The sequence below is a fragment of the Tamandua tetradactyla genome, chromosome 6, assembly GCF_023851605.1.
Source record: "Tamandua tetradactyla isolate mTamTet1 chromosome 6, mTamTet1.pri, whole genome shotgun sequence".
Lineage (NCBI taxonomy): Eukaryota > Metazoa > Chordata > Mammalia > Pilosa > Myrmecophagidae > Tamandua > Tamandua tetradactyla.
Genome location: NC_135332.1, coordinates 25721892 through 25782839, shown reverse-complemented (window position 1 = coordinate 25782839; position 60948 = coordinate 25721892). Strand labels below are relative to the sequence as shown.

At 44.1% G+C, this 60948-nt stretch overlaps 5 protein-coding genes across 5 annotated transcripts in view; all 5 read right to left on the bottom strand.

Annotated features, from left to right (window-relative positions):
- Positions 1-1475: 1475 nt before the first annotated feature.
- On the bottom strand, positions 1476-5342 carry LOC143685871 (keratin, type I cuticular Ha4-like). The gene is made up of 7 exons (XM_077163016.1): positions 4860-5342; positions 4676-4758; positions 4008-4164; positions 3000-3161; positions 2782-2907; positions 2388-2608; positions 1476-1920 (listed from the first exon to the last, which is right to left on the bottom strand). The coding sequence occupies exons 1-7, from the start codon at positions 5340-5342 to the stop codon at positions 1836-1838; spliced, it is 1317 nt and encodes a 438-aa protein (XP_077019131.1). The 3' UTR covers positions 1476-1835.
- A 9187-nt stretch (positions 5343-14529) lies between these two features.
- LOC143685870 (keratin, type I cuticular Ha1) lies at positions 14530-18344 on the bottom strand. Its single transcript, XM_077163015.1, has 7 exons — positions 17931-18344; positions 17646-17728; positions 17144-17300; positions 16176-16337; positions 15958-16083; positions 15564-15784; positions 14530-14968 (listed from the first exon to the last, which is right to left on the bottom strand). Exons 1-7 carry the CDS (start codon positions 18342-18344, stop codon positions 14815-14817), a joined length of 1317 nt encoding a protein of 438 aa, XP_077019130.1. The 3' UTR covers positions 14530-14814.
- A 7741-nt stretch (positions 18345-26085) lies between these two features.
- Positions 26086-32741, bottom strand: LOC143686596 (keratin, type I cuticular Ha7-like). The gene is made up of 7 exons (XM_077163263.1): positions 32310-32741; positions 29374-29456; positions 28173-28329; positions 27727-27888; positions 27514-27639; positions 26914-27134; positions 26086-26221 (listed from the first exon to the last, which is right to left on the bottom strand). Exons 1-7 carry the CDS (start codon positions 32739-32741, stop codon positions 26086-26088), a joined length of 1317 nt encoding a protein of 438 aa, XP_077019378.1.
- An 8356-nt stretch (positions 32742-41097) lies between these two features.
- Positions 41098-44785, bottom strand: LOC143685869 (keratin, type I cuticular Ha7-like). Its single transcript, XM_077163014.1, has 7 exons — positions 44241-44785; positions 43970-44052; positions 43133-43289; positions 42613-42774; positions 42401-42526; positions 41685-41905; positions 41098-41296 (listed from the first exon to the last, which is right to left on the bottom strand). The coding sequence occupies exons 1-7, from the start codon at positions 44733-44735 to the stop codon at positions 41194-41196; spliced, it is 1347 nt and encodes a 448-aa protein (XP_077019129.1). The 5' UTR covers positions 44736-44785; the 3' UTR covers positions 41098-41193.
- Positions 44786-60472: 15687 nt separating this feature from the next.
- The window catches only part of LOC143686595 (keratin, type I cuticular Ha7-like), a 3749-nt gene continuing 3273 nt past the window's right edge, over positions 60473-60948 (bottom strand). The window contains 1 exon segment of the mRNA XM_077163262.1: positions 60473-60596. Within this exon segment, the coding sequence (XP_077019377.1) occupies positions 60473-60596 (124 nt within the window).

The window sequence follows — 60948 nt, the reverse complement described above, 5'->3', positions numbered from 1 at the left end:
ACTTCTTATCTATTCTACTCAAAAGTCTTCTACAGTTTAGATTAGTCTTTGATGATGTAAAGATATTATCTCTGTTGAAGGACTTGCAGTCAAGAAGGCAGGCAGACAAAATGTATATGAACAGAGTAATTGAGTTTTCAAAGCCCTGATGCAGTGCCACCTCTCCTTAGAACCTCTTTTTGTCACCCATCCAGAAGTATTTTCTCAAAGCTCTGAAATTCACGGTTCTTCACTAACATCTTCTGAAGCCACATCTATGTTTGTCCCTGTGACTGTTGCCTCTATGTCTTTTTCCCTCTAGTCTGTAAACTTACTGTGAACCAGGACTGGGGTTCACCTACAAACTTGTTCTCAGTACGCCCACAGAGTGCCTGACACACACAGTAGGAGGTGGTTTGTGGAGGTTGTGTTGATATCAAGGTTGTGTTGTTCATATAGAACAAAATCGAATGGATAGTTGATATTGTGGCCTATAGACATTAGAACTTTAAGAATTCAGTGATGAGGCAAGTGAGGGGGCGAGGTCCAGTTAATGTCTATTGAGAGAGGCTTAATAAGTGTTGTCCTGTCTTAGAACTACAGAAAATGAAAGAGTGAAGAGGTTACAGAAGACTACGAGCAGAGATCAAGAGGAAATCAACAAACTTGAAGTGGGATTGGGGGTGTGAGCAGAGAGGCCTGCCCACATTAAAGTCTTTTTAGAAGACAAAGTGTTAGGTATAGCAAGTGGGGAACAAGATAAACTAGTTTGCCAAAGGTAAGCTTTAGTTCAGTTCAATGTGATATGATGGCCTGACACCAAATGAAACTGTCCTATGGGCAACCAAACACCTGGAACTTGAGCTGACATAAGATCAAGATTTGGGAGTCATTAGCATCCATTGTCCATGAATGAGAAAACCTGAGGCTGAGGATCTAGGTATTCATTCTGTTTGGGACAGAAAAACGAAGATGGACTAATAAGAAAAGCAAGAAAAGGGTAGTGAGAGACGTAATACCAAGACCCAGAGTATGTGAGGCTTTGGAAATCATTGACAGTGGGTTTCGAAGGAGGTGCAAGTCACTCTGTTGGCAAAGCAGGTGTAGCAGAGAAGTTGAGAGATTATCGCTGTTCTTGGGGCATTTTCTACAGGGAGTTGGGAACAGAAACTAGTTCTTAGAAAGTTCGGGAGAAACAAGAACATATAATCCCAGTAAGATGGGGTCAACAGTGGGAGATTGCAGGGATGTTTGGGGAGGGTTTTCAGAATTGCCAAGTGCTCTGCTATCAAGGCGAGATGGGCACAGGCATCGAAGGCCAGGTTTTCTGGGCAGGAGCATCACAGGAGGACATCCCTCCCCTGGAGCATAATAGCTGGAACCAGTTGTTTAACCCACTTCATCCTCCTAATGAGGAGGTTTCTTTTTATGAAACCTCCATGATGAATACTTTACAATGGATGAATATGAATGAGAAACACATTTACTATGCCAGGGAAATAAAGTTTATTGGGAAGTAAATGAAAGAGCCTCCTTGTATTCCAGAGAATACCAAAGAAGCAAGGAAAGAAGGAAGCACGTTGAAGTGCTCCCTGGAGCTCAGATTACAGGAAGGTGAACATCTCCAGAAGAAGCTCAACCTTCAGCATGAATGTGTTTTCCAGACATTGGGAGCTAATGCTGTGTGTCTTTCTTGCTGGGTCTGGAACACATTTCAGGGCCTAGAAACATCCAGTTGGCATGATGAGGTTACTAAGCGGCAACTGAGCTATGGCAAAGACAGAATCTGGGAACTTTTCCTACTCTTGATCTAAGTGGCTTCACTGACATCTTCAAAGATGGTTCAAGCTTTTAAATTAACAGCAACGTGCTTGACAGCAGCCATTGGATCCGCAGGAGTTGCCACAAGCATTGGTGGTGGCGCATGGGTTGCAGGGGAGCCTGTGGGTGGAGGGTGACACAGAGGTTTAGAATTGATTGCAGATGGGAGGGGAAAGAGTCCTGTGAGCCTAGAAGCACCCCATGATCTCTCATTGGTTGGAGTCAGTTGGAGGCAAATTTGACTCCAACCAAATCTTTCTCTCTCTCTCCCAGAATGCCATGTGCCTGGGTGGAAGAAATGTCTTCTTAAATTGTCCTTTTGAAAGGACATCCTTTCAAGCTCTTGTGGAAGTTAAACTCTGCCTAGCCAACCGTTAATGTTGTGTCTCTAATACCAAAGGCAGAGGCTAGGTTCTCTTCACCTTTGTGCCTTCACATGGGTGTTACTGTCACAGATGGCTGGGCACATTGTGGACAATTAATATGTGTTGTTTGGTGAATTGAAAATGTGGCCCACATGTGTGTACCCACAGTGTCTTGTAATCCCATCATACATGTCTTCCAGAAATGCTTAGCATCACACTCACTTGCAGTCCTCGCTCTCCAGCAGGCCCCGGTACGTGTTGATCTCACACTCCAGCCGGGCCCGGACGTCCAGCAGCACCTGGTACTCCTGGTTCTGCCGCTCCAGGTCACAGCGGATCTCGGCCAGCTGGGACTCCACGTTGCTGATCAGGCACTGCACCTGGGCCAGCTGCGAGCTGTAGCGGGCCTCGGACTCGTTCAGCGTGTTTTCCAGAGAGTTTCTCTGTGGATGGGAAAATGAAGAACGTCACAGAGCTGCTCCTCTAACCCTTTCTCTCTATTGTTCCAAAGAAGCTATGAGCTTCAAGGTGCAGGAGAGTGTCTGGTGTGAAGGGACCCCCGGGACTCCGATTCCCCAGCCCGGCCTTTGTCCCAGCAGGTCTGGACAACACACACCAGGTTGTGCTGGGCCTGCAGCTCGATCTCCAGGGCGTTGACCGTGCGTCTCAGCTCGATGATCTCCGCCTGGCAGGTCTGCAGCTGCTCCGAGCTGGTCACCACCTGCTTGTTCAGCTCCTCGGTCTGAAATGTCCAAAGGGGAGAAGACAGATGAGGTGCTGCCTCCAGGACCCCGAGGGACCTCAGTCCTGTGTGACCACAGCCTAGACACCCACCTGCCTGGAGAACCATTCCTCCACGTCCCTGCGGTTGGTCTCCACCAGGGCCTCGTACTGACACCTGGTCTCGTTCAGCACGCGGTTCAGGTCCACAGTGGGCGCCGCGTCCACCTCCACGTTGAGGCGGTCTCCAATCTGGCTACGCAGAGAGTTGACTTCCTGGTGGAGCAAAGGGAAGCAATGAACCCACAGAAATGGATCTGCTGTCTTTCTACCATAGGAAAATTAAACTCAACCTGGCCAGGAGTGCACTAAAGAATATATACTAACCGTTCCCAAAGATTAATGTATTTAGTGTGTAGGAAAAAATTCAAATAGGCATCACATCAATTCCTTTCTCAAAAAACTGGAACATCCTCACATTTTCTTGTAGGATTAAGTCCCAACCATCCCATATCCTGTAAGTATTACACACCCAGCCCTGCTGCTCCACTGGCCACAATCGATATAACCTGCTTTCCCACTTCTGTGCCTTGGTTCAGCCTCCTCCCTCAGACTGAAACCCCCAAATATTGAAATATTCCTTCTTTTTCAAGACATGCATCTGAGAAGAGTTCTCTATCTCCTTTCAGGCAAATTGGGTTGTTCCCAGAGCATTCTACTCATATGCCCCACAGTATTTATTTCCCTCTGCCTTGTATTATATCAAAACGTGGATCTCTCCACATGACACTGATTGCTCCTGGAAGAGAAGGAACATATCTTTTTCATTTTCCCCTGCCAGTTCCACCACCCTGTTCAGAACTTAAGAATGACTAGCAGAGAATAGGGCTTAATGATTTCTTCCAGAGCATCTCTCCTATACTTGTCCAACCCTCACCCAGCTGCATGATAGTTAGCAACTCACCAGACTCCTTGTTATGGATATAGCATCTTCCTTCTCAGAAATAAACTTGAGCTCTTCAGAGAAGGTTCCCAGACCAGGGAGACTGACAGGAATTGCTTCCTGGTTCCCAATGCTAAATGCTTAGCTCTGAAGCTTGCTTTTTAAAATTTTCCTCTCACCTCATCGTGGTTCCTCTTGAGACACAGCAGCTCCTCCCTCAGGGACTCCACCTGGGCCTCCAGGTCAGACTTGCACAGGGTCAGCTCGTCCAGGATTCTGCGCAGGCTGTTGATGTCGGCCTCCACCAGCTGCCGCAGGGACAGCTCCGTCTCATACCTGTGAGCACAGAGAAGAATGGGAGGAGATCCGGGAAAGTAGCCCACCTTCCTGTCCCATGTCTTGTTTGGATGGGATTGGCCTGGCTTCTAGTCTGTTCTCTCTCTTCCATATGTTTCCCTCAAGCTCTGAAGAGTTGGGCTGGAGAGGCCTCCTGACTCACACTAAAACCAGAAGTCTCCCATAGGGATTTGGGAGATGGATTCTCTCATTCTTCTCCCAGTTTTTTTCAGTTAATCCACCATCACTTATCCATTTCCCCAAGAACAATTGATTTCAATCTCTAACTATGGGTAAGAAGCCCTTTTCAGAAAGACCAATATAGCAGAAGAACAGGCAGCACATGAGTCTGAATCCCTGTTTGAAACTGATTTTACACAATCAGACTTTAGTGGAGAAATAAAAAGTGGGAAATAGCTTTCTCTTCCCTTCCAGGCAACAATAGGTTCATGGGGCCATGAAAGAGCTAATGGGGTCTTAGAGGTGATATGGTCCAGAAGTCTCAACCTACTTGGTTCTGAAGTCATCAGAAGCCAGCTTGGCATTGTCGATCTGCACCACCAGCCTGGCGTTCTCAGACTTGGCACACAGAATCTAAAAACAAGATTATACCATGAGTATCGCTTGAACTTCCGAATGTCTTATTGTTCAGAGAGCCAGCAGCTGTTGTGTTCCCACACAGTCCATCCCCTCACCTTCTCCTGGAGCTCCTCAATGGTCCGGAAGTAGGACTGGTAGTCCGGGCATGCAAATGGCACCTGCTGCTGGCACCACTCACGGATGCGGCTCTCCAGCTCTGCATTCTCCTGCTCCAGCTGCCGCACCTTCTCCAGGTAGCTCGCCAGGCGGTCGTTCAGGAACTGCATGGTCTCCTTCTCGTTGCCATTGAAGGAGCCCTCACAGAGCCAGCCACAGCCATCCACATTGGCGGGGATGTTGCAGGCCCCAGGCAGGGTGCAGCTGTGGCAGCTGGGGGCCACGCAGGGCCGGCAGGAGCAGCTGGTGTGGCAGCCCACGTTGGGCAGGCAGCAGTTGTATGGCATGGTGCTAAGAGAGGTGATAGGAGAGCAGGTGAGCAGATGAGCTGCTGGAGGTGGATGTGGATGAAGTTTGAGTCTCTCCTTCCTCCACAGTCCTTTTATACCCTGAGCGGTGGGTGGGGGCTTGGCGTACTGCATAGTTTTCTTTCCTCAATGCTTCAGCTAATTTTTCTCCAAAATATGCTAGTTAGATGCTTCCAAAGAGTCCCCCCTCATCTCATAAAATTATTCCATTCAGCTTGTGTCACATCAGGCTCCTCCTGGATGCTGGTGGTTGGTGAAATCAGAGTTTCATCAGATGGCTTCAAAGGAGGCAGAATCATCACAGCCCCAAATGGCTCTCCTCATTACTCAGAGAGGAGGACAGCGAAGGACATGGGGTGGAGTTATTTTGGAATCAGGGACTCCTCACCCATGAGCTTCTGCCACTAGAGTCCCTGGAAGGAAGGCTTGGGGTGAAACTCTTCTTGGTGGCCTTCCCCTCTCAAGCCCACCCACATTTCAGTGTTGAGCTCAAATTGTCCTTATAGGAGAAACTTGTCTTCTATTAACTGTGAGGATTCTGAGCATTTCTTGGTAGGAGAATTGACTGGGACTCAGAGGATTTGCCGATACTTGGAGGGATTAGAAATAATTGAGTGTTCATGATTGAGAAATGAGAAAGTAAAATGGAAACTACAAACTGGATGGTGACAGTGCTAAAGCTGTGGCAAACTGTGGGCCACAGACAAGGTCAACCTGCTGCTTGATTTTGCAAATAAAGTTTTATGGGAACACAGATATGCCCGAGTCATTTAGGCATTGTCTAAGGCTACTTTTGTGCTATGGTGGTAGTGTTAAGTAGTTGTGACAGAAACCATATGGCCTGCAGAGCCTAAAGTATTTATTATCTGGCCCTTTATAGGAAAAATTCACCAAGCTACACTGAAGCAACTGTCTTCCTAAGTATGAGAAAGAAAAGCAATATCTGGAAGGGAAATTACATTGGGAATAGTCCACAAGAATGAGAGTTCAGGTGGCAGCATTGGAACATAATTATGAAGCATAACACTCCATACTCACAAAGGAAAACCAGGATGAGATGCTCAGACATAATTGGTGACCTTATCTCAAAGCCTATGGAAACTTTCCCAAATTATTCCTAGATTTATGCCTCTTTCTGAGAGCATTAAGCACACTTTGAGTTGTGACTGTGCCAGCCTGAGAAGCTTGAGAACAAGTCGCAGTACCTATGAGAATGCAATTTGACTGTTGTCCCTAAGAATCGGATGCCATCTCTGGTAAATGTGCTCCTCCCCATAACTCTTGGGATCAGGTTATCCTTTGACTCTTCCAAACCCTAGGGCGTTTTGCCATTGCCCAACAGTTAATCTCCCTAACAAAGTAGCCTTTCCTACCTCATCTTCTTTTCCCTGCCACTCTATCTGTCCTTTGTTCTGCGCAGAAAAAACAGAAGTCCCAGAAGATTATTTATGGAATACAATAAAAATCGCTTAAGGAGAACATGTCCAGATTACAAAGGCAGCATGGGAGGGGCAGAAAAGCACATATTGAGTTCACATCCAGAAAAGTCAGTTCCCTTTTAGAGTTTTGTTTTCTTCATTCCTTAAATGGAATTAATAATAATGTTGCCTTCCTCATAGATTTTTTCAGTGAAAAATAAGATACTATGTCTGAACAGACTTTTTTCATTATTATCTGCGCATGTCACTCCTGCTAACCCAATGGTGATCAAACATCACTCACTCATCCTAGAGGCATGGAACTATATCAACAAAAATGCAAGTTTTAATATTAACTCAGTGGCTGGAATAGTGCATTGGTAGATGGGCCATTGTCCCCTGTTCTCTCTGCTAAGTTCCTGATCTTCTGGTTTTGGTGACCTCATTTGGGATGACCTTGAGGAAGACAAGTTATCCACGTGGGGTTGTATTGCCACTGAAGCCTCTTTTCTGGCATTGGCATTGAAAACTGGGCTCCACTCATCCTCTGGGAATTCTCCAGCCTTACAGCTCTGAGCAAGCATTCATAATAAGGATGATGGCAGTGATGATGTGATGGTGATGAGGATGATGCTACCACCATTTCATGAATACTTATATCTCAAACATGTGCTAAGCACATCTGCACATTTTCCCATTTGATACTGCCAACATCTCTGTAAGGCTGGCCCTGTTATCCCCATTTCACAGATGAAGAAACAGGCTGGTAAAGGCTCAGAATTTTCCCAAGACAGCCAATTAGTGGCGGGGCTGAGATTTGAATAACTCAGGTGCCTGACTCGTGACCCTGAATATTAACCACAATGCAGAAAGCTGACATTTGACACAGAAGCTGCTTTGACTATGTGAAAGAAAGGAAATCATTCATTTCTGTTAGCTGCTTCTCCCTTTATGGTGTTTCCTTCTAGTCCCCTCTAGGAACCCCAGACCCCTTCAAACGTCTCTCTGTCCAAGACATCCTCTCACTCAGCTACTCTTTATGATCCCTTCCTGAATTAAGACCATCTTATGCTAATTTTCTTTTCTTCACAGGAAAATGGCTACTATTTTGCACAATTGATTAACATGCCCAGATTGGAAATTATTTAGCCTTTTCTTAGCAAAAGCAAAAAAACACAATAGTATGATCTGAAGTGATTTAGAACCTTGGAGAAAGCCTACTCACCTAACCCTGTAACTGTTTACCTGAGACATAAGTTCTGTTTCCCAGAATCAAAGAATGGTAAAACTGGAAGGACCTGACGTTATGGATGAGAAAACTGGGGCCAGACAGTGAGGCAGAAAGGAAACGAACATCAATAGATTACTTTCCAGTCAGTAGTCTACTAGTTCCCTTCACATATACTGTTCTGTCCCCACCTCAAACCTTGGTGTTCAGATTCCATTATCAATACCATGTACTTGACTTGAAGAGACTGAGGGCTTGGCAAGAAATTTAACTCAGCCAAGTTCACACAAGTAAGTAGACCCAAGTCTGCCTGGCCCATCACACCTAATTGAGAGTTACAGAGATGAAATGCTGGCTAGGCCAAGGTGTGACAAGACACAAAGACTAAAAGAAAACACAGAAAAGAGGTCATGAATTCTAATGGCATCTCTGAGCACACGAACCACTTGCTCCTCAGTAAACTATGGGTTAAAGTGTGACAAATTCCACAAACTTGCCATGAAGCGTGACTCCTAAAAGTGATGGGATGGGCTTCTCTGGAGGAAGCTGTTGAGCCCTTCTGAATAGACCTGCTCTTCTTCTTGTAGATGCTGGCAACAGCCCCAGACCTCAAAGGACTCAAACAATGGCTTTGACCCCAGATATTAGGAGAGGAAGAAAGGATGCCTTAGCTCAATCCCACAGCAAATATAAAATTGCAGGAGAAACAGAAAGGAAAGGGACCAGCAACAGTATTCAGGAGATGAACCAGGGGGGAATCAAACGTCTGAGGTGGCATGCACAGTCTGCTTGAGTTCAGACCTGGAAAGCCCAGGAAATGGGCCACCAAAGAGTATTGGACAAGCTGGAAAACAAGACAACTGAGAAGGAAACTGAGCCCCTTTCAGAAAATGGGTCTAGGGTCAAAGAATTTCAAATAATGCTGAGTAGAGAAGACAATGTGGAGTTCAGTGGGGCATTTAAAGAGGAAAGAAGCTGTGGTGTGAAAAACAGCATGGCGGGATATAAATTCTACCCTTTGCCCTTAAGAAGCTTAGCTACTACATATTGGACCAGCAATAACAAAAATTACTACTAATCTTAATAAATACCTGGTTTATAAACTGTTTCTATAAACAGTATGATCCTCTTGGCAAGTGTATAAAGTAGGGAGAGAAGAGATTGCTATCTCCATTTTACCTTTGGAAGAAACTGAAGCTCAGAGAAGCCAAGTGGCTTGTCCAAGGACACAAAGCTGCTAAGAGTAAGATAGGACTAGAACCTAGGTTCCGGTATATGGTTTCAACCTGGCTCATTAGAATCCCCTGCAGAGCTTTTAAAACTCCCAGTGACCAGGCTGAATCCCATCAAATTAAATCAGTCACTGAGAACAGACTTGGGTCTCAGCAGTTTCTGAGGTCCCAGATAACTCCAAAGTCCAACCAATGTTGACGATCACTGTTGTCACGAACATTTGATGATGGAGAGCACCTGGAAGCAATTAAAAAGCGACATGGATGTGTATAAGGGAATAAAGAACACATTCATTTACAAAATTAAAGTGAGGCTACAATGACTGAGACTTTTGTTTCTAAAAAACAAACATGGTAGAACATGCAGATCCAAACAGCTTTGTCCCCTCCCAGAACTTCCCCTTCTGCTCAGATCATGTTTGGAGCCTTCTGCATTGGCATCATCCTTACTTTTTTAATTACCTTGTTTGTTGGTAGCAAACCTTTGCCCTCTAAGAATTGGTTTGGTTTTTGGAAGCTATTCATAAGAGAAACCCTGTGGTTGAGGTGGACAATCAAGTTAGATAATAAAAACCTCCATGTGCTTGTGGCTCATAATTGACTCTAAAGCCAATTCCCGAAGAGACTTGTTGAATATTAGTTGGAATCTGTGTGTAGAGGACAACTTTGACTAATGTCATAGACCTGAATTTATTAGTTATATTCTGATTTTTAAATTATTCTCTCTACTTTATAGTGACATCTTAGGTGCAACTGTAGATAGAATCTGGTTCGAATCCCATCATTGCTAATGACCAACTGTGATCTTAAATGTTTTAGGCTCCATTTTCTCATTTGTAAAATGAGTTTAAATTTGCAAAGTTGTGATAAAGTTTAATTAGATTAAGCTCTTAGTATTTTACCTAACCCATAGTAGATATTCATTAGATGGGAGCTGTATTAGTTTTCTATTGCCACTGTCATGAATTACCACAAACTCAGTGCCTTAAAACAACATAGATGTATTATCTTAGAGTTCTGTAGGTCAGAAGTCTAACATGAGTCTAAATTCAAGGTTTTCATTCCACTGGGTTAAAATCGAGTTGTCAGATATGTGTATATACATAGATGGAATATTAGGCAGCAATAGGACAAAATGACTTCCTGAAGCACATGGCAAGATGGATGAGCCTTGAGGACATAATGCTAAGTGAAATAAGCCAGACACTAAAGAACAGATACTGTATTACTACACTTTTATGACCATGGTAAAGGTAAAATCAGAGGCTTATAATACAGAATATAGGGGACTTAGAGATACTTGGAAGCTAGAGATGGGTGAACGGTTAGCTAATGAGGTTGAACTCAAATGTAAGAGAATAGATAGGAGTGAAGGTGATTCTCTAGTGGGTCTAGAAGTAATATTACCATATTGAAGGTGAACACGATTGAAAGGGGTTTTATAGACCTATGTATCCCACTGAGTAACACTACAAATATAAATAAGTTCTTGCATGAACTACTTCACAGGTATCATGCTTGTACAAAGGGTGTTTAATAAGCCCAAGGTACAGGGGGGAAACTGCTATTGCGTGCTATGGGCTATGCTTAACAGGGAAACATCAGCACTACCACAGCAACAACAGAGGTAAATAATGGGGGGAGGGACAAGGGTTAAGGGAAAGTTTAGATTTCCTATTTAGTGAGGGTATGTTTCTTGGTTATCTTTCTCTTGGGAACAATGAAATTATCTAAAATTGAGAGCATTGACAGACTGTGAACTTTGGACATTATACATGATGCCTAATGAATGCAGGTGGCTGAAAGATGCACTGACTGGAAAGTAGATTGCCGAACGATGGTGTATACATATGATTGAATACTGTGCAGCTGAAAAAGGAACGAAGTTATGATGCAGGCAAAGATGTGAATGAACCTGTGAGACATTGGGTGAGGCAAAAGAGGCCAGAAACAAAAGAGCAATTATTGTATGGTCTCCTTTAGAAAATGCTTATAAGAAAACAGGGGCCTGGATTGTAAGCTCTTATAGTGGTCACGTTTAGTCTGGAGTGATAATTATTATTTCTGGATTTTGAGAGGCTGTTTTATATATGTATAACCTGGTATTTAGAAATAAGAATTAACTCAGTCATGTCAGGACTAAGGTAATTCAGAACACAGGGCTAAGGAAGACATTGTCTATATTTTAGAACCTAACCTACTCTTTGAGACCAAAGGAAAAATGGTTTATTTTGTCCTGAACCTAAATTATCTGTAGCACATAATTTAACTCAACCTGTCTGGATAGCTCATTTAAAAATTGAAACAAAGGGAAACCAAAATAACAATAAGGGCCTTTAACCCTGCATAGCTTAATGTAATGACTGGATATATTCTGGAATATATTAAGCAGATAATCAAAAAGTTATTGGCAAAGTCCCTTGAGAGATGGGAGAGAAAATACTCCTGGGAAAAACCCTGATGTGTCAAACTTTAGGGGCACCCAAATCAATAGGACAAGCCCTTGATTTAGAGGCTTACTTTTGTGAATCTTATGTATATAGCAGAGAAGCTTAGCCTACCTATAAGTATGCCTGAGAGTTACTCCTGGAGGACCTCTTTTGTTGCTCAGATGTGGCCTCACTCTCTCTAAGCCCAACTTTGCAAGTGAAATCATTGCCCTCCCCACTACATGGGACAAGACATCCAAGGGTGAAAGTTTCCCTGGTGGCATGGGAGATGACCCACAGGAATGGGTCCGGCCTTGGCACCATGGGATCAACAATGCCATCCTGACCGATAAGGGGAAAAGAAGTGTAACAAATGAGGTATCAGTGGCTGAGAGAGTTCAAGCAGTCGAGAGGCTACTCTGGAGGTTGCTCTTATACAAGCTTAAGTTAGACATTGTTACCTATCATACCTTGCCAAATCCCAACCAAAACCATTCCAGCCAATCCTAAAGAACACCTAGGACAATATATGAGATTCTACAAAGTTTCCATGTACTAGGATAACTTTCCAGAAGCCTACAACCTCCAGATGGGTCCCTGGAGCTGATAAGTCTTGAAACCTAGAGGGCCCAGCCTCTCCAGAACATCTGCTAGTTCCATCTCCTTACCACATATTATTGACAGCCCCTTCCAACATGAAAAAGTTAGACTGCGCATAGCCCAAATACCCCTAAAGAGAGGGATAGAAAGATCAAAGGTGATGGTGACACTATACAGAGAAGATAAGATTTAACAAACAAGTATGGTTGCTGAATCATTATATTGATGTTGCTTTAGGTCTCCAGTGTCTTAGAGCAGCTGGAAGTAAAATCTAAAATTGTGGAATTGTAACCCATACCAAACTCTGAAATATGTTCTACAACTACTTGCGGTGCTGTGATTTGAAATTTATTGCTTTTTGGTATATATGTTATTTTTCAGAAAAAAGAAAAAAAATGTCAATTGTGATGATAAAAAATATATATATTCCTTCTAGCCTCCAATGTTCTGGAGCAGCTAGAAACAAAAATCTGAGACAATGGAATGGTAGCCTATTGCAAACTCTGGGGATCTGTCCTATAACTACTTGTTGAAGAGTCCATTGAAAGCTATTGTGTTTTTTTTTTCTTTCTTTACTTTGTATATATGTTATATTATACAATTTTTCTAAGTTAAAAAAACAAGGTGTCAGCAGGGCTGCACTTCTTCCTGGAGGCTACAAAGGAGACTCTACCTCCTTGCCCATTCCAGCTTCTACATTCCTTGACTTATGCCCCATTCCTCCATCTTCGAAGACACCTATGAATGGTAAATCTTCTTATATCACATCACTCTGACTTTTCCATGGTTACATCTCCCTGTGACTCTCTTCTTTTGCCTCACTCTTACACTTATTAGAGTCCTTACATACCCCTCTCCCCACCAGATAATCCAGAGCAATCTCCCTATCTTAAGGTCAGCTGATTGTCAACTTTAATTCCATCAGCAACCTCAATTTCTCTTCGCCGTGTAACCTAACCCAGGAGTTAGTATATGAATATCTTTGGGGGGGAAGGGTCCCGTTATTCTGCCTACCACAGGAGCTATGAGTGTTACTTTGTATTGTCATATAAAAATATATGTAAGCAGGATGTGGAGGAAAGGAACAAGCAACATTACAGAGGGTCTCAGGACTGAGCTTGACCTCAGATTTGCAGAAAATCAGACACAGTAGCAAATCACAGCAAAGAAGGAATCAATCCCAGGGGAGATGTTTCTCATAAGCAAAGTAACAGGGTACACAAATCTGAATCCAGGTTGGAACTTGAGTTTTAAAAATAAGGATCAAGGGAGAAATTATTTCAGAAAGAACGGTAGCTTTTTTTTTTTTCAAAGAAAGTATCATTTCAACTTATTTGATCATTTCAGTATATAGGACTATTTCACCAAGTGGGATCTGATATCTGCCCTCAAAAAGCCCAGTGTGTTTGTTATGTTAGTGGGAAAAACAGATCTGACTGGTCTCTGATTTCTTTATTTCAAAATGATCCTCTGAGGTTTCAGCAAGTCAATGCTTATCACTTCAGTGGATCTTCATTAGAGTTAAATAAATATGCTCTTTCTCTATAAATGCTGTTGCCATCAGCTCCCAGCGCTTGCTCATTTCAGTACTGAGAGACTTGCTCCCAGCACCAGCCTGACTACTGACAGTGCAAAAGACTGTGCCACAAAGTAGTGCTATCTGGGGACTGTTTTGTCCCCTTTAACAAATTGTAAATAACTTGCAGCCAAAGACTGTGTCTTTATGTTTCCCTCGCCCCAACTTCTAGTGTATACACAGAGTACATATTCAACAGCTACAGATTGAACTGAATTGGGCAAGATCCAAGCATCACATAAAGACCTAACAGGGAAATCTTTCTACCAGAGCCAAGGAAGGGAAGAGGAGAGCTGGAAACCAGGAGGAAGTCCCAGACACGGCACGGCAAGCCAGAGGACTCCCACACTGGGCGTTCCCGAGGCTGCCTGGACCACCAATAAGCCAGAATAATGTAACGCTGGATCCAAAACTTCCACTGAAAAAGGGCCTTTTTCCAGCCCCCATCTCAGGACTTCTCAGTTCAGATTTGGATGCCAGCAGCTCTGGCAGATATCAGTGTCAAGGAGGGAGAGAGAAATATCCAGGAATGGTCAAGGGAAGGTAGCAGCTACGGCGCTGCCCTGTCCCCTGCTGAGGTGCCTGTTGGGGGGTCTCAGCCAAGGGGCTCAGTGTTCTGACAAGTAGTCAGGGGCTGGGCAGCCTCGGCGGTGGGTCCAGGGTGCCAGGGCAACCATCTGCCCGCCAGGCATGGAACGGTTCTTGCATCTAAGACTCGATCCACTATATGATCTGACTTTTAAGTGGCTTTTTATACAGTACTCAAGTGATGAGTGTGTTGAAACAAATGAATACCAATGAGAAAGGCTTCTGCTTTGCCAAGGAAATCAAGTTTATTAGGAAGTTTACAAGGGAGGGCCGTTGGTACTACAGAGGATTCTCTGAAAAAGCATAGGAAGAGACAGACCCTAACAAAGGAAACGGTAATCAGGGAATGGTCTGGAGTAGGTTGAGGTGGCTGGTGAGTTTCTTGGCTGCTTTTCTGGGGCAGCTCCAGCCATGCAGGTAGTGTTTTCAGGTCCTTTTTGTCTAACAGACCACAGCCAGGTCAGAGCTCTGAGTCCCAGGTCCTGCATCCTTGCTTCTCTGGCAGTTCCTGGGCACTAACGCACAAAAGAATTGCAGGGTCCACAGCGGGAGCGGGGGGCGCAGGGCATGCAGGTGACAGGGGGGCCGCAGGGGGCACAGGGAGCGGAGATGCAGTGTCCAGTGGACTGGCCACAAGCATTGGTCGTGGCGCAGGGGTTGCAGGGCAGCCTGGAGACAAAGAATGACATGGAAAGGTGAGTTGAGAGAAGCTAGGACTCATACACCAGAAAGCCCCCAGGAGTGAAATGCCTGTCAGGCCTGTCCTGGTACACAGAGAAAGTCACCAGCCTCCCCCAAACTCCAAAAACCCAGCTTCTAGTCCCAACTCTGTCTATCCCTAGTTGATGAACTTGGACAAGTCATTTAACTTCTCTGAGCTCCAGTTTCTTTACCTATAGAGTGGGAAGAATACGAGCCAGCCTACCCGCTGGTTATTATAAAGTCAGATAGTCAGGGCATGGAAATGCACTCTGTATGCCATTCAGTATCAGAAAATATGAGACATCATTGATCACATATCAATATTCTATTAAAATGCAAAGAATTGGCTGCACAAGTTCAGTTTGTACATCAAATACTTCTTGCCATCAATCAATTTTATGTTTTTAATGATGGTCCCACTGTGTTGTCTGGGTTCTGTCGGAGCATGTCTGCTGTGAAGGCACAATTTCCATTCCAAGGTGTGCAATCTTTACATGGAAGCCAACTAGCAGTGCAGTCCTGTGCCCACGGCTTTATCAAACACCTCCAATGGGATACTCACTTGCAGTCCTCGCTCTCCAGCAGGCCCCGGTACGTGTTGATCTCACACTCCAGCCGGGCCCGGACGTCCAGCAGCACCTGGTACTCCTGGTTCTGCCGCTCCAGGTCACAGCGGATCTCGGCCAGCTGGGACTCCACGTTGCTGATCAGACACTGCACCTGGGCCAGCTGCGAGCTGTAGCGGGCCTCGGTCTCGTTCAGCGTGTTTTCCAGGGAGTCTCTCTGTGGATGGGAAAATGAAGAACGTCAGGGAGCTGCTCCTCTAGCCCTTTCTCTACATTTTTCCAAAGAAGCCACAAGCTTCTAGGTGCAGGACAGTGTCTGGTGTGAAGGGACCCCCGGGACTCCGATGCCCCAGCCCGGCCTTTGTCCCAGCAGGTCTGGACAACACACACCAGGTTGTGCTGGGCCTGCAGCTCGATCTCCAGGGCGTTGACCGTGCGTCTCAGCTCGATGATCTCCGCCTGGCAGGTCTGCAGCTGCTCCGAGCTGGTCACCACCTGCTTGTTCAGCTCCTCGGTCTGAAATGTCCAAACGGGAGAAGACAGATGAGGCGCTGCCTCCAGGACCCCGAGGGACCTCAGTCCTGCGTGGCCACAGCCTGGGCACCCACCTGCCTGGAGAACCATTCCTCCACGTCCCTGCGGTTGGTCTCCACCAGGGCCTCGTACTGACACCTGGTCTCGTTCAACACGCGGTTCAGGTCCACAGTGGGCGCCGCGTCCACCTCCACGTTGAGGCGGTCTCCAATCTGGCTACGCAGGGTGTTGACTTCCTGTGGATGCAGAAAATGGAAGAGTCACTATCCTCAATGAAGAATGGGCTGGAGAAATGGCAATGCCTGTTGAAGCTTGGGAAGTTTATTTCCTCAAACAAGTGCTCTTAGTTCCCCATGGCACAGTCCCATCCTCACCTTTACTGTGCCAATGCACTTGGATCCCAAACAGAATTCCCAAGGACTTGCTTGAACCCCACTGAAGAATGAACTACTGCCAGACTTTCCCAGTGTGCAGATTAGATTGGCTGCAGAAGACCTCAGGATGCAAAGAATTGGCTGTATAATTCCAGACTGCATAACAATCTTAAATTATCAATTGATAAATTGATGGATCATTTCCTCCCACCAAGCAAAAAATAAAATCATCTCCTCTCAGGAGGAGGATGAGCCTCAGATAACTTTTCATCCACACCTTGAAAGGGTAGAGATTCAAATTCCTCAGCGTTGATGCTATGGGCTTTGGTGGGAGGTCAATGACTTGGCACAGCACTGATAAAGCCATGCCAGGACTCATTCTACAGCTCAGGGACCAACCACAGGCAGATGGAAACACGCTGAGAAACTCAAATGATGTACCCGTTGTGAATGAAAATATATCCTGTGCGGGATCCTGGATAGGTTTCATCACCCTCAAATGTTTCTTTCATCCTGATATTTTAGTGTTTTTAAAGGAGGCTTGTAAATCTACCCTCAGCCTGGCCTTCCTAATTCAGCCACTCCAAACCACTAAAGTGACCTTGGCCTGAGGCTGTCCCAGGTGTTTTGATTTCTAATTTCTGGTCTCACCTAATTTCTGGTCTCACCTCTTCATGGTTCCTCTTGAGACACAGCAGCTCCTCCTTCAGGGACTCCACCTGGGCCTCCAGGTCGGACTTGCACAGGGTCAGCTCGTCCAGGATTCTGCGCAGACTGTTGATGTCGGCCTCCACCAGCTGCCGCAGGGACAGCTCCGTCTCGTATCTGCACAAGGACAAGGTCAGAGTGAGAACTGGCAGACTGTCAAGACCCCTGGGGTTGTTCTTTGATAATAAGCCCGTCCACTTTGTCTTTCCACTTCCCCCAGTGAATAGAGTCAGGAGGCAAAGCTCTGGTGGCTCGGTGAAGACCCAATTTTGATCCAAAATTAAACAGATTGGTTTGAGTGCTCATCTATTGTTGTGCTTCCTTTGCTCATTTCCCCCAAACCTCTGCAGAATCCTGCACAACCAGCAGATTGATCTGCTGCTTGGGAAGCTATGGAAACTACTTTTCTTGCGACATTAAGTGCAAAGGTGGGGACCTCCCTGCTAATTCTGAGCAACTCACTTGGTTCTGAAGTCATCCGCGGCCAGCTTGGCATTGTCGATCTGCACCACCAACCTGGCGTTCTCAGACTTGGAGACCAAGATCTGGGGAATGAGAGGTTGCTTAGAGAGGGTTGAAAATAAATGTGAAACATCAACTTCCTTGGAATGACTTTAAAAGCCATTTCAAAGGTAAAAAGGGGGAGCAAGGGACATGATGGCAAAGAAGCAAGAAACACGGCATCTGTACTGTAGATTGAGAATCATAGCAACCTTCTTGCTTAGAGATGATAGCAAGGCCCCTCACCTTCTGCTGGAGCTCCTCGATGGTGCGGAAGTAGGACTGGTAGTCCGGGCATGCAAAGGGCACCTGCTGCTGGCACCACTCGCGGATGCGGCTCTCCAGCTCCGCGTTCTCCCGCTCCAGCTGTCGCACCTTCTCCAGGTAGCTGGCCAGGCGGTCATTCAGGAACTGCATGGTCTCCTTCTCGTTGCCATTGAAGGAGCCCTCACAGAGCCAGCCGCAGTTGCTCACGTTGGCGGGGATGTTGCAGGCCCCAGGCAGGGTGCAGCTGTGGCAGCTGGGCGCCACGCAAGGCCGGTAGGAGCAGCTGGTGTGGCAGCTCAGGTTGGGCAGGCAGCAGTTGTACGGCATGGTGCTGGGAGGGTTTGTGGTGCCCAGTGGGAAGCAGAGTTCTGGTTCACTAAGGAGTTTGTGCATCTCCTTCCTCTGGGGAGCCTTTATACCCCCTCCACAGAGGGTGTGGACACAGTATTTAATGTCTTTTTTTCTCTTTACTTGGTACTTGTTTTCAAATGCCTTTCCCTTCAGTCTGTTATTTGCCTTCCTTAGAAGAGTCCCTTGTCCCATAAAATTCTTTACTTGGGCTTCTTGCTAAGTCAGGACTCCTCTCCAGGCACTAGACCCATGAAATCAGAGTTTTGTGGTTGACCTTCAAAGAGGCCACACCATCCAGCCCAAGTATGTATCCTCATTAATTGGGTGTTGGTCCATTTTGCAGGCCCATAATCAGACTCCTCTCCTGCTCCCCTTGGTATTTCTAAAGTGAAGCTGGGATCATTTCAAGGAAGAAGTTGCATTAAGTTACAGCAGTGGATTTTCTTTCCATCTGCATTAAGAGGAGAATCTTTAAATGATGTAGCACCCCAAACCTTGGAAGCCTTGAAGCAAAAATAAATGTTATGGTTTGACTTGAGCTAGGGTTGAGAAGTTTGGATCACTGGTTGGATTTTAAGTGGCTATATAAAACCCCCTGTATCATCGAAAAGAATTGTGGAGGGGAGAATTTTTAAAGTAGGGGCTTGATAATTTATATGATAATTCTGGGATAATCTTGAAAGTGGGCTGAAAAATACAAGCTGAAAATTGCATGCCAATACACTTAAACTATGTAGGAAAAAATATCTGGAGGCAACTCTGAGAGAAAGGAGTGAGGAAGTGCTTGTTGGACTTTTCTTCTAAGGTCTCCATAGCATCGAAACAGACCAGTGAATATATTGAGAACATCAGGAAATTAAGCCCCAAGGGCTTCCACAAACATGAAATCCCTTGAAATTTGTCATGAAGCTAATAGTACTTCACAATATATCCATGCTGGCTTTTGTGTGTGTGTGTGTGTGTGTGTGTGTGTGTGTGTGTGTGTGTGTGCTGTATGGTGGGGGTCACATTTCATTCTTTTTCCATGTGACCATCCCCTTATTGCAGCACCATTTGTTGAATTTTTGTTTGGTTGATTTTTCATTTGTTTGCTTTGCTTGTTTGTTTGGGAAGTGCATGGGCCAGGAATCGAACCTGGGTCTCCAGCATGGTAGATGAGAATTCTAGCGCTGAACTACCCTTGCACCCCTTATCCATGTTGGCTTCAACATTAAAAAATCATGCTTTAAAATTTCTAGCTAAACGTCCTAACATTTTCTCAATTCTCTAAGTGAAATGGATACACTGGAAAGCTGCACCACACCCTGCCCTGGGCTTCTCATCCCCCAGCCCTGCTAGATTACAGTAAGGTTACAACCTGCTTTAAGAACCAAAGCTATAAATGGACTTTTTGGTCTCTGTAATTGAATCTACAGACCTGAGCATTGGGAAAGAAAATGTAAGACACGGTATAAGCTCGAGATTTCATTAGGTAAGCTGAATGTCGTTGAGTTTGAGTTGGAGGGTGAAGTCCTGAGGAAGGGATTTCCAAAGTTTCAAATATATAAAAGTTGCATAATCATAGACATCACTAGGTACTACCTGCATCTCGGGTGGCTGCACCTCACCCCTCTAGTGTGGCTTTGGCTGCTAGCCAGGCTACCATTTTATTGACAACTTATTGGAGTCCTTCTCCCATCAAGCTTTCATGATAGTATCCACATGGTGCTCTGCTTGAGTCTCAGATAAAAGATCCTTCTTATACAGTCTCAAGGCCATTATCACCGCTTATTATAATGCCATTTAGATGAGAGATCCCATAGGACTACAAAGAAGCCCCAGACTTACAATAAAACCTAATTTTTTTGTTTTCCTGCAAGACAATTAAAGTGGGGGAAATAGGTGGGTCCCAAGGCAGGCTTCATCAAAACTTTCCAGAGGGCAGATGTGAGGTGAGGAGGCAGCAGTCAGCTTCCATCATATCTCCTGGGCTTGGGACAATGGAAAGATCCATACTTCAAACTGATGAGAGCTTGCTTGATGGAAACTGCCCCCCAACTCTCATCAGCTTGCTCTGAAGCACTGGCTTTCCAGCACGGAGCTGTTTCCTCAACCCTTCCCTCCTCTTCACCCTGAGCATGGACTAAATGTCATCAGCATGCTTCAAGCTCTTTGGTCTTCCAGTATAGCCTCATGGAACCTTTAGTCAAAGGAGAATGTCTTCAGTTCCATGTATGAGAAGAGTCAAGGATTGGGTTAACAAAGAAGCAAAAATAGAATTTGTGAACAATGCAGAGAGATCAGAGAAAAAGAAAGAAATGGAGGGAAGAAAAGGTGTGTTTATCAAGAGAAAAGAATTAAAGGAGAAAACCTGGAGTGAACCCTCCGAACCATGCAGGACCATGCTAACTGGATAAAACTAGCCCATCTTTGAATAAGTGAACCTGGAGAACGCAAAGCTGAGAAGCAGCCAAGCATCCTAAGTTGATGGACAGAAGAGCTGCCCACCCTACTGAGTGTTCTGAAAGATGTAAATGGTGATGACTCATAAAAAGTCTGCGGACACTAAGACCACAGCTTCTGAGGCCTCCGAAAGAAATAATGACATTGTTCCAAGGAGTCCAGACCAGAACATCACTGCCATTATCCAGTCTGAGATTTTTTCCCCCCAGTGGCTGAAAAACGCATTGTTGCCTACACCCAGGCAGAGGAAAGCCAAAAAGGAGCAACATTGCCTGTTCTTGAATGAATAAAGAGTGTGGAGAGGAGAAGGAAAAGAAGAAGAAGGGATAGTCAGATGTGCGCTGGCTTCAGGTCATGGTCTAGCGGTGGCCACACAGGAGTAAGCTGCAGGAAAGAACAGGTTACCTGCCAGGTACCCTGCAGAGTCTGAAATGGCACAGAAAATCAGGATGGCGACAGCAGTCTGATTGGTGAGTAGGCATAATGTTGCCATCCCTTGTAAATCTAGCCTCTTTCTTACGGCGTTTCAAAATGTCATAGGCTTGAATGGATTTGCTTCTTGAATTAGCAGGGAAAATGGGGCTCCAGGGTTGTGAGGTTCCCATGATCCCACACAGGTGAGGAGTGCTCTCTTCATTTTCCAATTGGTATATTTGCAAGTTTTATTCATTTGCGAAGAAATGGAACAGCCAATGGGTTGGCAAACCCACTTTCTTTATTTAGTTAAATTTAATTCCAAACACTTATTGAGCTGCTCCTCTCTGCTTGGCTGGACGTGGGGTTAAATTGAAACAGAGGAATCATAGTTCTGATAGTGGATTGTCTTCTGTTGAACAATTCACACCTATGTGGATCCAAAAAATACGTGAGAAGCAACTAGAAGTAAGAAGGTGAGATATTTAAAAGAGGTGAAATATATATTTGGAGCTATATCTTATTCATGTAATTAGAAAACTGCATTTGTGGTACTAAACTGACATTTAGAATCAGATTCCCACCTGGCAGAGTCCCAGGTGCTGGGGGAACGGTGGGGAGAGGACAAGCCTGGGGATCTCAGACCTGCCGAGCAGACAGTCTACACCTAACTGCAGTAGAATGTAATGTGGTTGAGCCCACACCTCTCCCAACACACCCCCTTCCTCCAGTACCTACTTCTGACCAGAATGTAAGTCAGGTCATTTCAATCCAGTTCATGATTCTCAGCCACTTGGTGAAGGAATGAGTTAGGATTATTTACCTGGACACTGAAGGATATTCACTGTTGCTCCATTCTCTAGGTAACTCACAGGTAGGACTCAAAGAGCTGACCTCATTAGAATCGTAATCCCTTTAAGAATCTTTTCTTCAACCAGACCTGGTAATTAGACATTTTGATATTTGGATCTTGTTGCTTTGGAACCACAACATGGGTGGTGATCATTGCATGTGTCTTGGACATTGCAGCATCCCCGTGGGATCCCTAGGTGTCAGGATGAGTCTCAAGTCAAGTGAAAGATGCTTTGGGCAGGTGCCATGTGAGAAGGAATCCCAAGGATGTGTTGCAGAAGAAGTAAAAGAGGTCAGGGTAAATCAAGCAAATGAAAGGGAAATAGGAAAGGGAATGAGCTTAGTGGAGAGAAATGGAAGCAGCAGTGGGCCTGCTGGTGAGCAAGACACATTTGCATCCTCACAGAAAGAGGGACTGGAGGGTGGAGACATTTGGGTGCAGGGCCTTGGAGGCTAACGTATAAATTGTTTGAGAACATGGAAGAGGAGGGAGGGAGGGGGCCAAGGGAGATTTGGGTTCGATGACCAGCATAAAGGGCAGCCTCACCCTGGGGAAGACCAGGAGATGGCCAAAAGCCAAAACTGCAAGCAGAATGTTGTAGTCGGGGTGGGGAGGGCATTGCAGGACAAGATAAAGCACCAGGAAGATTTTCCCTGGGGAGATACTCAGCTCCTAAAATGCCTTTTCTCTGTAAAATCCATCCCAGCCATTTCACCCCAACATCTGAGAGTGGGCCTGAAAGTGAAGTTTTATCCAGATGTGCCTTCAACAAAGCCCTTAGTAGTTTCATGAGGAAAGACCCATGGGCCAGGAATGAGAAGTCTTGTGCTTCTGTGACTGGCACTGCCCCTCACCATGGGGGAGACCCCGGGGGAGTCATTTAACATCCCTCTGCCTAGACTTCTCCTGCAGCAAAATGGGGATGTTCTGCCTATCTCTTAGGGTGGTTTGGGGGCTCAATTTGACAATGCATTGTGGAAATGTCTTATAAATGGTCAGAGGAGGAGCATAGATAAGGAGTTCTGGCTATTTGTCTCCTCCTCTTCTTTCTCCATATACAAAATAGTTTTACTAAGGGCAGGGGGTGGCTTGGCAAAATTTCTTTGTGAATTTCCACTCATTAAAATCGCTTGGGTCTTCAAGCTTCCAACTTCTTTGAGATACTATAGAACTTTCATTCCTTGCACCAACCTTTGAGGCATAAATTCCCCCAAAGTGGTTCCTCTAGCATCAACACTCTCATTTCCTTCAAGGAAAAGGAATCAAAACAATGGGCAATTATGGTTCCATCTTCCTGCTGACAAAGTCACTGTGCCTCTGTAAAGTGCAGTGATTAGGAGCACGGTGGCTGGAGACAACCTGCCTGGATTTGAATCCTGGCTTCAGTACCAGCGGTGAAACCTTGGGCATGTTGTTAACCTCTCTGTGCCTTAGTTCTTCATTTGCAAAACAGGGATAACAATAGCATTGACTTCACAGGATTGCAGTAAAGATTAAATGAGTTTATTATACAAGTCATAACTTGAATCAGTGCTTGGTACATAGGAATGTAAATGTCAGTGACTGATGAGGATGATGAAGATATGTGATAATGATGCCGATGGTGATGATGGTATAATGATGGGCTATTTGGTTTCCAGGGAAGCTCTTCATACTTCTCCAAGAGTAATGATCCCTTCTGCAAAGCCTTTCCTTCTGGGACCCCAAGTCACTTCACAAGCATGTGCACACACACACACACACACAAACACACACACAAAATGTCTCATCAAAGCTAATTTTTTAATTAGAAGTGACATTCAGGGCATTGGATGTAAACTTAAGAAACTCAGATCAATCACCCTGGGGCCCCACTGACTCATTTCTTGTCACCAGAAGAATCCCTCGACCACTGAATGACTCACCTTCTCTCCTTCTCCCTTAAATGGGAAGAACAATGCTTGCCTACTCTGTCATGGTGCAAGAATAGGTGGGTTTATTTTGTTAGACCGCTTTGAACTTGTTGGATGAAAGGAGCTATTAAACGAAGGAGGAAGTGAGGGTAGTTGGGCCAGTTGGTAAATTAAGCCTAATCAAGATTGTTCATTCTTAGTGAGACCTACTCTTGGGTAAGTGCTTCAGGGATATGTCACCTGTGTCCAAACACCTCCACCACTTGGGGAAAAAGAGCAGAGAGAGACAACAAGGAGAGGAGGGCCGATGGTAGCCCTCACCCTTCCAGAGCTTCCTTCCATGGAAATGTTGATGCCTCTCAAGCAAACTGATCCTATTTACATGGACAGTGGTCAACATGGACTGGGCTTGAGAGGGCCTGGAGGCAGAGAGAGCCACCAGGTTCTCACTTGCACTCTCCCCAGCCTTGGAGTCTGGGGCTGTGGTCACTCCTGCAGCCACAAGTCCTGTCCCAGGAGGACCTAGGTTAAGCAACCATAGCTATGCTTGTAAATTTCTCAGCAAAACTGCTCTGATTCAGACTTTACAGAGCAGAGAGGGAAGGCAAAAAACTAGCTCTGAGAGCAGGTTTGTTGGCTGCACTTGAACACCTGTAGTTTCACTGACAAATAAGGTCTACAGGAGCCTTCGAGTTGAGGAACTGGAAGACCCTCTAAGGCCATCTCATCCAGCCACATCAGATGCGTGAGTTCCTTCCTCAACACCCTCCCCAGGTGGCTGTTAACCCCCCTACTTGAATGTCTCCAATGATGGGGACATTCTGCTTCCAGTCTTTGGGCAGCCATGACACTGAGTTCTGGAGAAGTACCCTTTCTGGCTCATGGCTGCCAAAATGTGGAACTTCTGGTTTATTTGTCCATTGCCTGAAAGTTCCAAGCTGGACAGCTGCCAGGACTTGCCAGTGGAACCTGTGGGGGCACCTGGTGGATCCGCTTGTTTTGGACTTTTCTAGTCTGATAGTTTGACAGACACGGCAATTACTGCCACTCAACATTTTCAGAGTTCCATGATATGCGGGGGACAGCACAATACTGATGTTGGAGAGATTCCCCGTCCACGGAAACAATCAGGAGAGCAAGGTTCTCAAACTTAAGCTAACATCAGAATCACTTGGATGGCTTGATAAAGCACAGACTGCCCGACCCCACCTTCAGAGTTTCTGATTCAGAAAGTCTGGGAAGGGGCCTGAGAATTTGCATTTCTCATAAGTCCCCAGGTGGCACTGATGCTGCCAGTCCAGAGACGACACTTTTAGAACCACCACCCCAAACCTCCTCAATTTTATTTTTCTTCCCCTTTGAAGCTTCCAAGGTATATGGGTGTTGGACCTAGTTCAAAGAGACTGGACTTCAAGTTTTGGCTCAGCCACCACCAGCTAAAAATAATAACAGCCACTGCTGCTTTGCAGCAATGCTATTGGGTTGTTGCAATGTTTGTAAAGCTGCCAACACAGTACCTTGCTCTTAAGGGGCACGTGGTCATGAAAGCTCAGTTTGAGTGGGGTATTCTAGAAGGGGGTAGCCCAATTCTGCCTTGAGCTTTCCCTTTCACCAGGACTAGGTGGCTTTATCTGGATAAAAGGGGGATTTTACTTAGTGTCTGCATTTAAAATGCTCTATGAATCTGGCTCCAAACAGGCTTGTTTGTGACAAAAAGCCAGGTGTGTCTGATCTGTTTCATTTTGCTTCAGTCCCTTTTTTCACTCCAGTCCTCACTCTGGTGAGCGAGTCTCAAAGCCCTAGACCACTGTCCCCACTGCCGTGGCCCCGCCGGCCCGAGGAGCAGGCAGCAACACCCTCAGCCGGGTATGAGTGACTGAAGCCAGCAGGTCCTGGGTTCAATGTGCTGCAGAAATAAAGTTTATTAGCAAAATGAAAACAGGATTGCCTGCCACATCTCAGAGAGACCAGGAGGCGACACAAGGAAGGAAACAGAGGTACCAAGATGCCCTAAAGAGAGGAAGCACCAATCCAGGTGCAGGGGCTGAGCTTCTCGGGTTTAAATCCCATCGATAGAAAGGCACTGCCCCCTCACTCAGTCATCTGCCAGGCTGGAGGTGAGTCAGACCTCCTCAGACCTGGAGGTGAAAATGGAGCCAAAGGAGCTGCAGATTTTTCCCAGTCAGCACCGAGTAGATGAGCAGGGCCCACAGGAGGCCCGAGGGGGACCAAGAGGGCAGGGAGGACAGGGGACACAAGCCACATGGGCTGGGCCAGGGCGGCTGGAGGCTGAGGTTGCACACAGGTTGCAGGGAAGTCTGCAGAGAGGAAAAAGAAAATTGATGTGAGAAGTGCATAAGAAACAAAAGTGTCGAGACATTTTAGGATGTCAGAGGCAAAGGGGAATTGTAGAACTTGAAGAGGCAATGACTTTCCCTGAGTCCACAGTGGAGCCGGGAGCAGAACTCAGTCTGCCCATATGCAACTTCAGTGTCACCATCCATGGGAAAGGGACTCGGCAGAGAGACTGGTGGGGCGGGAGAAGGCCAGTTGTCAGCTGCCCTATTAATTTCAACAAAACCCCTGATACTGTCTTTTCTTATATCTTGAACGAGTGTACTGTCAATCTTACTTTTTCCACCTAATTATTAAGAAACTAGCGAGGAAGTAGTTGCAAAATTTCTTAACACTATTTTAAAATACTGTGAGTATTAAGATCTCCTGCTGCTGTGATACTTCCTTCAGGGAGAATTTAGCAAAACTTAAACGAGCTGTCAGTATTTTAGCCCCCGTGGGAGGGACTAGCAGCTGGGAATGCAATGTATTCGGCAAAGGGGACATCCTGAGCTGTAAAGACCCTGCACTCAGTCTGGTGCATCCAGGCAGATGAAAGCAGCAAGTTTATCTCCAAAGATGAGGTCTTCAATGCCACCCCAGCTGGCCGCCAGGGCTCCTCTTAGGTCAGACCCAATAAGGAATCTCTGCTTTGACACAATGTCGGGGTACTCACTTGCAGTCCTCGCTCTCCAGCAGGCCCTGGTATGTGGCAATCTCACCCTCTAGCCGGGCCCTGACATCCAGCAGCACCTGGTACTCCTGGTTCTGCCGCTCCAGGTCAGCCCGGATCTCAGACAGCTGCTCCTCCACATTTTTGATCAAGCCCTGCATCTGGGCCAGCTCGGTGCCAAAGCGGGCCTCAGATTCACACAAGGAGTTCTGCAGACAGTCTTTCTATAATATCAAAAAAAGGGAGACATATGAAAATCATGGCTTCCTGCCCTGAACCCGTTTAGTGAATGAGACTATGACACTCCGAGACATTGCCAGGCCCAGAGAAGAATGCAGTAACCTTTGGCAGTTTTCAGCTTGAATAATGCTGTTTCTCATCAACATAAATCTTTAAGCTAAAACCACAGACCCTCCCTCATCTGAGTGAGCATTCGTTCACTCAGCATCCCTACCTACGAGAAAGTTTTTCCAAAGGGGAGCAGGCAGAGGTTTAAGCTATGCCCCTTGTCTGTGTTTAAATGAGCCATGTAATGAGTATTGGGAACTGCTCATGAGAAATGGGAGCCCAGCTTAGTTTGTCACACATGCAAAGGACACGCACCAGACTGTGCTGAGCCTGCAGCTCAACCTCCAGGGCGTTCACCGTGCGGCGCAGCTCCAGGATCTCCGACTGGCAGCACTGCAGCTCCTCGGAGCAGGACATGGCCTGCAGGCTGATGCCTTCAGACTAAAGCACAGTGGATCCAAAGCAGAGTCATCTCATTGACCCAGAACGGAAGCCAGGAGACCCCCTGCCCTGCGGCATTGTCTGCACCTGAGCTTGGAACCACTGCTCCGCATCCTGGCGGTTGGTCTCCACCATGGCCTCGTACCGGCACCGCATCTCCCCCAGCACCCTGCTCAGGTCCACGGCAGGCTCGGTGTCCAGCTCAATCCGGAGCTTGTCCCCCAGCTGATGCCTCAGAGTGAGGACTTCCTGTGTGCATAGAGGGAGGATGGCCTTCTCATGGGACCCCCACTTCCGTCCATCCAGCTCCCACTCTTCGTCCTCCCCAGTGACTCCCTGGTGTTCCCCTGAGGTTGAGGCACTTCGGGCACCAGCCAGCAGCTGCCAGATGTTGCGGATGAAGAGCACCCTCCTTGCCAAAAGCGGGAGCTCATCGTAACAGCTCCTGAGGCTTAATCACAAGGTCAGGGCTGGAGGGAGGGAGCCCGTTTCACTCCAGAAAGTCTCAGCGTGTCACCCAAGGGGCCGCACACCTGTTCATGGTTCTTCTTGAGACAGAGCATCTCCTCCTTCAGGGACTCCAGCTGGGCCTCCAGGTCACACTTGGCGAGCGTGAAGTCATCCAAGGCCCTGCGCAGGCCGCAGATGTCCGCCTGCCCCCGCTGGCAGAGTGAGTGCTCCATCTCGTACCTTGAACAGAACAGAACCCAGGGTGGCCGGCCGAGTCATGGCACATAAGCAGGAAGGGCACCAGGACACAACCCACAGCTGTTATCTCACTTGGCTGTCCCTTTGGCCATCTAATTTTGAGTTGGCTTTTCTTGTGCGGTGTGTTCATAGCCCAGAAGGCAGCAGGATTTTCCCCACTCGCTCAACCAGAGCACCTAAGATAGAACCAGGCCGAGTGGCCGGTGCTGAGGATGCTGTGATGGACAGGCCAGCCAGTACCAGCTCTCATAGTCCTATGGTCGAAGGGATACAGTCAGGTAACCTGATCAGTGCAATCTAATGTGATCCCTGCGGACCTTTCTCTGCCACAACCCCCAAGGAAATGGACCCTGGATTCTCTCTCAAACTAGAAGCCAAACTGCCAGCGTGGGAAAATGAAATGGTTTTCTTTGGCTTTAGAAGAGTGAGGCTTCCACGGTGCCCTGAAGAAAGATAATAAAGCATAATACCCCTTTCTGTTCTCGTTGCAGACCCTTCTCAAATGGTATAAACTCTGCCCTCTGCTTGCCTTATTCGTAGGCAGTCGACCATGAATTATTAGCTCTCAGGAATCAGGGAAGCTACATTGGGAAAAACATTTCCTAACTGGGGCAGCAAAGTTTAGTAGGAAATGGCTTCACAGTAGGAAACCTGGGGCCAAGTCCCAGTTGTACCATTCAGGAGCCACATGGCTTCTGGCTAGTCACTTAAGCATCCAGAACCCAGCATCCTTCTGTGCAGGGGCGGGTGCCATCACTGTCTTGCCTGCTTCATGGAACTGTTCCTAGAATGGAATCAGATGGGATAATTGATGTGTTCTAAAGTGTGTTGTAAATTATAAAAGCTAAACAACTGGAGGGGAGCTGTATTTTCAAAATCTTGGGCTTATGTTTTTGTTTTCTCCCACTGTGACAACTGGATGAGGGTCTTGGTTGATTATATGTCTGATGTCAATTACCTCATGAGAGAGAGGAAGCCAAGGCAGGCATCCGGCTCCTTCCCCATCCCTGTTCTACCCCAACTTACTTGGTCCTGAAGTCATCTGCAGCCAACTTGGCATTGTCTATCTGAGCAACCAGCCTATTGTTCTCAGATTTGATACACAGGATCTGGGAACAGAAAATAGATCTTTTTACCAGGGCCCTCTTCCAGCCTCAGGTCAGAGAATGTGCCATTGACTGGGATTCAAATTACAATGTCCCCTTGGACAACACAAACTCCCTAAGAGATGCATGGAGTTGGGGGTTAGGAGTGCAAAAGGGTACTTGGCGAAGGGCAGAAGTGTGGACCCAGAGGAGCAGGGAGATAGGAGGTCACAGCAAACTTGAACATGTAACAAGGACTTGGTTTTATTTTTCCAGATGTGATGCCTAGCCTGATATAAGCAAAGCAATCTGGACTCTAGGCCACAGAATAATGGACTTTAGACATATGAAAACTTAAACATGTTAGGATCCATTCTTACTAAGAAATTCCTGCTCTGACTGGCCAACCTCCCCAGGGGTCTTCTCTGAAGCTAGCCAGATTTCTGGTCCCTATTTTGACATCCTTCGACTTCTTATCTCAAACACTAAGATGTAGGCTCCTCCTGAAGGGATACAGATTGGGCAACAGGACTGACTGTAAAACTTCAGAAATGAATTTTTTTCTGCTGTCTTTTTGTTTCTTTTTCTGGATTGATGCGAATGTTCTGAGAAATGATCATGGTGATAAACATGCAACTCTGTGATGATATTATGAATTACTGATTATATATGTAGAACGGAATGATCATAATAAAAAAATATTCAGAAATGGATAGCACAATACTACCTAACTGTAATACGGTAATGTTAGAGCACTGAATGAAGCTGAATGTGAGAATGATAGAGGGAGGAGGGCTGGGGGCACAAATGAAATCAGAAGGAAAGAGAGACGCTAAAGATTGAAATGATATAATCTAGGAATGCCTAGAGTGCACAATGATGGTGACTAAATGTACAAATTAAAAAATTTTTTTGCATGAGGAAGAACAAAAGAATGTCAATATTGCAGGGTGTTGAAAATATACATGGTAATTCATATTTTAAAACTTTAACTTATTTGTGAGACTAAAACAAAAAAAATGTTTATTTGGTACAAAATTTATAATTTGACTAGTGCATTTCCTAATATAACTTATGTGGACAGTTTAATTGAACACCATAAGTACATGGAACCTTGAGTAGGGCATGAGATTTTATAGATTTGTCCAGAGTGATGCCCCAATAAATCCCAGAGTGATTTGAACAGTGAATAAAAAAGTATTTGCAAAGTCCCCTTAGGGGAATGGTGAGAAAGGGGGGAAATTCAACTTCCTTAAGTGGAGAATTCTTGATATTCTCACAAGCAGTGGGGACAACCAAAGCAATAGGCTGAGCCCCCAATCTTGGGGGTTGTTCATATGATACCTATCCCCGCAAAGGACAGACTAAGCCTACTTAAAATTAGGCTTAAGTGTCTCCCCCAGAGAACCTCTTTTGTTGCTCAGATGTGACCTCTCTCTCAGCCAACACAACATGCAAACTCACTTCCCTTCCCCTCTCTACATGGGACATGACTCCCAGGGATATGGATCTTCCTAGCAATGTGGGACAGAACTCCTAGAATGAGCTGGGACTCAGAATCAAGAAAATGAGAAAACCTTCTAGACCAAAAGAGGGGAGAGAGAAATGAGACAAAATAAAGTGTCAATGGCTGAGAGATTTCAAACAGAGTCGAGAGGCTATCCTGGAGGTTATTCCTATACATTACGTAGATATCACCTTTTTAGTAAAGGTATATTAGAGAGGCTGGAGGGAAGTGCCTGAAAAATGTAGAGCTGTGTTCCAGTAGCCATGTTTCTTGAAGATGATTCTATAATGATATAGCTTTCTCAATGTGACTGTGTGATTGTGAAAACCATGTGTCTGATACTCCTTTTATCTACAGTATGGACAGATGAGTAAAATATATGGATTAAAAATAAATAAATAATAGGGGGCAAATGTTAAAATAAAATTTAGTAGATTGAAATGCTAGTGATCAATGAAAGGGAATGAGGGATATAGAAAAAAATAAAGGAAACAAAAGCTAAAATACATTGGGTAGATGGAAATACTAGCAATCAGTAAGAGAGAGGGGTAAGGGGTATGGTATGTATGAGTTTTTTCCTTTTATTTCTTTTTCTGAATTGATGCAAATGTTCTAAGAAATTATCATGGTGATGAATATACAACTATGTGTTGATACTGTGAGTTACTGATTATGTACCAAGAATGGAATGATCATATGGTAAGAAGGCTCTTGTTTGTATGTTGTTATGTTTTAAAAAAATTAAAAGACAGAAAAAACAAAAAAACATGTAGGCTCCTAAGAAGACTTAAATTGTTAATCAAAGAGGCTGGAAGATGTGCACAAGAGGCCAATGCTACTTAAAGGATACATGCCAGCACATCAAGGACATTAGAAAATGCACGCAGCCATGACTCCTCCAACCCTCTCTATTATGCCAAAATTTGGTGTAATTTCAGCAGCTTTTGTAACTAGCACACAGTTTAGGAAGTGTAAGAGATGTAAATACAGAATCTGCACAGTCAAATCCTACTTCTCATTCTTTACAAATTCCTATTACCCTTCACTGAAGAAATTCTCTTTCCACAATCAGTAGACATTTCAGCTGTGGCTGTTGCCACTTCTGATCCAAGCATAGAATGTGTAGCTCAAGGGTCAGTAAGCTTTTTCTGTAAAGGGCGAGATAATAAATATTTCAGGCTTTACAGCCCATGTGGTCTCTTTTACCACTACTCAACTCTGCTACTGTAGCATCAAAAAGCCACAGACAATACATAAATGAATGGGTGGCCATGGGCCAATACCATTTTATTTGCAAAATCAGGCAGTAGGCTAGATTTGGCCCAAGCAGCCATAGTTTGCCAATCCCCCACCTCTAGGGCACCACAAACCTTCTGCTGGAGCTCCTCGATGGTCCGGAAGTAGCTCTGGTAGTCCGGGCACACATTGGACTCCCCCTCGCATTTGCTCCACTCCCGGATCTTGGTCTCCAGCTCGGCATTGTCCCGCTCCAGCTGCCGCACCTTCCCCAGGTAGTTGGCCAGGCGGTCGTTCAGGAACTGCATGGTCTCCTTCTCATGGCCGTTCAGGGTGCCTTCGCCATAGGTCCCACAGCTTCCGATGCTGCCCGGGATGTGCTGGGTCCCTGGCAAGGGGCAAGCGGTGTTGCAGCTGGGGGGCAGACAGAGGCTGGGTCGGCCCAGAGGGGTTGACCCCACGCGGACTCGGTTGGCATGTGCCATGTTGGCCGAGAAGCACAGGGAGGCAGCCTTGGCCTCTGAAAACCGCCCACTGGGGAGGGAACCACAGCAGTTAGAAGTCATGATGCTGAAAGGTTAGACTGCTGTTGTGTCCACCTTTGGATTTTCTTAAGGTCAAAACCTTCCTCTCCTCTAAATTTATATAGGCCCAGGGTGGGTGTTGGTGCTAGAAAACTGGCATTTTCCTCATTAATATTTATGTCGATTATTATACAATCTCTCTATTAGTCAGTGATTTTGTCTCCCATAAAGAGTTAATTAGCTCATGAAAGAGTCTTTAACCCACACAGGGTGCTTCCCATGACGGCAGGGTCCTAGAAAGCACAGAAAATGGGGTCTTCTTTCAATTGCTCTCATTGTGTGGCTGTGAATTCTCTCTCTTCTGTCTGCCTATGTCTGTGAAATAATCAAGAATCAGGGACTCCTACTGTTTCCTCAAAATCTCACTCCTATATTCTTTTCTTGCCTCAGAATGTTCCCATCTCTGTGAAGTATAAAATACTAGTCAGTCAGGCACCCCGAGGGAAGGAGAAAATCATAATTCAGTTTGTTCCAGCAAACATTTCTGGAGTGTCCAGTGTGCAACAGACACTGAACTGGGCCTGGGAGGTTTGTTTTAGATTTTAATAAGAGGGATAAGAAAGTAAATGGCCTTGATATTATAAAGACCATGGCGGGGGGAGAAATAGAACACTTCAAAAGACAAGAAAAAGATTTCATGGAGAAGGGGACCTTTCAAATATACTTTGAATGATGGTTTATTTCCATGGGATTGGGTGAGAGAGCATCTCTCACAGAAAACAGAAGTAGACAAAATGGAACAGAAGCATACCTGTTTAGGAAATGGCAAGTAATTTAGATTTGTTGGCACTTACAATGAAGGCACTGGAAAGTTACATTGGGTCCAGGTTGTGGGAAGATTTGCATGCCGGGACCACTCCACCTTTAGTTTTCAGGTAAAAATGAGTCAGAGATATGGATCTACCCCCGGAAGCTGTCTTTCCTCAAATATGAGGAAAACAAATAGTCAAGATCCTTTCTGGATAAAAAAAAAAAAAAGCAACAGAACAGAGATCAATTCTTCCTTTTAAATATTAGTGAAAACCCCAAGGCTAGAGCAATGAAAAAGAAATTAAGTTCCAAATTTATTTTGGTGTTCAGAAACTAAACAACTTTTAAATAACCTGTGGGTCAAAGAAGAAATCAAATGAGAAATTTAAAAGGTATTTTGCACTGAATTAAACTGAAAAAAAAAAAAAACCCAACACATAAAATTGATTTTGGCAATTAAGACTTTCCCTGAGGAAATGTGAAACAGAAAGCAGCTTTGGAAGCGGACAAAAAAATAAATAAAACAAAAATTTTTTTAAAAAAGCTTATAAAGGAAACTGGGTAATTCGTGATTCCCAAGAATTATATTCCTGTGTATTGGAGTCTATATGCTAATTAAGGAGGGCAGTAATTAATACTTTATGGTGTCTGTTCTCAGGCACCACCCCGCCTTTCTGGGCATCTACCCTTTCACCAGACTGAGGCTCTCCTACTCTTGTTTACAGAAGATACACACTCAAGAACTTTGATCTTTCTTCTTTTGAAATGTTTTTGCATCTCTTTGAAATGCACCTACCTTGACTGTCCATTGCTTGGGAGACTCTAAACAAAATTTAAATTTCCTTAATCTTCAGACACATTCAGAGCATACAGAAACTTTATGGCCTCCTCTATTCGTAAAACAAACAAGCCAATGGCCAGTTGTTCAAGAAACCCTGGAAATGGGCAACTAGCCAGCTTCCAGGCTATGCTAAATTTGATGCTACTTTGATCCCATTCCAAAGATAAATGGAGAAGGGCTCTTAGAGCAACAGCACATGTTTAGCTGGTCCTAAAACAGAATCACCAAGCTAAAGGAGATCTCAAAGTCCTCTGGTATGGGCCCTTTGGCATTCGATACACTCTGATAACTCCTCTCTAAGTAGTTGTCCAGTCTGCCATCTTCCAGAATGGCCGATCCCATCATTGGCCCACTTGACCTCAGTGGCCCACAGTTCCCCAAACCTTGGGCAAGAAACTAGGGTGCAGAGATAAATAACAGGTAGCTTCTGCCTTAGGGAGCCTACAACATAGGAGAGTGTCAGAAAGTTATCATATGGAATCAAAATCTATTTCCCTATTAACTCTGTCTTTTTCTTTCATTTGTTCATTCATTCCACAAATATTTATTGCACAACTAATCTATGACAGGCAAACACTGGTACTGGAGACCAGTGATGTGTTAGCAAATAAGTCAGAGAGTTTGTCATGTTCTTAATTTGCTTTCTAGTTCTATCCATGGAATCCCATAAAGGATTAATCTGTGGTGTCCCATTGCAGAGCTTCAGTTCTTTCTGGCCAGATGCGAGTTTCTCACTTCTGGTTTTCAACTATTCTTCATTTCGCATGGTTCTAAGTCCCTCCCCATCTGGACATATTCCTCTGAATACTCCCCATTTAGTTTAACACTCTAAAATGGGGACCCTAGAAGAAAATTCCTGATGAGTTTGAATTAACAGGCTGCCAGTGGATGGCCCAGACAAAACTTCTTGCCCAGGACTATTGTGTGAATTATGCTGCTGCTGCAAGCTGCTCGGTCATGGCTACAGCTGCAGACAGCACATACACAATCAGTGAGACCCATCACGACATTGCCCCACCACAACTCCACGTGCAACTCACCAGGGCAGGATTCACCACCACCACCTTGTCCCAGTGGCCTATCCCCAATGACCAAATATTCACTAGCTCCTGCCACAGCAAAGAAACACAGAAACCACCACCTCTCAAAAAGCTCAGCATAAATAAAGAGATGGGTCATGTGGGGGAAACCCATACTGTATTTGTTAAGCCTGTGGTTAAGAGGCCAGTCATAAAGAAGAACGATATTTGTGAAGGACAGATAAAGGTCAAATAAAGACAAATTTAACAGTCTACGAGGTGTTGGAATCTGATTCGGCATTTAATACACAGCATTTCATTTCATTCTCTATCTCTGTCTCTCTCTCCATATATACACATATACGAGCCTATATGTTCAAAATGGACACACCCCACTATAATACCAAGCCCTGCTGCTGTGACTATGTGCCATCAAGTATTGCACCATACACTTACATACAGTCATCTTATTTAATTCTCACAACCACCCTGCAAAGCAGTTACTGGTTCCCCACTACTGTGGAATAAGGAAAACGAAACTTGGAGCAGTTCATTGACTTGCCTGAACTCCATAAACCTAGAAAGAGCTGAAACACCAGCTCAAGTCTGGCTGGCCCTCAAGCCCAAGTTCTTTTTCACTCTACCAGGCAGCCCAGAAAAGACCAAACAGTGGAGGCCAGACTGAACACCAAGCCAGGGACCCTCCATGCCAGCCACACATTCAATTTACTAGCAGGTAGGTCCTGAGTTCCTGCTCTGCACCACACACTCATCTAAAGAGCAGAGAAGTGAGCCTATCAGACAAACAGTTTAGGAAAACTAAAAGTAGTGCCCAGTATGCAGCCTCGGGGTAGGAACTCTGCATCTCCATTTTGTATACTCTTTAGCACATAATATATACTCCAAAAAAAAAAAAAAAAAACTAAGTGGAAGAATGTAGGGCTGGGGTTGTGTGCAGGGTAGACTCAATTCAGAACAGACTGGAGGCAGGAGGAAGGTCTTACGATAACCCTGACAGGGTTGATGGAAACCAGAACTGGCCACCAGCAGTGGAAAGGAGGACAGGGGTGTCACAAAAAAGACTCTGCCTAAAGACCCTATGAGCCTTTATGATGTATTGGCTACGGAAATGAATGGAGGGAGAGAAACCAAAAGTGGCCCTGAGGTCACTCCTGGCTTCCTAAATCAGCAATGTGCTCCATGAAGGGACGCTGGGAAGTCAGGAGAAAGAGCTGGCTGGAAGAGAAGAAGCTGAGTTCATGTTTGGAGACAGTGAGTGTGAAATGCAGCTGAATGGGACTGTCCACTAGGGGTCAGGGGTAAAGGACTGGAACCAGGAGAGAGCTGCCTGGATTACCTGCGCTTTCTGAGAGGCTCTGCTCAGACGGGAAAATTTATTACACCTGGCAGGCAGGTAAAGCAGGTTGGTTTAGCCCAGGGGCTCATTCCAGAATAGGAAGAATGACTCTCAATGGGAGAGTCCCTTTTCCCCCCAACCCACCCCTATACCTCCACACCCCACCTTCCCACACTCACATCTCCAGAGGAGGTGATGTTTGGACTCTCCAGTACGGGTGGCAGGGGAGATATTTTGAAAACAAAAATTTATAGGACAGTGTAATATTCTGTACTATGAATGATCTGCTATTTACTCATGATATGAACTCGGCATTTATATTTTTCAAAGTTTAAACAATGTTAAATGAGAAAATGAAATATTTTATATTTATTTAAAGAGAGGGCATGGTTGGAGGAAAAGAGGTTGAGAAACACTGAATTAAATGAAAAAAGCAAAATAAGAAATGATTCTATTCATAACAAGCTGAACTCCCAAAGATTCTTAGAAGTGGCCCACAGATCGCATTCTTAGTCAGGAAGGCCAAGGGAGGGTGAGGCAGGGTGGGTCAGCACAGCCAGCCTTAGTTATCACACAGCGTGGAACAGACACACAAAAGGGGTCTAAACAAAAAATGCTCCTGTTCTGGATTTCCTTGGCTTTGCCAGAGGAGAGAATGCTGGAAACAGAAGTGTGTGTCCATTTCCAGAGCTCTATCAGGGATGTCAGCGTGCACCCCCAGAGAACGGCCACAGCCCTCTATTACTCCTTTTCTCTGTGCTAGTTTTTATGGAATGACATTGGAATTGAAAAGCAAGAGGTGTTATTATGGGACATCTGAAAAGAAGAAATAATACAAATCAGCATATCTATAGTATGGGGCTGAAAAATTGAAGCCTAATGGGTTTAGCACGGGGTTCAAAACTGTATCCAATCCTAAACCAAGGGAACAGAAGTTTCAGGGGGAAAGTTAAAAAGGAGCTGCCCAGATCAGCCAATATCAGTCCAATCTGTGAGTGCAAAATGGTGCAGGCGGTCAGAGAGAGAAACATAACGTGAAGGTGGAAATTTTGATGGTAAAAAGCAACATGTAAGGCCTTCTCTACCTGGTTCAGAACTTTCCCTTCCTGGCATGTCATCCGTATACATGCACATGGGTAGCTGCTCATTAATCTGCAGCTATTTATTAATCTGTGAAACCCAATCACTTTCCCACCCATGGCATCTGGAAGGAGCTAGTACTTGTTTTGAAGAGGGATTGTTTTCATGGGAGGGCGATTTATGTCTGACTCTGAAGGGGTAGTGGTGACTCCCACAGTTACTTACTGCTCAGCCTTTAAGAAAAGTTGAAATCCAACGTTGATACAGTTGGGTCACAACTTTTTAGAATCCTCATACCCCAGGAGCATTTCTGTAATAGTAATGAATGGTTTTTCAATCTAGTACTAGAGTTTCCTGGAGGCTAGTTCATAAAAATTTCTTGCTGAAGATTATAAAGATGGTTGTCTCATACTGATTTTTCCAATTAATCACTCATTTCACCTTTCTCACCCTCTGGAATTTGAATTTCTTTTCTGGGCTGGTCCTGGAAGTTGATACCTTTTGTCAAAGCTTAGATTTAGGAGAGGTCTTTTGAGTCCCTGTTCAGATGGTCTGTTATTTCCTCTTTGCTTAACCTCTGCCTGCACCCCTGGAAGATCATACCGTATGTCATGGATGCCAAGTGGAAAATATTACTGAGATGAAACAGATTCTCTAGGATATTTAAACTCTGCCTCTGCTACCTTTCTAAGTGTGGGAGGCTGACAGAGAGATGCTGCAATGCCTGATAATCATTTGACCACATTGATATTTCCAAAAGGAGCTCGTGCTGGTGCTTAAAACAGAAATTCCTAAACATTTCAAGCTTAGAGTATTCTATGAATCTAGCATGGAATAGTCATTCTAGTTATTTCCCTTCCCTCTCCATTTTAATCTTAAAAATATAAAAAGAAACCCAAGCCCATGCCAAGGGTATTTTTTACTGGAAGCCACAGGAGTGGGAAAGAAAACAACGCCAAGTAGAGATGATGGCGAGTTGTGTTGAGCCATCCCGCTCCTGACACCTGTGTCTGGGTCACTGAGAACTGTGAGCAGTGCCTTTCCTTCCTCTGAGGATGGAGCCCATCTCCCCACCTGGGCGAGGATTCTAGATGCAACCCCAAGGGGTAAAGCCCTAAAGAAGCTGTCTAGGAGAGCCCAGAGGATGCTTACATCTTCAGTTGTCCATTTTAGGTATCTTTGAAGTATTTTACGAAGAAAACACCTTTCCCTGGCTTAGTGCCACCAATTGCCCACTTCTATTCATTCTGATTGGAAAAATGGAGACTGCTGGCACTTCCCTTGGTCTCCCTTTCATCTCCCTGGTATGGCTGTCCCCTTGCTCCTCTCATCCATTTCACTGCTATAGATGGAGAGCAGAGGGCACTGTGAGGTCTTTAAGGCAGTTCTGTGTGAGTCTATCATCAATTTTTTTGCTGTTTTTAACCATCCTTCAAAACCAGTAGATATTTGGAAATAAAGAAAAAAAAAATAAAATTCTCCCTAATGGTTGCTGTTATAGTTAAATCAGTAAAGATCCTGAGAATAAAAAAAAAATCAGTGTCTAAGAAGAAGGCTTCTTGGGATTTGGTGTCAGAGGGACTCCTGAGCCTTCAGGCTACAACAGCAGGTGTGAATAAAACCACAACATCCAGGTGCCCCAAGCCAGGCTCGTTAGCCACTTACCAACCTCTACAGCATGCAGGCTTCCCTGTGTCTGAATGGCCTTTCCTGCCATGCCTGAGGTCTCACAGCTGGAGTTCACTAAGGTTGCAACATGGCAAGCAAGGTGGGGAAAAGCCATATCTCCTGGACCTGGCATCTGTGGGGATATGGCCACTCCTCAAAAGGCGTGACTCTTATGAGTTACTTGTTAGAAGGAAACCCATAATGGCTTACTGGACATCCATGTCCACTGACAGGCCAAGAATGCTTTTCTGGTTCAGTTGGGCCACTTGGAGTGAGCATGTGGGAGCTCCAGTAACACAAGGAGTGTGGTCAAACTTCAAGGCCACCAACATGGAAATCTATGTCCCTGATGCTGTTAATGGTTTTACTACCACCTCTTTAGTTCCACCTCCCTTCCAAGGAGGAAAAGATTGTCCCTGCTCGTTCCCAGGAAGCTCCAGTAAACCAATCTCTATTGAGCATCTTCTATATGCAGGAGCACTCTATGGGTGATCCTCAACAACTGTGGAAGAGAAATGTAACTATTCTAATTTTATAAATGAGGAGTAGGTTACAAGAGCATATAGTGACCTGGCCAACATCATTCAATTGGATGTGAACCCCAGTCTGTCTGGGGAGAATAGCACATTCTCTCTCCACCGTACTATGCTGCCATGAAGAAGGATCAATTTTGCATCAGTCTTTGAACCAGATACATAGGTGAACTGAGATCTGAGTGTTTGCATCTCAGGGCTTGATAAAGCTAAATTGGTTAGAACAGCACCTTGGACTGGATCAGATCATGTCCAAGAGGCAGTCAGGGATTTGGAGTACTCTGGCGGCAAATGTAATCCTCACCACCAGAGCTCCCAGGGCAGCAGAGGGTAGACATGCACATGCATCAGTGGCAGTTGTTTGTCTAGAGAAAACTGCTTGGGAGAAATGGGACAGGACCAGGACAGCTGCTTCCCCAGCCCAATTGGGACTCCCATGTCTAAGAGAGCTGACCACATTCCCTGCCTCTGGGAAAGGAGCCAATTTGAATAAGATAAAAACTTGGCAACTTGGCCAAGACAGTTCTCGACATGACCTCCCTTTGACTGGATTGGAACTCTAAGTGCATGGTTTTGCTCTTGGACAAAATACTGAGAGGCCAAAGTTGCCAAAGGCACAGTAGGGACATGTTAGTTCTGAGCTGTTCTGAAGGAATTCAAACTTGGCAACCAGTCACTTCCTTTCACCAATCTATACGGATAGGCAACATAAATATATATCCAAAGCCAGGAATGAGCCTTCATCCAGGGGCAAAGCTCCCAGGACCCCAGAGAGTTCCTGGTAGTGATATGTCAGGCCCAATGACGACCCAAGGACATCTGGGCCAGGACTCTATCATGCCACACATATGACCAAACACCAGAAGAATATCACTTGACACAGAAAGAAGGCTTTGAGCTATTTAATGCAGGGACACAAGTGTATTTTAGGAGACTCTGAAGCACTGGAGTAAACACAATTCCAGAAGACACATTGGGAGGAACAATAGCTTTAATGAAAGACAATTACACCATTGCAAGGGAATGCTATTTAAGCCACAAATAGAAAGCCACTATGTGGAAGCATCTTTGATTTGGTGAAATACTCCCAATGGGTTTGGTTTTTTGGAAGGCAAACTAAGCAAAGTCAGGGCAGTCCTAGCCCCAGGACAACCAGCCTTAACTTTCTGCAGTAGAACTTAGAACTTCAGAATCCAGTGCTGGGTCCACAAGCTGAGGGAGGACCACAGGGGGCATAGCTTGGACGAAAGGTGCAGGATGCAGGTGTGGATGCAGGATTGCAGGGGAGTCTGCAAGGACAAAAGAAGGTGGGAAGAGTTAGACATGGGAAAGAAGATCTCTCAATGATGTATGAAAAAGAGTAATCCCAAAAGGCAAACAACAGGTCTGCCACCAACAAGTCACACAACCCCACAGAATCTATATGAGCAGTCTCAATTTTGTGCTTACTGTAGATTTCCACCTCAAGCAGTTTCCTGAGCAACCTGGCAATCAATTACGTAACATTCTATGGGCAATGAGCAACCCAGAGAGGTTAATGAATCACTAAGCCAGACTACCCAGAGAGACGTCTTTCTTATGATGAGATCTCCTTCCAAATGCACTGCAGATATTGCTGAGGAATTGCCTGAAAATTGGGTATATGGCTTGTACAGGAACTGCCTAGATAACACTTACTTGCAGTCCTCACTCTCCAACAGGCCCCGATACGTGGCGATCTCACCCTCCAGCCGGGCCCGGACGTCCAGCAGCACCTGGTACTCCTGGTTCTGCCGCTCCAGGTCAGCCCGGATCTCAGACAGCTGCTCCTCCACGTTTTTGATCAGGCCCTGCATCTGGGCCAGCTCGGTGCCAAAGCGGGCCTCAGATTCACACAGGGAGTTCTGCAGACAGTCTTTCTGTAATGGGAAATGATGGGGTAAGAGACCCAAGTGTCCAAAAATTCAGTAGTGAAAATCACAGGCACAGGGCAAGGTCTAAGAAGTTCTAGACATCCCCAGAGATCTGGAGAAATCACAATCAATACGACCATGAGATTTCACCAAAAAATCTAAATGAATGAACTGTCACGGTCATCTCCATATTCCTAATACCTGACAAGAAAAGCGGGCACAGAGTAAAACCTTGTGGGTTGAATGTTGAAATTCCACACTTAGTTCTAAAGGAAGTAAAGTTGGCTTTCAACATGAACTATTTCTTTGGGTCAAGAGAACTTTATCACAAGGCATCTCCATCAGGAAAAGAGGGACCCAGATCCTAAGCTCTGACTTACTGTTAATGGGATATTTCCTTTAACAGTACTGATTAGGGAGACGTCCCAGAGTTGCTATTACCAGGTGATGGCCTGTGGCGCTGGCAATGTACTGGGGAGCAGGTGGGAGTGGGGTGCATACCAGCTTGTGCAGGGCTTGGCGCTCAACCTCCAGGGCATTCACCGTGCATCTCAGCTCCAGGATCTCCGACTGGCAGCACTGCAGCTCCTCGGAGCAGGACATGGCCTGCAGGCTGATGCCTTCAGACTGAAGCACAAGTACACATAAAGCTGTGACCACCTCCCTGGTTCAGATAGAAGCTGAGAGACCCCTGCCCTGAGGCACATCCTCACCTGAGCTTGGAACCACTGCTCCAAGTCCTGGCGGTTGGTCTCCACCATGGCCTCGTACTGGCACCGCATCTCCCCCAGCACCCTGCTCAGGTCCACGGCAGGCTCAGTGTCCAGCTCAATCCGGAGCTTGTCCCCCAGCTGACACTTCAGAATGCTGACTTCCTGCAGGGACAGAGGGACCGACACCCTAAGTGAGAAAAGGGCTCTGGACAAAGGACACAGGACTGAGAGCTCTTCCCTGACATCCCACTAATGAAAGACCTCACTGCAGGTACAATGGAAAGAGCCCATTTGGAGACCTTCCTAAATCACAATCCACGTCTTTAGAGAGAAGCAGTTCCCACACTGCCATGTTGCACAGACCCAGTCCAGAGCTTCAGACCACCCAGAACAACTCTTTCTTCTGACACCAACTAGGAACAGATTTTAATCTAAGAGCCACAGGGCAAGGGCAGTGGGCCTCCCTCATTGCCCAACAAACCTCCCCCACCCCATGCATCTTGAGCCCATAGGACCAGACCTGCTCATGGTTGCTCTTGAGGCAGAGCTGCTCCTCCTTCAGGGACTCCACCTGGGCCTCCAGGTCAGACTTGGCCAGGCTCAGGTCATCCAGGAGTTTGTGCATCCCACACATGTCGGCCTCCACCAGCTGGCGCAGGGCGTGCTCACTCTCATGCCTTCCATCAGGGGAGATACAAGGTCAACAAGAATGCCTCAAGAGCCCCTTCAGATGCCCCAGGTTACCAACTCTGCAACCCCTCTTCTCAATGAACTCATGGTCTAATGAAACACTCACAACCGTTATCGGGTTTACCATTGTACATGGGGCACCTGAGGTTCACAAAGGTTAATGACTTATCTAAGATAATATGTCTTAGATACTTAATTCAGAGCTCACAACACCATTACACGAGCAACAGTGCGGACCTCATCATGTATTTTCACCCTGATTCTCTGTTTTGGGCTATTTCATCTCTCCTTTATTTTGTGGAAATACAAATTTATGAGGCCTCCATAGGGAAACGTGGACACTGCCTGGCCTGTAAGCTGGTCTCCTGACTCACACATGAAATTCAATGGCTGTCCTCAGCTCAGTTCACTCTTCAAATCACCTTGCTTTGTTCCTAGCTAATGATACAGGATGCCTATCTTCCATTTAGGGAAGTAAATGGACGAAGACTAAACACTGTATACTTGCTTGGCTTAATGCTGTTTTCCTATTCTGCTCTCTGTAAGATTTAGTTGCAGAACAAATTTAAATGGAGGATTTAGGAGAGAACAAAGGTCAGTAATGCACTTCTTCTATTTAGGCACTTGAAGAAGGAATCACTCTGAGCCCTCTTCCACCCTCACTTACTTGATTCGAAAGTCATCTGCAGCCAGCTTGGCATTGTCAATTTGTAGAACCAGCCTGGCATTCTCAGCCTTGCTGCACAGGATCTGAAGAAAACCGAGAGTTCACATGCCAAAACATCATACTCTGGGGTCAAGCTCTATAGGTGGTGGCTACATTCCTTTGTCTAGAGATCCAAGAACCCAAAATTCCTAGAGTGTAAGCAGGTTTGTTCCCTGCTGTGCCCCTCTGACATCCCCAGACCCAGCACATCCCAGGCTATTGCAGACCTCACCTTCTGCTGGAACTCCTCGATGGTCCGGAAGTAGCTCTGGTAGTCCGGGCACACATTGGACTCCCCCTCGCATTTGCTCCACTCCCGGATCTTGGTCTCCAGCTCGGCATTGTCCCGCTCCAGCTGCCGCACCTTCTCCAGGTAGTTGGCCAGGCGGTCGTTCAGGAACTGCATGGTCTCCTTCTCATGGCCATTCAGGGTGCCTTCGCCATAGGTCCCACAGCTTCCGATGCTGCCCGGGATGTGCCGGGTCCCTGGCAAGGGGCAAGCGGTGTTGCAGCTGGGGGGCAGACAGAGGCTGGGTCGGCCCAGAGGGGTTGACCCCACGCGGACTCGGTTGGCATGTGCCATGTTGGCCGAGAAGCACAGGGAGGCAGCCTTGGCCTCTGCGCCTGGACGGCCTCCAACATCGATGGAAGAGATGGAGATGTTGGTTGCTCCAGGAAACTTGGTGCTGCCCAGGGGGTAGGATGAGCTGACACAGGTAGAAGTCATGGTGTAGGGGCTGAGTCTGCACAGGAGTTTCAGATCAACAACTGAGAAGGCCAAGCTACTGCGTCTGAAAACCTCCTTCCCTCCCAGCCCTTTTATATCTCATCCCAGATGGGTGTTGGCTCAATGCTTTGACCTCACTGCTTTGACTTTGTAACTATTTTTGTACCATCATCCTGTTACTCAGTTATTGTGTTTACTATTCAAATTTCCTCACCTCATTAAAGGAATTTTGATGAATCTGGGGTGCCTCTTGACTCTTTGATATCAGACATGCAGGAGTTGGGAGGTCTGAGATTCATGCTCCTGCTCAAGGAACAATAGTAGTTAATTCAGCCACCAGATGTCCTCTCCCTGGACAGGGTCTGCTCTCTCCGTGCATGTGGCCACACTGAAGGAGCAAATATTTTAGGCAATGCTGTGTGTAGCAAGAGAGACAGTGAACCTATAAGACCCAGCGGCTGTCTTACCTGTGCCAGGAGTCAACCAGCCTTCCCTTTGAAAAGAAAATAATTAAAGTCTATCCATATTTGATTATTGAGAAGCCCCATCTCTTCTTTCTTCCATTTTTCACATTGTATACTCTCCCTAAGGAGCATCAATTCATCCAGAAACACTGGTGCTAATTGAGTTTCAGTTGACAAGACAGAATCACTATTCACTCATTTATTCATTCATTCATTCAGCATGTTTCCTGACTACCCATCATAATTTCGACAGTGTGCTGGTTGCTGGGCATGCAATGGTCTCCTGTTCTTCAGGAGAAAAGAGTATCACAGAGAGCCATGGGTATTTTACACAAACCTAAGTGAAGTCAATAAGAGTTGATAAAAGACAAGGAACCCATGTTCCTAACTAAGAAATTATCTAGAGAAAAAGCTACTAACAAACTAAAAAAAACTTTTTTGAGCCAAAAAAGGTAAATCAGACACAGTGTTCAAGGGATATTTAAACAAAAGTTCACGAACAAACGTTTATTGCATAATGAGTAGGTATGCTAGATACTCTACTAGGTTCTTTTTATTGAAAATTTTCACCTATGATTTGTTCTTAACTTCAATGGGTAGACAAAGAAACTAGAGTAAAGTTTTTCTAATTCATGGGGTTAATAAACTGGTAAAGACTTGATTCAGTCTCATGTCTGCAATAACCATTCTCTTCCCCTGACCCCCAACGAGAACAACGTCTTGTGCTAGGCCTGAAGAGAGTGCAGAAGGCTTAGCTGGCAGACAAGCAATTGAATGGCAAGAAATAAAATTACTGAGGCTTCTTGGGTTCCATTGAGGGATCTAAGGACTGAGGAAGATCAAATGGGACAAGACCCTAAAAAGATATAAATAGATCTTTGCTCTGAGCAAAGTTCAAGAAAAGCATCCCTGTAAAAAACCAAATGACAAGAGGTAGATGTGAGAATTGGCAAAACCTAGGGTCTCAAATTCTCTCAAGTAGAAATAATGGTGTCTGAAATTCGTCCCAAGAGGAAAACTCACTCTGGGCCCACTGTGGCTCTGCCACTTGTCCTGTGGTCAGCAGTGAATAATTCTTTACTGGGCAATCCTCAAGAGGCATCTCCAGGCCAGGCCATCCTTCAGAGGCCTCTGGGTACAATTAGCATATGTTCCATCTTCAAACACCCCTTTGTTTCCCTCCTCCACCTCATCAAACAGCATCCCTCTAATTCAGAGAATTGGACCATTAAAATTTTTCCTTTGATTTGCTAAATAGGATCTATCTTTTGACCCTGTTCCTGGCGGGATTTATTCTATTGGCTAAAATCATGAGTTCCTCCCATCTCAGAGCATGCAACACCTGTTATTTAATTGTCACAGCTGAAGTTTTGCATCCCTGGCTGACGCCCCTGTCTACTAAAGCTTGATCTGGCCCCTCGCGTGGGTTGCTGCGTGATCTGTTTTGCATAATGACACTGATGCTGCCTAGTCCTTTGTAAAGTAGTGGGATCTGCTGACTTTCTTTTTTCTCAAAGGAAATGGCATACATGGAAGACACAAGGTAGATATTTGAGATGCACTCATCTGTGCATGGGGAGGAGCCCATCCTTGGCACCCAAGATTGCCTTCTCTCACTCCCCTTTCAAAATAACTCCTGGTCCCTGGGAGCAACATATGAGCCAGGTTGTATGAAGGGAAGTATGAAAGGTGAAGTAAAAATAGAGATGTAGTGTTTTAGTTTCCCAGCTGCTAAAACAGATACCATACAATGGGTTGGCTTAACAACAGGAATTTATTGGCTCCCTGTTTCAGAAGCTAAAAGGCTTACTTCTTCCCAGGATCAGTATCTTCTGGCTGGCCAAGAATCTCTGGGCTCCCTTGAATTTTCCATCACATGGTGTTTTAGTTTGCTAAAGCTGACAAAATGCAATATACCAGAAATGGGTCAGCTTTTACAATGGAGATTCATTAACTTGAAATTTTACAGTTCTGAAGTCATGAAAAATGCCCAAATCAAGGCATCTACAGGATGAAACCTTTTTCCTGGAGATAGGCTGCTGGCAATCTGGGTCTCCGCTGTCACGTGGGAAGGCATGTGGTGGTGTCTGCTGGTCCTTTAGCCTCTGGCTACTCTGTCTATGGCTTTCTTTCTGAGTGTCTGTGTCTTATCTCTCTCAGCTTCTCTGTGTCTTCTCTCTTTTATCCTCTCATAAAGGACTCCAGTAAGAGGATTGAAACCTACCTGGAGTTTGCCTCAACAGATCAACCTAATCAAAAGGTCCCATCCACAATAGGTCTACATCCACAGGAATGGATTATTTTTAAGAACATGATATTTTCTGGGGTACGTAATAGCTCTAAACCATCACACATGGCAGTGTACATGGTGGCATCTTCTTTCTCTTCTGGATTCTATTGACGTCCAGGTACTCCCCATGGCCTCACTCTCTGCAGCCTTCCCTACAAGGCCTCCAGTAACAGGATTAAGTCCTATTCCTGATTCATTCGGCCCACACTTTAACTGAAGAACCACATCACAAGGTCCTATTTACAATGGATTCACACCTACAGAAATGGATTAAGAGCATGTGTCTTTCTGGGGTATATAACTCCAAACCACCATAGGAAATCCTGCAGACTTCCTCCATTCATTCACTGGGCCACCTCTTCACTCTTCATTTTTTGAGCTGCAGTCTACGTTCAGGGAGAGATGCGACACTGGGCCCAAAACAGCATCATTTGGTGTCAGGGTGTTAGGATGGATTGATGTCTCTCACAAGTGAGAGAGAAAGCATGGAGTTGGGACAGCCCTAAGAATTTCAGTCCAATCTGCAGCTACTTTATCTAGCTATAGGAGAAAAATTCTGAAGATACCTAAGGAAGCATGTCCTGCCCACACGAAGTATACACAAAAGAAAAAAAAAAACAGCTTGCAAAACTGCAAAAGGTGGTCCATCCTGGTATAACTGTGCATGCAACCCTCTCTCAGACATGCTGGTCAAGGATATTAGCATTCAAGAGAGGACCTTTCATGAAAACTTCAGGAAAGAAGCCAAGCAGGAAATAAAACTTATGATTTTGAGAGTCCACCTCAGAAGGGTTTGAAGAAAGGAAAAGTCGCCATTTTCTTTTCTATTAAATGGAATTTTACAGTTGAGTTACTTAAAAGTCTTTAGTTTGACCTTGAATATTTATTTTTTAGTACTCTGCTTTATTCTTGTCCCAGGTCACCAGAGAGCAAAGGTTGAAAAGAATTCTCTTCACTTATGTGCCTCTTCATCCCCTCATCCCCAGCTGCTCTTATCTACATGCTAGGGCAGAACGTTTGCCCTCTTTTATCTCATATTCAGGCTCAATATGAAGTCCTTTAATTCAGCATGGTAGCTTGGTTAAGGCCCATAACTCTGAAGCCAGCATGGCTTCCAACCCTGGCTCTTCCATTTACTAGCTGTGTCAACTCGGCCTGCTAATTTGACCTCTCCTTGCCTCGGTTTCCATAGATGCAAAATGACCATGGTAATAGCACCTAGTGCATAGATTTGTTTTAAATATTAAATAAGAGGATATCTGTAAAGCATTTAAAATGTATCTGGCACAGGCCATAGTAGGCACCAGATAAGTGTTAGCTGTTATTATTTTTAATGGCTTATCATCATGGGTTCAGATGCTCACCACATTCATAATACAAACATGCTTATGAAAAAGCAAATTGCCATTTCTTAACTATTTAAATTAACAACGATCAAAACAGGCTAGTCATAATTTTGTCAAGGTATAGAAAAACAGGCATTATTATACACTCTTGTGGGAAGAGTAAATTGTGCAATGTCTATGCTAGGCATTTTGGCAATATCTATTAAAATTCCAAATGCACAAACCCTATGACCCAGTAATCCCACATCTAGGGATTTATCCTATAAACACACTTACACAGACACATGTACAAGGATACATGGATATTCATTGCAACAGCTTGGATGGCATAGCAAAGGCGGAGAAGAAACTGAATGGCAACCAAGACTGATTAAATGAATTGTAGTATATATCCATATAGTGAGCATCTTGCAGCCATTACAAATAATGAGGTAGATTTATACCCTAGAATGACAGCTAAGATATAAGTTTAAGTAAAAAAAAAAAAGACAAGTGCAGAACAAGATATACAGTAAGCTACTTTTTTGTTTTCATGTCTGGGTTTTATTTAATTATTTTCAGATGCCACAGGGGCTATAGACTGGGAAGCTTTCTGTGGATTGCAAATAGAAATTACTGAAATCAGGATATTTTCATACTAACAGGTTTGTTTTCAATTTTAAATAACTGAAAATGGAGAGTTCCTTCAATTTAGGCTTCCCTGGTTGCTGTAATAATAAAGCAGCATATGAGTTTTAGCTCATCTTTGAGAGAAAGAAAGTAGGTAAAAGGCTGAGAGATGGTTGGTGGACGAAGGGAAAGTAAGTAAAGATGAATAAGTCCTGATCAAGGAGTAGACACATCATCTGGGTCAGGGATCAATAGGGGTAAACATTTTAGGGACAATTCTCTAGTCTCTTACACAGGACCAGCAAGAGGGAAGTTCATAGATTAAGACCTGGGTTCTGCTCATAGGACTGCCCTTCCTCCCCTTCCTCCTCCTCTCCCTCTTTTCCTTTCCTCCTCTTCCTCTTTTCCTTTCCTCCTCTTCATCTTCTTCCTTAGGGAGACACTGGCGCTTTTTCCATAGTGGTATCCACTAGCCCAGTTCAATGGAAGAACTCCTTTTCCTTTTCTCTTGCTTCCTCCATCTATAAGAACTTTCTGCCCTTGTTTTGGTTCCAAAAGATCATTTGAGATGCTGACGTGCTGCTCTCATTCTCGAGCTGTGCTGGACCATCTGCCATGAGGAGCGATGGACTTCTAGAAGAGTTTGGTGTTAAGTTATGATGGAATTTAGTATATTCAACTGGAAGCTCCAGGGTATCCAAATCCTGTTCTTCCTCTAACGTGGCTCAAGTTTATAGTCTTGAAGCATGTGAATGTCCAAATCAAGGCATCATCAGATGAAATCTGGACTCTTCTCTCACATGGCAGTGCACACAGCTGGCATCTGCCAGTCCTTCTCTCCTGGGTTTCATTTCTTCAGCTTCTGGCTTCTCTGTCTTTTTAATCTGAGCTTCTCTAGAGCTTTTCTTTTTTTTAACTTTTTTTATTGTATAGTATAACATGTATACGAAGCAAAGGAATAAAGGATCCTTAAAAAAAATTATAATTGTCCCAGCCCAAACAAGCCTAAAGAGAGGTATGGAAAAATCAAAGGTGATGGTGGAGTTACACGGTAAAGATAGGATTTAACAAATAAAGGGCTTAAATATTTTTAGCATCACAATCGACTTTTTTCCCTTCTTTTTTGTGAAAAATAACATATATTTAAAAAAGCTATGCATTTCAAAGCACAGCACCACAATCAGTTGTAGAATATATTTCAGACTTTGACATGGGTTATAATTTCACAATTTTAGGCTTTTACTTCCAGCTGCTCTAAGATACTGGAGACTAAAAGAGATACCAATTTAATGATTCAGCATTCATATTTATTTGTTAAATCCTATCTTCACTGTGTAACTCCACCATCACCTTTGATCTTTCCATACCTCTCTTTAGGGTTGTTTGGGCTAGGACAATCATAAATTTTTTATATTGGAAGGGTCTGTCACTAATATGGGGTAGGGAAGTGGAACTATCTGATGTTCTGGAGAGGCTGGGCTAGGTTTCAGGACTTATCTGGACCAGGGACCCGTCTGGAGTTTGTAGTCTTCGGGAAAGTTGCTCTACCTCATGGAACCCTCGTGGAATCTTATATATTGCCCTAGGTGTTCTTTAGGATTGGCTGGAATGGTCCTGATTGGGGGTTGGCAGGTTATGATACGTAGCAAGGTCTACCTAACCTGAACCTTGCATAAGAACAATCCCCAGAGTAGCCTCTCAAATCTATTTGAACTCTCTCTGCCACTGATATTTTATTAAATACACTTCTTTTTCTCCTTTTGGTCAGGATGGAATTGTCACAAGGGAGACTTTCACCCCTGGATGTCATGTCCCATGTAGGGGAGAGGGCAATGATTTCACTTGCAGAGTTGGGCTTAGAGAGACTGACGCCACATCTGTGCAACAACAGAGGTCGCCCAGAAGTAATTCTTGGCATGCCTATAGGTAGTTTAAGCTTCTCCACTACCTACATAAGCTTCACAAGAGTAAGCCTCATGATCGAGGGTATGACTTATTGATTTGGATGTCCCTAAAGTTTGACACAGTATCATGGGATTCCATGATGGCAAAGTTTAATAATTCCATAGACTTTCTCCCCTCCCTCAAGGGACTTTGCCAATACTTTTTGATTATCTGCTTAATATACTCTAGGATGTTTCCAGGCATTACAATAATCTATACAGGATTAAAAGACCTCTTTCTTATTCTGTGCTCCCTGTGTTTCAGTTGTTCAAATGAGCTATATAGATAGGTTGAATTAGATTATTTACTACAGAAAATTTCAGCTTCAGACCAAATAAACCTTTCTTCCATTGGGCTCAAAGAGTATGTGTGGTTCTAAAATATAGACACTGTTTTCCTTACCCATATACTCTGAATTACTTTAACCCCAACCTGTTTGGCTTCGTTCTTATCTCTAAATATCAGGTTTTATGTATATAACAGTCTCTCAAAATCCAGAAATAATAACCACCACTCTGGACTGAATGTGTCTGCTCTAAATGCTTACAGTCTAGAATCCTGTTTTCTTATGAGCATTCTCTAAAGGTGACCATACCTCTGCTGTTCTTTTGTTTCTGGCTTATTTTGTCTCACCAAATGTCCCACATGTTCATTCACATCGTTGCGTGCCTCACGACTTTGTTCCTTTTTGTAGCAGCACAACCTTCGTTCATAAGTATACATCATCGTTCACCAATCTACTTCTCTGTCAGTCCATCCTTCAGCATTCATCGGGCATCATGTAGAAGGCCCAAAGTCCACAGTCCATCAACATTATCAGTTTTGGATAACTTCATTGTTCCCAAGAGAAAGAAAACCAATTGTTCTAGTTTGCTAGCTGCCAGAATGCAATATATCAGAAATGGAATGGGTTTTTTTTTAAAAGATAAACCCACCCACTTTTTTTTATTTCTTTTTATTTTATTTTATTTTTTTTACATGGGCAGGCACCGGGAATCGAACCCAGGTCCTCGGGCTTGGCAGGCAAGCATTCTTACCTGCTGAGCCACCATGGCCCGCCCTGGAATGGTTTTTAAGAAGGGGAATTTAATAAGTTGCCAGTTTACAGTTCTAAGGCTGAGAAAATGTCCCAATTACAACAAGTCTATAGAAATATCTAATCAAAGGCATCTAGGGAAAGATACCTTGGTTCAAGAAGGCCAATGAAGTTCATGATGAACACAGTCACAGTTTCTCTCTCTGCTGGAACGGCACATGGCGAGCAAAGCATCATCTGCTAGCTTTCTCTCTTGGGTTCTTTTTTCATGAAGCTCTCCAAAGGTCTCTGGTTTGTGGACTCTCTGCTTCTCATGGCTGTGTCGTTATTCTCTGCTCTCTCTGACTTTCTCACTTTCTCCAAAATGTTTCCTCTTTTATAGGATTCCAATAAACTAATCAAGACCCACCCGAATGGGTGGAGACACTTCTCTACCTAATCCAGTTTAACAACCCCTTTTGATCACTCAAGATCACATCAAGATCACATCTCCAAGGAGATGATCTAATTACAGTTTCAAACATACAGTACTGAATAGGAATTAGAAGAAACAGTTGCCTTTACAAAATGTAATTAGGATTAAAACATAGCTTTTCTAAGGTACATACATCCTTTCAAACCAGCACACCAAGGAACACACCCTTGCCAAATAGGATATCCAAACCTCCTCTTAACTCTTGTCCCTCCCCCCATTATTTACCTCTGCTGTTGCTGTGGTAGTGCTGATGGTTTCCTTTTGAACATAGCCCATAGCATGCAATAGCAGTTTTCCCCCTGTACCCTGGACTTAAACACTCTTTGTAGAAGAATCATATCTTTGAAGTAATTCTTATGAAAACTAATTCATATTTCTAGTGTTAATCAGTGGTTGTATACAAGGTTTATACAATCCCTTTCAGTCTTGTTCAATATGATAATATTACTTCTAGACCCACTAGAGAATCACCTTTGCTCCTATCTATTCCCTTACATTGGAACTCAACCTCATTACCTAACGGTTCACCCATCTCTAGCTTCTATGTATCTCTAAGTCCCCTATATTCTGTATTATAAGCATCTGATTATACCTGTATGCTGGTCATAAAAGTGGAATCATACAGTTTCTGTCCTTTATATCTGGCTAATTTCATTCAGCATTATGTCCTCAAGGTTCATCCATCTTGTCATGTGCTTTATGACACCATTTTGTCTTACTGCTGCATAATATCCCATCATATGTATATACCACATTTTGTTGATCTACTCACTGTTGATGGGCATTTGGTTTGTTTCCATTTTTTGGCGATTGTGAATAATGTATGAACATCAGTGTGCAAATGTCTGTTTGTGTCGCTGCTTTCAGCTCTCCTGGGTATATACCAAGTAGTGCTATTGCTGGGTCAGAGGGAAACTCGATATTTAGTTTCCTAAGGAACCGCCAAACAGTCTTCCATAGTGGCTGCACCATTATACCTTCCCACCAGTAGTGCATAAGTGTCCCAGTTTCTCCATATCCTCTCCAACATGTATAGTTTCCAGTTTGTAAACTAGAATGCAGCCATTCTTATAGGTGTGAGGTGGTATCTCATTGTAGTCTTGATCTACATTTCCCTTAAAGCCAATGAAAATGAGCATCTCTTCTTGTGCTTTTGAGCCATCTGTATTTGCTCTTCAGAAAAATGCCTATTCATATCTTTAGCCCATTTTATAATTAGGTTGTTTATTCTTTTGTTATTGAGTTGTATGATTTATTTGTATATACAGGAAATCAACTTTTGTCCGATATGTGATTTGCAAATATTTTCTCCCATTGAGTTGGCTGCCTCTTCAGTTTTTTAACAAAGTCTTTTGAGGTGCAGAAGCGTTTGATTCTGAGGAGTTCCCATTTATCTACTTTTCTTTGGTTGCTTGTGCTTTGGGTATAAAGTTTAGGAAGCTACCTCCTACTACTAGGTCTTAAAGCTGTTTCCCTACATTTTCTTCTAGAAGCTTTATGGTGCTAGTTCTTATGTTTAGGTGTTTGATCCACTTTGAGTTAATTTTTGTGTAGGGTGTAAGACAGGGGTCCTCTTGTATTCTCTTGGCTACTGATATCCAGTTCTTCCATGCCCAATTATTGAAAAGACTATTTTGTCCCAATTCAGAGATTTGGGGGCCTTGTCAAAAACCAGTTGACCAACGATAGGTCAAGCCTACTTAAAATTTAGGCCTAAGAGTCACCCCCAAGAGAGCGTCTTTTGTTGCTCAGATGTGGCCTCTCTCTCCAGCCAACACAACAAGCAAACTCACCACCCTCCCCCTGTCTACATGGGACATGACTCCCAGGGGTGTTGACCTCCCTGGCAACATAGGACAGAAATCCTAGAATGAGCTGAGACTCAGCATCAAAGGATTGAGAAAACCCTAGAATGAGCTGAGACTAAGCATCAAGGGATTGAGAAAACCTTCTCGACCAAAAGGGGGGAAGAGTGAGATGAGACAAAGTGTCAATGGCTGAGAGATTCCAAACAGAGTCGAGAGGTTATCCTGGAGGTATTCTTGCGCATTAAGTAGATATTACCTTGTTATTCAAGATGTAATGGAGAGGCTGGAGGAACTGCCTGAAAATGTAGAGCTGTGTTCCAGTAGCCATGTTTCTTGATGATGATTGAATAATGATATAAACTTTTGCAATGTGACTGTGTGATTGTGAAAACCTTGTGTCTGATGCTCCTTTTATCTACCCTTCTCAAAAGACGAGTAGAATATATGGAATAAAAATAAATAATAGGAGGAACAAATGTTAAAATAAATTTAGTTTGAAATGTTAGTGATCAATGAAAGCGAGGGGTAAGGGTTATGGTATGTATAATTTTTTTTCTGTTGTCTTTTTATTTCTTTTTCTGAATTGATGCAAATGTTCTAAAAAATGATGACTATGCAACTATATGATGATATTGTGAATTGCTAATTATATATGTAGAACGAAATGATCATATGTTAATGTTTTTGTTTGTTGTTAATTTTTTTAATTAATAAATAAATATTTTTTTTTAATCAGTTGACCATAGATTTGGTGGTCTATTTCTGTACTCTCGATTCAATACCATTTGTCAATGCTTCTGTCATTGTGCCAGTACCATGCTGTTTTGACCACTGTGGCTTTATAATACTTTTTAAAGTCAGAGAGTATTAATCCTCCCACTTCTTTCTGTTTCAGGATGCTTTTGGCTATTCGGGGTCTCTTTCCCTTCTAGATGAATTTGGTAGTTAGCTTTTCCAAATCTTCAAATTTTGATTGGTACTGTGTTGAATCTGTAGATCAATTTGGGTAAAATTCACATTTTAACTATATTTAGCCTTCTTATACATGAGGAGGGAATGTCTTTCCACCTATTTAGATCTCCTTTGATTTCCTTTAGCAATGTTATATAGTTTTCTGTGTACAAGTCCATATGTCCCTAGGTAAGTTCATTCCTAAGTACTTGATTCTTTTAGTTGCTATTTTGAGTGGAAATTTTTCCTTAACTGACTCCTCAGCTAGGTAATTGCTTGTGTATAGAAATGTTACTGATTTTTGCACATTAGTTTTCTATCTCACCACCTTGCTGAATTTGTTATTAGTTCAAGTATCTTTGCTGTAGATTTCTCAGGATCTTCCAAGTAAGTGTTATATCATCTGCAAATAATGAGAGTTTTACTTCTTCCTTTTCAATTTGGATGCCTTTTATTTCTTTGTCCTGCCTGATTGATCTAGCTAGAACTTCTAGCACAATATTGGATAATAGTGGTGACAGTGGGCATCCTTGCCTCTTACCTGATCTTAGAGGTAAAGTTTTCAATCTCTCTCCACTGAGTACGATGCTGGCTATTGGTTTTTCACATATTCCCTTTATTATGTTGAGATAGTTACCTCTGCTTCCTATCTTTTGGAGTGCTTTTATCAGAAAAGGATGCTGAATTTTGTCAAATGCTTTTTTCACATTCTCTCCAAAACTTGTAATATGTAATTTACTGGTTTTTTAATAGTAGCCTAGCATGTGGGTGTGAAATGGTATCTCATTGTGGTTTTGATTTGCTTTTCCCTAATAGGGAATATTCAGCATTCCCTAATAATGTTCAGCATCTTTTTATGTGATTTTTATCCATTATATGCCCTCTTTGGAGAAATGTCTATCCAAATCTTTTGCCAATCTTCTATCTTTTTATTGAGTTACAGAATTACTTTTTTATATTCTGAATATTAAGCCCTTGTTGGACATGTGGTTTCCAAATATTTTCTCCCATTGAGTAGGCTGTCTTTTCAATTTCATGATGGTTATGATGTTCATGCTGAATAAATCAAGATCTAGCCCCTTTCCAAAGTGATCCTGTGTCAGTTGTCTCGAATGTGAGAAACAGGGACAGCCAAGGTTCACATTGTGGAATAGTCCTTTAAAAGGCAGCTCAGAGCCATTCAAAGGAACAAAGAAGAAATACTAATGTACTGTGATACAACGAGAGCTGCTCTGCAGTCAGAGTAATGTAGATACAAATGCTGGTTTGCCACTTGCTAAATGCATAACCTAGACCATGTTACTCAACCTTTGTAAGCTTTAATGGCCTTATCCTTTAAAAGCAGTTATAATATTTGCCCTTCAAGAATGCTAGAGAGCATCTGTTCTCAGAGGAAAGAGACAACATTGTTTAAGAATATTTTTATTGAGAGATATCCACACACATACATTCCAGCCATATTATACAATCAATGACTCACAATATCATCACATAATTGTGTATTCTTCACCATGATCATTTTTAGAACATTTGTATCACTCCAGAAAAAGAAATAAAAAGAGAAAAAAAAGAACTCATACATCCCATATCACTTACTTCTCCCTCTCATCAACCAACAGTATTTCAATTTACCCAGTTTTTACCCTTTATCTCCCCCTATTATTCATTTATTTTTTATCTTTTTCTTTTTTTCTTACTCATCTGTCCCTGGATAAAAGGAGCATCAGACACAAGGTTTACACAATCACACAGTCACATTGTAAAAGCTATATAGTTACACAGTCCCCTTCAAGGCAACTGTAACACAGCTGTACAGTTTCAGGTACTTCCCTCTAACCACTCCAGTATACCATGAACTAAAAAAGGGTTATCTATATAATGCATAAGAATAACCTCCAGGATAACCTCTCGACTCTGGGATATCTCAGCCACTGAAAGTTTATTTTGTCTCAACTCTCCCTTCTCTCTTTTGGTCAAGAAGTTTTTCTCATTCCTATGATGCTGGGTACCAGCTCATCCCTGGGAGTCATGCCCCATGTAGGGAGACAGCAGTGAGTTCACCTGTCAAGTTGGCTTAGACAGAGAGGCCACATCTGAACAACAAAAGAGGTTCCCTGAAGGTGACTCTTAGGCATAATTATCAGTAGGCTTAGCTTAAGAAACAACACTTAACACCAGGCAGGAGGAAAACACTGCTTTATAAAATGTCATTTGAAAAAACTGTGCAATTATATTCAAATGTGTACTTTAAAGGTCAAAGAAGGATAGAACAAAAGCAAACTCAATGTGATGTGTGTGTTGTTATTCACAGTAATAGAGGAAGGAAATTCACCAGGCACACAGTTAGGAGACTGAGTCTTTCCTGAAGGGAATCACCCAAGAAGGACACTGATACAAAAAGTCCCATATTCATTTGCTTTTTTTCTCAGAAAAGTCAGCCCTGCTGAGGGAATTTCCCAACTCAGATCATGTGAAAAACCAAGCTGTTTCCTGAAAGACTCAACTTGCTGCCCCTAACACATGGAGCGCAGTCAATCAACTTCAGACAAAATGGCGATTTGGTATCACGAGATGTTCTTCTAAAAGGGTCCATCTTCAGCACCAAAAGCTGAAGTCCCCAAATGCAACCAGGTAGTGCCTTCCCTGTGAAGACAAGCCTGGTGTAAACATTAGTGACCAATGTCCCTTCTCCATTTCCCCATGTTGCGTTTTCTCTTATTAAGTGACAAGTTATAACAAGCAGCAAGGCCAGTAGGAGCTATTTTTCCAACCAACTGGTAACCACATTCAGAAACCAGTTCTGCAAATGGGCATATTCTGCATTCCCTCTGAGACTCCAAATAGAAATTCTACAGAAATCATGGTGGCTCTTTGAATTTCTGAGCTCCTCAGAGGACTGAGGTGTGTTCTCTCATCACATTAGCCCTGGTGAATCCAAAGGTGATGAAAGGAAATGAGACCACCCATAACACTGGGTCCCCTGTTGTGGGATGGACTTGACATAAGGGAGCCCAAGCTAGGAAGGCTCTGCCCCTCAAAGCTAATCTTCTCATTCTTTCAATTAATGCAACTCAAATGCAAGTTGCTCTGGAAATCAAATTATTAACTGCACCATTTTGTTTCTGGTTGACTTTAACTTCTAGAGGAACTTAATTTTAGCTCCCTAGAGGAAAAAGTTTGGGGCTATGGGTAGGCTTTGAATCTGACCAGCTGGCTCAGCAGCCACATCCTAACCACTACATAACACCAATTCTGGGTGAGGTTACATAGGGCTTTCTCTTTTTCAGAGTATTTTCATTTCTGTTATATCGGAAACTGTGACAGAGCTGGAATATAAGTAGGAGAGATAACATTATTCCATTTTATAGTAGATAAACACTGAGCCTTAGACATGTTGAGTGAGATTTCTAAAGCTCTATGGCAAATGAGAGATAAAGTCAGGACTAGAAGCATTCAATCTTTCAACAGGTATTTATTAAACATTTACACTGGGCCAAGCAGTAGGCATTGCTCTGGGGAAGCACCAGGGAACAAAACAGAAAATGTCTTTTATCTCAAGTAGGCATTTTAATTGGGAAAATAATGGATAAATGAGCAATTTCAGCTTTGGGGAGATACTATGATGAAAGCAAACAGTAGAGAGAGTGGCAGGACTGTGAGTACTTTAGTTTAATGGTCAGGGAAGAGCTCTCAGAGGAGGTGATATTTCACCTGAGACCTGAAAACAAGGAGAGTGAACAAGTATTCCAGGCAGGAAAAAGAGCAGGGACAGGTCTCCTGGTATGTCCAAGGACAGAAAGCCTAAATGTGGCTGGGTTGTGGTGAGGAAGGGGAAAGCAGGGAGAGAAAAGGTGAAAGTCAACCTTCTATGCCAGACAAGCAAATGCAAACATTTTTAAAATATTGTATTGATATATTTTTTGTTGCCCTTTAGACATCATGCTCCGCAGCTCTCTACTCCTTGAACAAATGGGTTTCAGTACCTCTGGGAACTTTACCTAAAAAAATGAAGTCATTTCAAATTTTGCTGTAAAATTAGACAGGAAGGGATGTCATAATCAGACAATACTTTTTAGAGTCAGGATTTATAGAGAAGAGAGATTTCTTAATCTGAAAATTCCCTTTACACGTCAAGAGGCAAGCCTGGCTCCCTTTGACAAAGATAAAGACGAAAAACTCCAGGATTCGATAAAAAGAGAGTTCCCACCTAATATAGAGAGAAAACAGAACCAAGTCTGAGGAGGAAAGGTGGGCAGGAAGGAGAAAAGAAAGAGGAGACGTGGTCAGGTAGGCAGATTCTAGTTCCATTAGTCCCTTCCTGGAGCATTACCCAGGGCTAGCGATGTTAGAAAACAACAGGGTAAATTTGGGTAACTCCCAGGCAGTGAGTCTGTATCTCACTTCCCTTGTCACAGACTAGAAAACGTTCATGTTAAAATTGCTGACCTTGGAGTACAAATGCCACTTTAAATCATGTCCCATCCCTGCCCCAAGGTCCTTCCTCAACTTGATTCCCATCCCTAGGTCTCCCCAACGTAGACATTCTGAGCCACCGCCAGTGACTGGGATCCAGCCACTAAGTGATCGCCAGTGACTGGGATCCAGCCACTTAGTGATCTTATATGGGGAAAAGAAGGAGCTAGGAAGGAAGGATCCCAATCAAAATTCTACTTTGCCTAGTATCTTATAGCCTTGGACAGGCCTATGACTGCAGAAAGTCAGGACTAGTTAGAAGCCAGATCTTCTAAATGTATAACAAGCACTTCGTTTTGGGCATCCCCTCGCCTTAACCACCCCTGCTGGTCCACAGGCATTCAGAATCGGCCCCCAGTGCTGACTCCACAGACTGAACCAGGTCCACAAGAAGTACAGGGGGCACAGCTTGAACGAGGGGCACAGGTGGGAAACGCACAGGAGGTAGGGGTGGTGCAGGGGAGTCTGCAAAGAGAAAGAAAGAGTGAGCAAAGTTAGGGATGGGAATGACTGGTGGTCTTTATGACATGTGTAGCACTTAAAGGAGAGCTCCCCACTTCAGAAACTATTAGACACGAACCCAGTTGAAGCCCTCAGTCATTAACCCCTACTCTGCACCGTTGGGGTTAGACTCTGGTCTCTACAATATGTTCCAGAATTAACGTTTTCTAGGTAAGAGTCAGATTCCATCCCAAGGATATAAATTAATAGAAAGTATTTTAAGGAAGGATATGCAAGTTTACAAACCTACTGGAGCTATAGTCAACGCTAATGTTTGAAGAACAGCCAAATTTCTGCTCTCTTCTATCACTGACTA

Bases quoted from the DNA above. Each gene is read 5' to 3' on its own strand.
- LOC143686596 (XM_077163263.1), bottom strand. From the start codon at position 32,741: ATGACTTCTAACTGCTGTGGTTCCCTCCCCAGTGGGCGGTTTTCAGAG. The intron at 27,889-28,172 runs GTGTGCGGCCCC...CTATGCACACAG, and splicing joins TCAAGAAGAACCATGAACAG to GAAGTCCTCACTCTGAGGCA. The intron at 26,222-26,913 runs GTGAGTACCCCG...TCCTCTCTGCAG, and splicing joins CTGGAGAGCGAGGACTGCAA to ACTTCCCTGCAACCTGTGTG.
- LOC143685869 (XM_077163014.1), bottom strand. From the start codon at position 44,735: ATGACTTCTACCTGTGTCAGCTCATCCTACCCCCTGGGCAGCACCAAG. The intron at 42,775-43,132 runs GTCTGGTCCTAT...CTGTCCCTGCAG, and splicing joins TCAAGAGCAACCATGAGCAG to GAAGTCAGCATTCTGAAGTG. The intron at 42,527-42,612 runs GTGAGGATGTGC...CTTGTGCTTCAG, and splicing joins AGCAGTGGTTCCAAGCTCAG to TCTGAAGGCATCAGCCTGCA.
- LOC143685870 (XM_077163015.1), bottom strand. From the start codon at position 18,344: ATGCACAAACTCCTTAGTGAACCAGAACTCTGCTTCCCACTGGGCACC. The intron at 17,729-17,930 runs GTGAGGGGCCTT...CTCATTCCCCAG, and splicing joins TCGAGGAGCTCCAGCAGAAG to ATCTTGGTCTCCAAGTCTGA. The intron at 15,785-15,957 runs GTGTGTGTTGTC...TCCCATCCACAG, and splicing joins TGCAGGCCCAGCACAACCTG to AGAGACTCCCTGGAAAACAC.
- LOC143685871 (XM_077163016.1), bottom strand. From the start codon at position 5,342: ATGCAGTACGCCAAGCCCCCACCCACCGCTCAGGGTATAAAAGGACTG. The intron at 4,165-4,675 runs GTAGGTTGAGAC...CTGTGCTCACAG, and splicing joins TCTGATGACTTCAGAACCAA to GTATGAGACGGAGCTGTCCC. The intron at 3,162-4,007 runs GTGAGAGGAAAA...TTGCTCCACCAG, and splicing joins TCAAGAGGAACCACGATGAG to GAAGTCAACTCTCTGCGTAG.